At 39.0% G+C, this 72089-nt stretch overlaps 2 protein-coding genes across 4 annotated transcripts; one reads left to right on the top strand and one right to left on the bottom strand.

The window, feature by feature from the left end:
- Positions 1-25117: 25117 nt before the first annotated feature.
- LOC124789615 lies at positions 25118-29711 on the bottom strand. Of its 2 annotated transcripts, XM_047257032.1 has the most exons (5): positions 29380-29711; positions 28860-28980; positions 27445-28264; positions 26671-27357; positions 25118-26556 (listed from the first exon to the last, which is right to left on the bottom strand). In XM_047257032.1, exons 3-5 carry the CDS (start codon positions 27652-27654, stop codon positions 26248-26250), a joined length of 1206 nt encoding a protein of 401 aa, XP_047112988.1. In that variant the 5' UTR covers positions 27655-28264; positions 28860-28980; positions 29380-29711; the 3' UTR covers positions 25118-26247. The 2 variants fall into 2 exon arrangements, with proteins under 2 accessions (XP_047112988.1, XP_047112989.1); XM_047257033.1 differs by having other exon boundaries at positions 28860-29711.
- Positions 29683-67378, top strand: LOC124789616 (vacuolar protein-sorting-associated protein 36). Of its 2 annotated transcripts, none has more exons than XM_047257036.1 (7): positions 29683-29796; positions 30300-30495; positions 30698-30849; positions 39105-39281; positions 39436-39600; positions 60244-60459; positions 67142-67378. In XM_047257036.1, the coding sequence occupies exons 1-7, from the start codon at positions 29770-29772 to the stop codon at positions 67313-67315; spliced, it is 1107 nt and encodes a 368-aa protein (XP_047112992.1). In that variant the 5' UTR covers positions 29683-29769; the 3' UTR covers positions 67316-67378. The 2 variants fall into 2 exon arrangements, with proteins under 2 accessions (XP_047112992.1, XP_047112990.1); XM_047257034.1 differs by lacking the exon at positions 29683-29796 and adding an exon at positions 29812-30182.
- Positions 67379-72089: the final 4711 nt, after the last annotated feature.

The raw sequence follows: 72089 nt of genomic DNA, 5'->3' as shown, positions 1-72089 counted from the left end.
CCAATTCACTCTCTAGTTCACAAGTACATTTCTATAATAAGAAAATGAATCTCTCTTTAACAGCCCAGACAATGAGCTCCAGTGTTGCTGATGCCATTGAATTTCTATAGATTTCCCAGAACCCTGACTTTCAGGACTCCTCTGCTACTGCAGAATTCATCAGAATTATTTATAAATTGTTTGATGTGTGCAACTCTAGGAATGTTCACGATAAAAGCTTTAAACAATCATTGAGAAATGCAAATGTGTTTTATAGGCTGAATTTCTTTGTTGCACAGAAATCGTTCTTCAAACATGAATGGTTGATGGTGTGTGTGCATTAGTATATCCATGAAAAACATTTATGTTGGTGTCTTTTTATGTGCGTAAATGGTGTTAGAAGCCTCTCTGAGGAATTTCTGTTTCGGGATACTGAACCTCTGAAGTATTTTTTAACATACAAACTCTAACAAGATCATCTAGAACTCTTGTTTTTTGTTTTTTTCCTTGCATCAGACCTAGGTTTGGTTGGAGCAATAATCACATCACATACAGTTCCAGCCTGCTCTTGGAACAATATTTCTCAAGAACAATGTTACTGCAAGTGCTGTTAATGTAGATGACATTGAGAAAGTGAGATCCTTCAGTATTCATGAATTCATGTGCCATAAGAAGCAAAGTGATAAGCTCACTGATCATTGTGAAGATACTAGTTACTTTGAGGCTCTTGATTCAACACTACTCAGTGAATACCAGGAGAATATTATTTATTATATATCAGGATATGTTGTGAGTGAGATTATGCAAATGTTAAGATGTGTTCAGTGCAAAGAACTTATGACTGTTCCCTACATGTGCCTGAAAAAATACAATTACCATATATGTACACTATATGACAATCTGGTGTTTAGTTTATAATTCACTGTTAGCTACTGCCTCGTACCATCTAAACTTTCCCTGCAAAATCAATTTCACAATAATTCTGCTGTGTTTACATGTGTAACTTCCGTACTGCTGCTAAGGCTGCTGACAAATTATGCTTCTCAAAATTCTTAACTTGGTTTCACTTTTCGCATTTTCTTTCCTAAATGACTTAACTATATAGCAATATAAAATGACCAAAACATAGACAAAATTCTTTTTATTACTGTTACCTCATCATATGTAGTGCACACACTGCAAGACCCCAGTGGCAAATCCAGCTGTCTTTACTATGAAGGTTGACAGACGTGGTATCCTAAACCCAAATGTAGCAGTGTTTAAAATAGCGCAGTATACAGAAAAATACTTTCGTTCCACTCTAGTGAGATTTACTTTAAACTCAAACCATTTTTATGATATGCTTATTAATTCTGTTCATAGTTTCTTTGGTTAAATTATTTACAGTTAATACGATGTACTACTGCTGTACACCTACAGATTAGATTAAATAAACACACAGAAAAAGTGACAGCTGCTGACAGGGAATCTACTCTGGCATGACACAAAGATTGGCGAGCTACTTACATTTGCCAACGTATGACATGTGAATATATATTGAATGAAGCAAAACAACATATAAAAATTAAAATATTATATTTACATGTTACTAATTTGACCACCTCCTTCCATCCTCAAAATTCTTGCCTGTAACTTGTGAACATAACAACCTGTAAAGTGATCCATACTAACATTAAAGGTTTTTCCGCTGTTGGCAGCTGAAATTACAAACAAAGCAATGGTTTAGCAGTTTTGTTGCCTTAATAATGTGTGCAGAACTTTTCTCATCAGATGTAGAGAGAAATGCACTTTGAATCACATGTGTTATTGAGTGGAAGTTCGCCACACATGGTGAGGCAACAATAATAAAAAAAAATTTCATGTCAATGTTTTGGTCATTTTGTATTGCTATATAGTTTTGTCTTTCAGGAAATAAAATGCGAAAACTTAAACCATGGTAAGACTTTTGAGAAGCATAATTTGTCAGCAGTCTTAGCAGGTTGGGTTGGGTTGTGTTATTTGGGGGAAGAGAGCAAACTGCAGGGTCATCGGTCTCATCGGATTAGGAAAGGTTGGGGAAGAAAGTCTGCTATGCCCTTTCCAGGGAACCATCCCAGCATTTGCTGAGGCAATTTACGGAAATCACAGAAAACCTAAATCAGGATGGCCGGATGCGGAATTGAACTATCGTCCTCCCGTATGCGAGTCCAGTGTGCTAACTACTGCGCCACCTCGCTCGATCAGCCTCAGAAGCATTATGGCAATTAGACATCTAAACACAGCACAATAATTGCGAAATTGATTTTGCAGGGAAGAGTTAGAAGGTACAAGGCAATAGCTAGCAGTGAATTATAAACTAAACATACACAGCAACATATAGCGTACATAAATGGTAATTGTATATTTTCTCTTTAGCAGAACAATCTGACACCTTAGCCTTGTTTAACATGGTGAATGACGCCACACCTAATGGCTTTGCTTTGTGTAGTAGTCTCTTCAGTTTAGTACTGAGTTCACTGGCGTTTCCTACAGCCGCCACCACAACCCGACGGTGTTGCCATGAACAATTACACTACTGTCAATGGGATGCAACCGTCCCCTCTCCAGAGCCCCAGTAATGGGTGTACTTAAGTTCGAACATTCATACACAGAACCAATTCTGTGTGTTTGCAGTTGAATAACATTTACAGACTTTCATAGTGGTCAGTGCCCGACATCTTCTGAATACATGTTTTACAGAAGAGTGACAAATTTATTAGTCTTTCATATCTGTGTATATTTCTACATTCAAATCAACTGTTAGCAACTGATGCTTCAATTTCAACAACAAAGTTAGGTATTATTTTTCCTATTTGATATTAGATGTTGAATAAATTAATATCTGAATTCTTTTTTCATGTGTGGCATCTGTTCCTCGCTCCTGTATTCACTAAGGAACCACACACTGTAAAGAGGAAGTCATAAAACAGGGGATATTGAATGGATACAAAGACAGGCAACGGAATGGTGACAGATTTGTTCCACCCATAGGAGGGTGTTATGCAGATGCTGAAGAAATAGAACTGATAGATCCTTGAAGATAGGTGCAAATGATCTCGTGAAAACATACTCAGAAAGTTTCTAGAACCCACTTTAAGTGATGAATCTAGGAATATATTACAACTCTCATCCAGTGATCTCCGTGCTTAGTATAGGGATCACTGTCCACATGTAGTCTGTTTTCAGTAGCCATTAGGGGCTGGTGCATTCCTATCACAAAGTGGAGTATATTTTTTGGCTGATGGTCTTTGCTACACTTGTACCTTCCACGCTGCTATTACATGTTTTGAACAGTTTTGGTCAACAGCCTACATAAACAATTATATACCTCTATGGTTTTGGTGCAAGAATTAATATGAGTCACCTCTAAGGAAATGAAATGTATTCTTAACAGAAATAGCATGAAGCAAAAACAGCAGCAGTTAAGTAATGTAAATAGTACAAGTGAGATCCAAGTACTGAAGAGAATGTATTTTGATAACTGAAATAGACTAATTGTGTGTTTGCTAACAGCAAGTATTTCATGTGTTATCACGTTGCTTTAGTTGCAGGTTAGGTAATTTGGTTTACTTTGAGAAGTAACTTGAGGGGCAGAAGAAAGTGCCAAAGAATTGCTGTGAAATACAGCACATACATCATAATGAATGTATCTGGTGCCATGTAATCTCCCACATAGGACCCTACAGGAATTCTAGAACGAAAAAAAAAATATGTCAGACTTTAAATGAAAGCACTAGAGCACTAACAGATGAATAACTAATGTGTGGCTACTCTAACAAAATGCTCACTACACAAGTTAAATATATGTGTAACTCATAATTAGAAATGGATGTATCCTCAGTGTAGATGTGGTCACTATTGGACTGGAGTTTGACGAAATTTAATTGTCCAGTATATAATATGGTCCACAAGTACTGCATAATAGATACAACCAAATATGGTGTGCCTTTTATTATCTGTAAATTTTTTACCATGCTTCTATCCACTATTAGAAAACCTGTAATAACTCAAATGCAGAAGATTGCAATAGTAGAAATGGCGAAAGGGGAAATAAGTAAGAGTAATGTCTCAGACCAGGTTCTAAAGGAATGTAAGGTGATGCTGGAATCTTTATAAGTACTAATTAAGTCATTCACAAAATATAAAATCAAATGAGGGTATAATCTAATTACAGTATCAAAAATATTTCAACCTCTCAATAGCAGAAATAATGATAATTTATTAAATTACTAATATGTCAACAGCATAGTGCAATAAGCTCTTAGCAGTAATATGTTTTCCGTTTGTCAAAAAGAAGTTAAATGTAAGCAAACTCCCTTCTTTGGTAGCAGAGTATGATAAAACCACAGCACTGCAAGTATTTTCAGAAAATGTATAGTGAGAAGTGACAAAAGAAACAGAAGATGCAGACTGGGACAGTTATACACATTTTTTAATTCCTCTGTACTACTAAGGTTAAAACCTCTTGAGATATCAAAAAGGCAGAGTGAGCCATGGGAACAAGGAGTATAATACACTTTACTAAGGTATAAAATCATCATGTGTGCACAGATCAATTAAATGTGATACTTTGTTACACCAATGTCTGTATGATTACAAAATATTATGTATGAACAGTTACCTAGGTGGAAAATGGCTTCAAATCAGTGAAAAATATCTGTTAATAATCTGGATTTGTCTAATGCAAAAAATTAGTTCTAAACAGAAAGTGTCATTCAATAGCAGGTTTAAGCAGTTACTTTCTTTTTGGTTCAGCTGTACAGATGATTATGATCAGGAATTTTGGGCATCCAAATTCAAATAGACTGACATGAATAAGCTACAACGAAAAATTTTAGCACGTGGCTGTCGTTGGCGCTATTTTGGATATCGCAACATAGCCATCAATATGCTGTTATTTGTGACAAGGTAGAGTATAAAAAGTCATTGCCGCTCGTTTCAGTTACAGATATTTATTACATTAATATTAACATCCTACGGTCCGCTACAAATGCGAAGATTAAAAAAAGAAGTTGCCCAAGGCAATTTCACCTTATAAATCCATCACTCTAACCATAAGTCAACAGTGAATTGTAGATCAGCACGTTGGTATTGTTCATATTTCTTCTCCTTAAGGAACTTCGCCGTTGCGTCATTTAATGACATTTGATGTACCAAGGTAACTTGTCTGAGATAAGTCTTCAATACACCATTACCCTCAAACAGCACACTAGTTACTAATAGACAGTGGAGCCTTTGAAATGGACGTCAGTATGGCATTTCCAAAGTCGTCGATGATACAGGTACAGATCCTCTGGCACCAGGTCGAAAAGATTTCGTCACTTTGTTTAGCTTTTCGCAGTGGACAGCCAGCAACAATTTTGTTATTATTATGTCACCTCTCCTTGTTTGCTATTGAGTCAACCGTGTGTAATTTCTCAGTTAATGAATTATAAGCAGTACCCTTCCTTACCCATGTATCGCCATATTCCCTGTTTTTAATTTTTCACAAACATCTGTGACTCATGTACATTTCTATAAATTCGGCAATGAACTTTCTAAAATACTAACATGCATCTGCTACTTTAAAATCCACTCTGTGTGCACAGATGAGGAACACCTAAATGAAAGAACAGCTGACTCAAACACGTTTTAGCACCAGATTTGGGAAGATTTCCCGTCCACACGCAGCAACTTGTCTGTACAGATGTGATTTGAACCCATAGTTTTAAGCAATTTCGCTCAAACCTCCGACTTACAGGTTTGTGCACATCTCATATCTGCACGAATCTCCTGTTCAAATGCAACAATATGTCTGCACAAATGTGACGTGTGCAGATAGATCGTTACTTGTGGCTGAGCCTTCTAGTAAAAAGACGGTTTGGGTCGATGAGGAGCATGGAAAGAATGGCATAGCCAAAGCGTCTAGAGAGGTAGTGAGAGGGAGGCCGGGGGGGGGGGGGGGGTGTTTACCTGTTTCTCCGTCACTACTGGCAACCCATGCATGAGCTCGCCTCCTACCAATGAGCAGCTGTGTTACAAATAACAAGAACCAAGAGGGGTTTACACTGGCAAGTTATTGCAGCAATTTACTTGCTTGGAGGAACTTGTAGCGCTAATTGCGAATATAAACATGTCACCAAGTCGGCTTGTGGCCGTCAGAAATTTATTGAGGAAGTGACTTGCTATGTGTCTCCTACTTCCAGTGGAATAGCATGTGAGAGGCTTCTGCAAGCTACTTGCAGCTTTTGGGATTCGGTTCTATGTTCTGCAAGTATGAAGTGCAAGTTCTTGTAAGTATGTAGTTTGTGTCACACACATATTTAACATTTCACTGGGTGTCGCGAGTTAATTTCATGCAGCCACCTCACGTATTTTATGTTAAATTAACAAATTCCAGGAATGGAGGAAAAACGAGAATGGAGCAAGAAAGTCACAGAACATTTCACTAAAGCTTGTCAGCTTCCCTGAAATGTCGGATGCGCACTGCCACGATTTTGGAGACCCAATAAAGAAGACAAGTGCTCTTACAGAAATTGCCTCTATATTCGACATGTTGAAGAAGAAAGTTCAGAGGAAGTTTTCTCAAGAATTAGAAAACTACAGAAAATCAAAAGTGGGTTTTCAGGGACAATGCCCGATTCTCAACGGCTGTACATCTACATCTACATTATTACTCTGCAATTCACATTTAAGTGCTTGGCCAATGAAACGCAACCTTTGGCTCGCCTTCCCCACAATATTATCTATGTGGTCTTTCCAACTGAAGTTGTTCGTAATTTTAACACCCAGGTACTTAGTTGAATTGACAGCTTTGAGAATTGTACTATTTATCGGCTAATCGAATTCCAACGGATTTCTTTTGGAACTCATGTGGATCACCTCACACTTTTCGTTATTTAACGCCAACTGCCACCTGCCACACCATACAGCAATCTTTTCTAAATCTCTTTGCAACTGATACTGGTCTTTGGATGACAATGTATTTTATGGCAATGAAATTTTTAAAAACAAGTGTCGCCACAAACCACTAATAGAGTATGTTCACTATCAGCACAGGCAAGATGATGTTTCTAAATACCTTAAAAGTTGAGCTGTGCTTTCGTCTTTCTTTTACTGTCACTTCTCAATGGAATGTAGAAGTATGGTAATCTTCATTTTCAAATTTAAGTTTTGAAACATTTTAATATCTGTCTATATTATGCAGAAGAATAAACTGCTAGTTAGTGACATCCTTTTAATAATTTATTTAGTATTCACTTATTCAGTTTCTTTATTCCACTTCATATATTTGTGAATTAGTAACACACTGTTGTCTATTGCCTGGTTATTTATATAAATGATGATGAGGGATAGGTTCTTATTTTGTATAGGCCTATTACCACGCTTGATAGAGATTGTTTGAATGAGGTTCATTCGAATGAAACCTGCGTCTACCTTTGGCTTACACGTAAGGTGGCACCACGTAACTGTGGGTATGGTGGCGCCATCTATTGGTACAGAGACTGATGTGTGTGCATCGTTTGATGTTGCATAGCTTCAATGGGGTTTCACGCCAAAGAGATGGTGGTCACATTGGTTATCGTCCACTAAAGAACATGCAGGCGAGTAAGCAGGAACAATGAAGAGTGATTCGATTTCTGCAAGTGGAGTGAGTTGGAGGCCATAAATGTATCAATGAATGAAGGCTGTGTATGGTGAGTACAGGCTGAGTTGTTCAAGTGTTGTGGAATGGTGCAAATGAATCCTTGAGGGTCGTGAGTCACTGGTAGAGGAAGCTTATCCTGGACAGGCTCATCGTGTCATCACACCGGAAATGGTAGCAGAAGTGAATGCTTTAGTCTAGGACAACCACAGAATCGCCGTGGACGAGATCAATTGATTACTGGATATTAGCGTGGGCATCGCCCACACCATACTGCATTAACACTTGAACTTTCAAATAATCTGTGTGCAGTGGCTACCCCACCAACTGACTGCCAAATGGCGCAATACTTGAATGGCGCTGTTTTTGAGTCATCTGTAACGTTATCATGAGGAAGAATATGGGTTTCTGTTGTGTATTGTCACAGGTGACGAAACATGGTTTCACCATTTTTAACTGGAAAGCAAGCGTCAGAGCAAGCAGTGGAAACACGCGATTTCACCACCTCCAAAAAAATTAAAGGGCGTTCACACCAGTTCTGGTAAGGTCGTGATGTCCTTCTTTTTTTTATCACAAAGGCCCAATGCTTGTTGAGTTCCTTGAATGGGAAACCTCCATCAATTCCCAACATTATCAAGCCACTTTACAGAACCTTAGACGAGCCATCAAGTCGAAACGCCGCAGCATGTTGTGCAATGGCGTTATCCTGCTGCATGATAACACCCTCCCACACACGGCCAATGTGGTGAAGACGACATTACAGCAGTTTTGGTGGGCAACGCTGTAACATTCACTGTACAATCCCGACCCTTCACTGTGTGACTTTCATGTGTTTGGACCTCTAAACCAAGCTGTTCGTGGACATCTTTTCGCAACGGACGACGGAGTGTATGACTGGGTCCAGACCTACATCCGACAGCAGCCTACTAGCTCCTTCAAGGATGGAATCGACCAGATAGGGTCGCAATGGTATAAATGTGCCAACAGTTTTGGTGACAATTTTTGAGTATGTGTACTGCGTATAGCTACATTTTTCAGTTAATAAAATCGTTACCATTATATTACACTAGTGACCAAGTTTCATTCGAATGCCCCTTATATTAAGATTTAGTGTTCAGAGCATTATCGCTAGGTGTCTGTGTAGCATTTCTCTACTGACTGTATTACTGTATGATCATTTCATTTCATTTCAGTGCAACACTTAACTTTCAGGACTGCAAATACGACAGCCATGTGTAATTCTACGTTAGCAGTGAGATCATTAATGTAAACTAGATCCAGTTTTAGGAAGTTAAAAAAAATAATTTTACTATACGACATCATTGTTCTCAAATAACATTAATGCAGGTTGTTGTTGTTGTTGTGGTCTTCAGTCCTGAGACTGATTTGATGCAGCTCTCCATGCTACTCTATCCTGTGCAAGCTTCTTCTTCTCCCAGTACCTACTGCAGCCTACATACTTCTGAATCTGCTTAGTGTATTCATCTCTTGGTCTCCCTCTACGATTTTTACCCTCCAAGCTGCCCTCCAGTACTAAATTGGTGATCCCTCGATGTCTCAGAACATGTCCTACCAACCGATCCCTTCTTCTAGTCAAGGTGTGCCACAAGCTCCTCCTCTCCCCAATTCTATTCAATACCTCCTCATTAGTTATGTGATCTACCCATCTAATCTTCAGCATTCATCTGTAGCACCACATTTCGAAAGCTTCTATTCTCTTCTTGTCTAAACTATTTATCATCCATGTTTCACTTCCGTACAAGGCTACACTCCATACAAATACTTTCAGAAACGACTTCCTGACATTTAAATCTATACTCGATGTTAACAAATTTCTCTTCTTCAGAAACGCTTTCCTTGCCATTGCCAGTCTACATTTTATGTCCTCTCTACTTCGACCATCATCAGTTATTTTGCTCCCCAAATAGCAAAACTCCTTTACTACTTCAAGTGTCTCATTTCCTAATCTAATTCCCTCAGCATCACCCGACTTAATTCGACTACATTCCATTATCCTCGTTTTGCTTTTGTTGATGTTCATCTTATACCCTACTTTCAAGACTGTCCATTCTGTTCAACTGCTCTTCCAAGTCCTTTGCTGTCTCTGACAGAATTACAATGTCATCGATGAACCTCAAAGTTGTTATTTCTTCTCCATTTATTTTAATTCCTATGGCGAATTTTTCTTTTGTTTCCTATACTGCTTGCTCAATATACAGATTGAATAACATCGGGGATAGGCTACAACCCCGTCTCAATCCCTTCCCAACCACTGCTTCCCTTTCATGTCCCTCGACTCTTATAACTGCCATCTGGTTTCTGTACAAATTGTAAATAGCCTTTTGCTCTCTGTAGTTTACCCCTGCCACCTTTAGAATTTGAAATAGAGTATTCCAATTGCAGGTAGTACAGAATACTATAATTAACATGAATTAAAACCACAGTTTACATGGTGAACTGTAATTTGCATTCACAAGTACAAACAGTAAAGTTCAGTGACAGCATGAAATTGTAACAATATCCTCTGCCTTTTGGTGACTGCTTGAGCAATGTGGATACCATCAAGTGTCTTAACACTATGTAGAAAATTACAATAATTTTCAATTTAATTGCCTTTGTATTCCTTTGTATACTTTTTTAGGTGTAGAGGAAAGAGTTTTGCGATAGTCTTTTATTTTATATTTACTTATGTTTCTACTCACAGGAAGAAGTAGTAGATGTGGAAGAAATTTTAACTGTAGCTGATCAAGTTAAAGAGAGAAAAAGAAGTGAGGGAACGGGAAAGATGTTGGAATTCTTGAAAGGGCCAACAATATTCTTGGTCAGTCGATTCACTCATTTGACGATTATGTGATTGGAGAGGTACAGTCATTAAAAAATGAAAACAATACAAGGAGACTGAAAATTATGATACAAAAGTGTATAATGAAAATTACTGAAAAAGATGCTGCAGAAATACCACTCCTCCAGTCGCAGCACTAATGGAGATGAGTGTTGCTAAGGAATGTGGACTCCACACTGCAGATATTGTGGAAATCGAATATTGTTAGTAATTATATCATATTGTGCAACTAAATACACGATGCAACATTAAAACTTTAATGTGCTTTCAGAAGTTTATATTTCAGGTAACCCTACCTCCCTTAACAAAACTTGGCTTCATAGACTTGAGGTATGACATGTGAAACAGGTCTCACAGGAATGTGTAGCAAGTACATCGTCCACTTTTATGTATCTTCTACAAATAAAATATTTTGGGAATTTGATTTTTAAATGTTATGCTTATCAGAATCATATCTCTCATAGCTAGAAATTGAAATTCCATAAGTTAGTATACACTGTTTGAAAAAATGTCCTTTTTTATATCTGTAAAGGATTTCAAAGGTACCACGTTCTTGATACTTGTGCCAATATAATTGTAGCCACAAATGTGTGTATGTATGGGCCATTCCATAACAAATAGTCCAGAATAGTGAGGAATCGACACCCACCCCCATACAAATCCTTGAAATCTTGTGTAACTGATGTTCACATAGATATATGAACGTTTCCCAAATGTAAATGTTGCAGGTCAAGTACTTTTCAGTATGACTTAAAGAAGTTATATGAATTCAGGAACTTGGGCAGTCATGGACAATCTCCTGCCCAATTTCAAAATGCAATAGTTTCTACAGCTTTTATAGCAGAACCTTGAATTTTGTTTACATTAAAGAGGAAAGTTTATATTTTTAAATTCATCTCTTTGTTTTGAATATCCACGACCTGTCTTAGAAAGAATTGTAAATAATTTCTTTTAAATGATACTTGGACAATATAATAGTTTTAAGATATTGCCCCTCATACATTCTAAAGTAATGCAAGCCCTAATCTTTCTCATGTTTCTTGGCTGATTCTTACTATAAGGCTAAACAAATCCAATTTGCAGTAACAGCAGAGGAATTTAGTATACATTGTTTGTTCCAATTATACAAAATACAATAACACAATGGAGATGAGTTGTCACTAACATGGAATGCAGTCACACTCTATTAAAAATACATTACAGTGTAAACTTGTATAAACAATCACAAACACCGGTTTATGCAGGACAAAAACTACTTTCATTTCTTATAACAGTTTATACAGCTGAAAGGATTATATTTTCAAGTCCACAGTTTACATTTTAAATGTATTTGTACTGCCAAGGTTCTTCACCATGTGCTGATAGAAAGCAATTCATAGATTCTTCACAAATTGCCCAGGTATTGCTAGAATCTCTGTTACATTGTCCTGTTTGAATTGGGTTTAAATTTTGTGTTTCTTGCTCTTCATTCCTCGATGAACCTCCTAGTACTTCACCATTCTGTACCTACTATGTATCAAAATTGCATCTGTTTGCCAAACTGCTACCTTTCCTATCCATCAAGAAATTGTGTAGGACACCTGTAGCTGAAACTGTTGCTACAGTTTTTTTTCAGGCTCTACTAACAGACACGCCTTAATACTCAGAACCATTGTGGAATGTGGCCAAAAAAGTTTTCAACAACTGTTCTTGTCCTTGACACTCTTTAATTAAATACTTTCTTTGGACCAGGCTGATTATGAAAAGCATATTGGCTTCAATAAGTATGACTTCAATGGGAATAGACCATCAGGTACAAGTACATAGGGGATGTCCTTTTCTCTGCCTGGGAGTACGTAATGCAGAGGAACATCAAGATGTCCTTGCTCCAAGGTTGAAGATAATGAAGGTGCTAAGCCCACCATCATCACAAATTTTTCAGCCACAAACTGCGTCCATATATAATAAAGTGTATTTTGCATCTGCAATAAAACAATACAGTGGCAGTATTTGTAACTATAATAGTAGCTCCCACTGTCTTCTGGAGCTTGCATCACAATTTGCTTTCTATCCAGTGCCCCACTGCAGTTCCAATTTTCTTCAAACTCCTTTGCCACTTGCATCCATTTACTTGTGTTTTAGGGATCTAGAAAAAGAAAATGACATGTAATTATTATAAACCTACTTAATCAGCTTATTACTTTTCATTTTATGGGCATTAGAAAAAAGAAACATTTTATAACCTAATTTTTCCATACAATGCGCTTAGTTTTAATAAAACTTTGCCTTAACCTTGAGTACTGTGTTTTCACATACCTACAAATAATTTTCCCTTTTCATGACATCAAAAATGGATCCACATACATCAGGTATGGTCAAAGACGTCGTGCTCACAGGAATACGAAAAACGGTACATCAGTGGCTTGTATTAGTCACCTACCAAGAAAATTAATGTTTATTTAAACTGAATTTCTCACATAAATAAATTAAAAGTCCTGTTTAATTTGTAGCTCACACACAGTTATAAATCATAGTGTGACTAGTAAACGTTCCTTGGCTGAAATAGCTGTGTGAAATGTTATGCCCCATTTTGATTTGATGTGTCCTTCTTTGTGTCATCAGTTTTCTGATTGGTTTGATGTGATCCGCCATGAATTCCTCTCCTGTGCCAACCTCTTCATCTCAGAGTAGCACTTGCAACCTATGTGCTCAATTATTTGCTGGATGTATTCCAATACAGTTTTTGCCCTGTGCAGGTCCTTCTAATACCATGGGAGTCATTCCCTGATGTCTTAAGAAATGTCCTATCATGCTGTCCCTTCTCCTTGTCAATGTTTTCCACATATTCCTTTCCTCTCTGATTCTGTGCAGAACCTCCTCATTCCTTACCTTATTGGTCCACCTAATTTTCAACAGTCGTCTATAGCTTTACATCTCAAATGCTTCAGTTCTCTTCTGCTCCTGTTTTCCAACAGTCCACATTTAACTTCCAAACAAACTGTTCACCAAACAGATACTAGTAGACTTCTTTTGGCCAGGAATGCCCTTTTTGCCAGAGCTAGTCTGCTTCTGATGTCCTCCTCACTCCATCTGTCATTGGTTATTTTGGTACCTAGGTAGTAGAATTCCTTAACTTCATCTACGTCGTGGCCATCAATCCTGATGTTAAGTTTCTCACTGTTCTCATTTATGCTATTTCTCATTACTTGTGTCTTCCTTCAATTTACTCTCAATCCATATTCTATACACATTACACTGTTCATTCCATTCGACACATCCTGTTATTCTTCTTCACTTTCACTCAGGATAGCAATATCATCAGCGAATCTTATCACTGATATCTTTTCACCTCGTTAATTCAAATCCTGTACCTTTCTTACATTTCCATCATTGCTTCTTCGAGTCAGAGAAACAGCATCAGATTAGAATTGATTAAGTCAAAGTTCATGATTGCAATAGCCGGCCGGAGTGGCCGAGCGGTTAAAGGCGCTACAGTCTGGAACCGCACGACCGCTATGGTCGCAGGTTCGAGTCCTGCCTCGGGCATGGATGTGTGTGACGTCCTTAGGTTAGTTAGGTTTAAGTAGTTCTACGTTCTAGGGGACTTATGACCACAGCAGTTGAGTCCCATAGTGCTCAGAGCCATTTGAACCATTTGATTGCAATAAATTTTCACTGTAACTGCAGAGTTTGTAACTCTCCACAGGAAGATAAAATATTCTTCAGCTCTTATAATTGTGTACTTGTAAAGTGACCGTTATATATATACATACACACACACACACATATATATATATATATATATATATATATATATATATATATATATATGTGTGTGTGTGTGTGTGTGTGTGTGTGTGTGTGTGTGTGTGTATGCAGTTTTGTTAAATTTTATTGCGGTTATATTTGTGCATTATGACAACTGTTAAAAATGTTCCAGAACCAGCCAATGACAATTTACTGTGGCATTCTTGTTGCTACGTTTTCCCTTTCCTTACATTCTACTTTCTTATGTAGCATTTTCTTCTTTTCCTGCTTTCTTTGCGTGTGTGTTTCAGTTTTATTAGGTATGTCCACATTCGCTCCCTTTAATGTGTGTCAGGGCGCTGATGACCTCGACGTTGAGCGCCATAAGTCCCAACATACACACACACACACACACACACACACACACACACACACACACACACACAAACATTCGTAATTTCGCGCCAATGGGAAGTTGGAGCGAAATGCGGTTGGCATCCTTGCACACACCTGTGTTTAGTATGTAACTGCCGGAAGTTTCATTGTTTTATGTCTGTTAGTTATTGTTCACTGCTGCATTGAGTGGAACATTGGGTCACACAGTTTCTGAATTTCGAGATGACAGAGCTAGATGCGTTAAATTTTGCGTTAAACTAAAAAAGACCTTTACAGAGACATACCAAATGAGTAGAAAGCCTACAGTAATGAGTGCTTAAGCCGCACTCACTGCTGCGAATGGTACACACAGTTTAAAAATGTCGAGATGGAAGTTGAAGATGATCCTTGTTTAGGGTGCCCTTCGACATCTACCGCCCACTCTCATGTCAGCAACGTTAACGAAACTGTGTGTACCAATCGAAGATTGACTGTCCGAGAGACTGCAGAAGAATGTAACATTTCGGTTCGATTGTGTCATGAAATCCTGACACAGTATCTTGGAATGCATCGTGTTGCCACCAAGTTAGTTCTGCAGCTCATCAGTCAAGGCCAGAAAGAACTTCGCTTCACAATCTGTAAAAAAGCTTACGGATCGCGCAAATGAGAACGAGCTGTTCTTTAAGACTAACATAACTGATGATGATGTGGGTCTATGGTTATAATATTGAGACCAAGGTTCAATCTTGGGTTGGTAAATCGTCTCCAAGACCAAACAAAGCTCTTGACGTTAAGTCAAATGTCAAAGCCATGCTGATAGTTTTCTTAGACTTTGAAGGATTAGTTAATCATGAATCAGTGCCACATGGACAAACAGTTACTCGATGGTACTATCAGGACACGTTGCGATGCCTGAGAGAAAATGTGAGAAGGAAATGGCATTGAACGTGGCGAGAAAAGAAATAGCTCTTGCATCACGAAATGCATCTGTACATACATCCCTGTCGGTGCGAGACTATTGCTCAAAAAACGAAATCACTGAGCTGCCTCACGATCCGTGCTCTCCAGACCTGGCCCCTGTGGATTTTTTTTTCTTATTTCCAAAGTTGAAAATCCTGTTGAAAGGACGAAGATTTGCAACGATAGACGAGATAAAAGAAAATTCGCAGAAGGGGTTTAGCGCAACCCAGAAAGAGCCGTACCAGGGCTGCTTCCGGAAGTGGAAACCGCTTTGGGAGCGGTGTATAAATTGTGGAGGAGAGTATTTCGAAGGAGACCACACACAATAAGTAAATGGAAAGGGCAGAAAAATGTTGTGATCGAAGTTCCAGAATTTTTTTAACAGATCTCATATATGTGACAAACAAATCAGATGTTTTGTTTTTATCACATTAGATTTATTTTTCATACCATGCACCCAAAAATGAGAGGATTCTCCTATGTGTGGAAAATATCAGAAAATATAATATAACAGGCATATTTAGAACGCTTGAGTGTAATACTAATTTCTGAATTTGTGACACAATGAATCTTGTTACACGCTTTTACACTCTAAAATCTTTCTCTGTTTGTGGAGGTACCCCAGAATATGATACCATACGACCTACTAGAGTAAAAATAAGCAAAATATGCCATCTTTCATATTTACATCTATGGTGTCACCTACTCCAAGAAAATATTACATAGTCGTGCACCTGAAATTTATTGCGACCACATCTCTCCAAAACCTCCCTTAATTTGTGGTCAGATGGTGTTTTTCGCCCTTAAAACCACGATCAAATGTTTGTCACCCTAGCCACAGTACATCTACAATAGAATATTGCATTAACTTATCAACGCTATCGGGCCAGCTTAACGTTGCTTTTCGTAATATACAAGGTGATAAAAGAAAACTGAAACTTTTGAAATGTGTAGTGGCAGCCACATGCAGTTGGCACACTGTGGAACAGGAACCTTGAGTTGTAAACAATCTCATCAGTGAGTTATCATGGATCAGTGGATCGATCAACAGTGTGATTTTGTCTTAAAAATGTTTCACAAAACTATGATAGTTTGTAAAGTATGCAGATGGAGCTCCGACGTTTCTCCAACTTATGACGTCATGGTCGGATTCCTTCGAAACACGCAATAACAAACTTGGATTAAAAGGCTGCATCTGCTCCAAAAAAGTAACCGACAAGATGACAGAGAAGTGGTCGTACTCCACAGTATATCAAAGCCAAGGACGTTTCAGTCTTATCGAGTCTATGGTGGCCAGTTCATAGGCAAGAAGCTCCTGGCAGAGTGTCCTGAAAGAATGTTCGGCGACTTCTACATTATAATTTAAAATTTCATCCATACAAACTGCAGAATGTGCAACACCAGCAAGAGAACTGCTACTAGTTGCGATTAGAGTTCTGTTAGCATATTTTGTTAAACATAAATGACGACAATGGATTTCTGGACAAACTATGAACGTCAGATGAGGCCCATTTACATCTCACAGGTTAAGGGAATAAGCATAAATACCATTACTGGGCACACAGCAACCCAAATTAAGTACTTGAACGCCCTTCACGCGTCAGTAAGGTAACTGTGTGGTATGCAGTTTCGTCACACATGTCATCAGATCTTACTTTGTCAAAAGTAGAGAATGGATCACAGAGTCTTTCACTTTGGATAGATGTTGAGATATTGCAGTCTTTTCTTGCCTCTGCATTGAACAATATTTCACAATTTCACGAAACCTTGTTTCAGCAGAATGGTACGACATTACACATTGCAAGCCAGTCAATGGCAGCTGTTTGAGAAATGTTCAGTAAAAGTGTCATCTCAAGATGGTGCCATTCCCTGGCTCCCAAGATCATTGCCCGTTTACCATTTTTCCTTGTGGGCCTACCTAAAGAGTCGGGCCTATATGACAGGTCCAAGAACACTGGATGAATGGAAACAAAGAATTCAAGAGGAAATTAGTGGTACCAGCTGAGATATTGCATCGTTCAATGAGAAACCTCAAAAGTGGATGGGAAGAATGCATAAGACTAAGATTACGTCATCTACAAGACGTAATTCTCAAATATTGATACTTTAGATTACTGTCCCGTAAAAGGCAAGTTGCAAATGATTCAGTTGTTATCAATACAATTTTTGTTGGATTTTTCTATCTTTTTGGGTGTTTTAGAAGTTCAGATATATGTAAATACCGAGTATGAGGTTCGTAGGCCTATATTCTCACTTTCAAGACAAGGAAAACCAGCAATAACTCCAAAAATTGCATTGAATGTGCCAATAGAGGATCAGCTACTTTAATTCGTTTGTTGGAATGGCTTTTGCAGTTTGAAATCATGATACCACCTTAACAAAAAAGACATCTATCGGCGCTTTGGGTGGTCCAGGTTGCCCATTTGAATGGACTGTACACCTGTGTCTCTCGATCACAGTCTAATATAACAGTCGCGACACTCACTGCTGTAAAAGTTGTTGCCGTTTGACAGATGGAGCGACACTAGCGCTCAGAGCGGCAGGTAAGGTGAACGTCTGACGCGTCGTAAGCATAATGTTTGTTTGCATCCATTTCCTACGTAATTTCCGAAATATTCCAGTTAGTTTCTTGCCTCCAAGAGTATGTGTAGTACCAGAAGGCATATATGTTTCTAAAAATGATTCTAAAATAAGCGCAAGTATGGACAAAAACCATGAATAGAGTGGCAAGTTACAACACATTCGTGAAGAAACACTTGTGACATTGTACAGAATTGCAGCTTACCACGTTGATATCAAAAGAATATAAACACACAGATTCACATGTAAGAAGCACAGACATGTACCTCAACATGCAAAAGCTATGGACAGCTCGTTTATCGTTCTGTAGGTCTACTGTGTTTGTCAGTGTCACTTGTTTCCACGACCTTCATCTTTATATTATTCTAAGTGGGACAAGCAACTGACAAATAGTGGGAGAAATATGCTGAAAACATAATGAGCTGATTGCATTACATTTCACGAAAAACCAAATATTTGAATAATTTTCAAACAATCTGTCTGTAGGCACTTTCCTTGTCCCATAATAGTTTCGCTTGAAGTGTAGCGATCTGCACATTCTGACACTTCACACGCTTTTGTAAGACACGAACAGCTGCACTTAACCTAACCACTTCATCGTCAAAGCAGGTCTTGTGTTGATGATTCTCACGAATCTAGCACTAATAAATAGAGTTGAACTAGCTGCTTCTGTGTCATAGGACTATTTTACAGCTTTAGATTGACTGTCGAATCTTTGTGGCAGTTTCTTCTTCATCGTCAGTTGAGGTGGCTTATTTGGAATGTCAAACAGTGCGGATACTGCATTCCACACGAGTTTGTTATTGTCTGCGTTCATGACCTGGTTTTGTTCGAAATGTAGCGAACAAAACCTAATATTATTATACAGGTAAACCGGGTCTTTCTTCATAAGGTCTTCTCGTCTGCTATTAACTAGCCATTTTTTTCCTCCTAAAACGAAACATTCATGATTTATACACATACATTTGCAAATGAATCGTGACGATACAGTTTAGTAACATGATGGTATATACCTCTCAGGATCCTTAGGAAACCTAAAAAAGACAGCTGTGGTGTCTTCTTCCTATTGCTGCTGCAATTTATTGCGCTACAAACGCTCCCGATGGTAAAAACCATTGTATAAATCAAAATAAACAATCACTATTCGCTTTCACGATCGCGCCGAACTCACAGTTCAACCTACCGGCCGCTTGGAGCACTGCTGGCGCTGAAGGCAACAAAATCGAGGCGTGTGCTGTCGATGTTGTGACGAGGCATTATACGTAGCTATTGCAACTGGCACCGATATCTCATTGGTTGGCGGTAAGGGCCAATGAGACGTACCTGCTTGTAGGTAGATCTTTGAACATCTACTTTATTTATGATTTCTGAGGGGTAGGGGGGAGCCATCTTGAAGTGTGTATTTGTTGTGCCTTTCGTAACTGAGAGCATTAAATGGACGTATATCGAAAATTTACTAAGTGAAGATATTTGATTTGAAATCATGGGTCAGTTAATATCCCTCCCATCTTTAATGTCGAAAAATGTCACATTTTGTGTTTTGCATTTTTTACGATATTAACATGTGGAATGAAATAAAAATGTTGTGTATACTAGTTTTGGATCATCTGATTTCAGCGTCGTGTCATTTCCTAACTGATCTATGTCATGGCCTTTTAAGTTTATAGCAGTTGTTTCCGATGTGCAGTTTTTGTGAATGCTTTACATGGATAATGACCTTAGAATAATTCATTCATTTTGAAATGCTGAAGAATATTTTTTAGCACCTGGGGAAAGATTAGGTAAATTTTGTGGTTTAAATTTACCTGGGGCAACATTCTTGACAAAACGTATTTCAACGTTCAGGGAACTATCAGTTGCTGTTTCGGAAGTCTTAATACGTAGCGTTAAGCATTTTCTTCCCTAAGCAGCTGCCCGTCTCAACCTGTTTTATCGCTTCAAAAGCAGCGTTACATGATCGAATCACAGATAAGCATTGTTTTAAATGATCAGTGATTGGTTTCGTAGAATCATAATAAGACAGAAGTTCCTAGAACAGTAGTTGCTGTAGGTGATACTGCCAGCATTGGTCAATCAAAAGTGGTTGTCTTGTGTTATTGGCCAACTGCAGAGTAGGCTGTTATCCTGAACAGTGAAGTGTGGAAAAGTATATAGGCTAGCATGTATTGCGTGCTTGTCAAGTAGGTGATGCAATTTGGAATTTCTGTTCGTTGAGAGTTAATCAGGGTAGACCTAATGATTAATTTGCAGGCTGTTAATGAGTTTTAGACTGCTTTCTTCAGTGGCAAACAATCATCTGCTATTTGTTTGCGAACACAAATTGTGTGTTGCCATCCAGAAAGCTTTACATTGAAACTGTCAACAGTAATTTAGCACATTTACTTCTCCACAACTTTAAATCCATACAGGAATTTGACATTTTTCTGCATAGGGGTTCCTCATACTCCATAAAATTCAGATCCGTATATGTTTTCTAAATTAGGCCTTCACATAAAACTGGTGACACTCTTCCTCCAGAAGTGCAAAATTGAAAAGCAATATGTGTTTTTTTTACTGAGAGACTGTCATTTGAAAGTTAGAGATATTAATGGTGTGCAGAGGGATACGAAAAAAATGGTAAAACTTTACAAAGGGCTTTTGGGGAAATTTAAGACTGCGGAACAGCTGATTTGTGAATCAACGTTTCATATGATTTTTTTTTTTCCTCAAATTAAAACAGGAGTGGGGGAAGATAAGTGATCAGATTTTGTCAAAAGTAAGAACACATTCGCTCTTCATCATACATGAATGGGTGTTGCCAACATCTGCACATGGGCGGCCCACTGTAAACTTTAGGCAAAAAACTGCAATTTTGAGGTGAATTCCACAAAACACAAAGGTGATATAGGCTACTCCGCCATAATAGTGTCTCAGGATACCATGTTATCTCACCTGCTTGCCAGTGTTACATATTAGAGGTCTCGAACTTGCCAAGCAGTGAGTCAACAAACTGAAATTTGTTGAAAATTTTGTATTGAGAGTACTCACCTTTCCAGGACTGTGTATTCCCAATATCTAAAGGCTCTAAAAATTAGTGATATGATAACTTTGTCATCAGTGACAGAGCCACAGCTGGTGTCTACAGTTTTCAAATTAACTGAAAAGGGTTGCTTTCTGCTAAGATGATGATTGTGGATGTTTAGAAAATAATATTTACACGTTACTCACTTCACGTATTTCATCTGCAAACATGTATTTTCTCTCACTATGACTGCTAATGGGTTTTGCCACTTTGTAACAAAACTGTACATTTAGAGTGATAGACCATTTGCTCAGTCTCTGTTCTGAAACAAGAGCTCTGTTTCATGATGAGCACATTAGCCTATAGCGGTATGAAAATTTGTGCAGGAGGTGGACACTTTCTATTCCCTTCCAACTGATAGTGAAAAAAGTGTTAACAGCAATGTCCTCAAATACACTTTGCCACGTGGAAAAAAGATAAAAGCTGATTTCAATGAAAATTTTTAAGAATGCTGCATACATAACAAACTAGTTTGGATACATTACATCTGCCAACCTGATCCCTGGAAGTAATTGGAAAGAGCGGTGCAGTAAGTGATAGGACATTTCTTGACAGTATTAAAATTTTCCACTGCTTGCTTAAGTCGTATCAATACATACTAGAGATGTGATATTAATTTTCAATCTAATCAACATGTCAGCATCTGAGAACAAAGTAACCCATTGTGGAAGCAGGATGATCTGATATTCATTATGTGCACAGTGCGAAAGTATGTACTCGTGCTCGTCATACCAAGTAAGTTAGGATGTGACAGCAGAAATATTTTGAAAGGCTCTCCTCCTTGAATTAATCACTGTATCACTTTTCTCTTGTCGCAAAAACAATTTTTGAGTCTGAACAAGGAAGGCGAATGTTACATTGTTTTCAGTCCACACAAGTAAGACCTTTATACAGTGCATCCACCTGCATTTCTTACTGCACAAAGTAAGCTGTTAAAAGCAAAGTTGGATGCCCTATATAGTAACAGTGAGATCAGTATTGCAGCATACTTGTACAATTTTTGGAAACAGCTAACACCAAAGAATTTCCTGCTGCTCACTATGATCTTACAATTAGTACAGTCTGGAAATTCATAGTTAATACAGTTTTATAGGCATCACTCATACTACAAAATGAAAGGAAGGCTGCAGGTCAAGTGTTTGTTATAACCTTATGATATATACAGTTACCAGTTTGTTGAAACTGAACAGCTTCGATATTCATGGAGTGAACATTAGAGTTTCTAAAAAAAAAAAAAAAAAAAAAAAAATTCCATTTTCTCCGTAACCATTGTAACTTTGAGTGAAGATGAATTGGTAGTGACAGGCGGAGTTACATACAACCTTGAAGTTCACAAAATGCTTTTACCTGTAATGAAACAGGTGCAGGAATATTTTTAAGTAACGCTCATGTCACATTTTGGTACTTTTCAAAGCAATTAGCTTCTTTGGATAATCACTTGTTGAAATGAATTGTGCATGCTGTAGCTGCAAGAGGGCACATATTCAGAGAACTAGGTCGTAGATTCTTTCAAAGAGTACGTAATGATCAAGACATTTTTCGAGCTAACGTATTCTTTACTTTGGTGAACTACTCTTACAATATGATCTTTCAACCTACGTTGTTACCATTCATTGTCCTTTATGCCTCAAACATTGCAGACCTTTATAATTGTAGTTATTTTCAAGATACAATAAATTTTGCTTTCAATAAGAAGGAGATAACAAGAACTTAAGACAAGATTTGTCAAATGCTCTGCGGGGAAAAATTATCTTTCCAACATTGTTCTGAACATTCTGTAGTAGAATTGCAGTGTCAGCAAATTACTACGGACCACCACCCCAAGAATTCAACCATATAACTAATTCAAATTTTAATTACTACATGCATTTGAGATTTACAATTGCAGTAGCATTAGCCTGGGTTTGTGACAGACATTAACTGTTACATTACATTGAAACAACATTTCTTGCCCACAGCTATATCAATTTATTCATTACAACCAATTCTGCTTGCTACAGATGATTGTTAAGGTTATAACACATTAGATGTACACCATGTTATTCAGAATGTATTCAAAAGCAACTGTAATGTCCAATTAATCTCCATGTATAACTAATTACAACTGATTCCATTTCCTGTCAGTGAATGTTACAGATGCATCTGAATACATTCTGAATAACATGATCAGATGTACATAATCTTGAAGGTGGTCTGAAGTGACCAAAATCGATACAGCTGTGTGCAAGAAATGTTGTTCAGAAAGTTCTGAATAGCTGTAAATCACCACTTAACAAAACTCCGTTACATTTCAGTTGCTCAGTTCTTAACAGTTTATCTTCCATTTTGTGTTCATGTGCAGGTGAATGAAATAAACATTGACACAGTTAGTTAAGGTTTGAAACACAGGAGTAGAAGTTGAACACTTAGCACCTGTATTAAACTAAGTTCTGAAAGAATTTACTTACTGGCACCAAAGATAGTCCATACCAACATTGAGATTATAGTCTACTTGGTTCACATCACCGATCTGCAACTATGCTGCTATCACTAAGGTAACAATCTTATCATCCAAGGATCAATAAAACACATTAAATGATATAAAAAATATTTTATTTGATTATTAAGTCTCTTCAGGACACATTTCCATTACATACAGAAGTAACAAAAATGCTTGAAATCTTTCATAAACATAAGAAAACATATCTTAAGAAACAGAGGGAAACATTACACCAGTCATTACCAAAAATCAAAAAGAGTATAAATATATGACAACCATCATGTTGTACATGAACCCACATTATTATAGACAGACACCAGCTAAAGGAAAAACCTTGAACAGACATATACAACAAGACAAGGACATATGTACAATTCAACAAAAAGATGTGTAACATTTGGAAATAGTGGGTAATTTATCTTTGTACTCAACTGGAAATAAAGGATATGACAATGCTTCTAGGTGACTTTTACATTCCTTAAGTTAAACACTATTCTACTTATGTGACAGGATTACTTAGTGATTTATCTTATGAGATGCTATACATCATTCTTTCTCTGTAACTCATTATGAAAAACAAAAGCTTTACTGTCAGCCAATCCCAATACAACAAGAATAATCAGTTAAGAAACTGTTTTTTTTATATTTCATAATAAAATTACATAGTTAACAGAAATCCTTACAATTAAATCTGGACAGAGGAGATATCAACACTTTCACCAGGAAACCAACTGTTTCAAAAATAAATAAATAAAAATAGTAGAACATAGGAGGAAAGTCCTGCTAACTAGCAGCTATGGGAGAGGCATGGGCCAGACCTTGTGGAAAAATTAGATGACAGGTACCAATACCATCTGCAATGAATGATACTAATGTTGACTTGGTTCCTGCTTATATGCAGTATGATGGCCCAACTGAACAGCTCCGTCAGGAGGGTCAATACACAGCTAGATCATCTGCTTCAGGCAACTACTTAGTCAGGCATAGGTTTGGTTCCTGTTGATGCATTGGTAGGTGGGACTTTACAAGGCATGGCCAGCATCTGAATAGCAAAGGGGTGAAAAGCAAAATCTTGAGGAGGGGGGGGGGGGGGGGGGGGGGGGGGGGGAGCAGGCACAAACTTGCGGGGGTAACTCGTTTTTAGGCTACGAACTTATGCTATTAGGGTTATTGCAAATTTTGGTGGTAAGCATACCAGTAAATTAGCTTACTATGCCTATTTTCATTCACTGCTTTCATATGCTGTCACATTTTGCGGTAATTCATCATTAAGAGAGAAAGTATTCATCGCACATAAGTGCAAATCAGAATAATGCCTGCAATCCATCTACGATCAGCTTGCAGACCTTTATTTAAGGAACTCAGGATATTCACAGAACCTTCACTAAACAAATATTCACTTATGAACTTTTTTGTTGTTAATAATTCATCCCGATTCAAAAATAACAGCAAAGTGCATAGCTATAACAGTAAAATAAAGTATGATCTTCACTATTGTGGGTTATATCTGACTTTGGGATGAAAAGGGATGAATTACACTGCCACAAAAATCTTTGTTCATTTACCTAATAGCATTAAAAGTCTGATAGCCAAACAACATTTGAATTTTTAGATATGATTTTTGCATATGAAGTAGTAATTGTAAAAAAACTGTAACAATAACATTCCACTATTAAATGTAGTATTCATGAACTATGGAATAAGTATTAATTTAATGTAATGTAATGAGCAGCTCAGTCAAAAGGTAAAGGGCAATCCCATTCAGAATATGGTCACAGCTGTGGTGCCTCTTTCATAGTTTTACAGGATGTAATATGGCATGGTTAGTGTAAAGTTCTATATAGCATGCACAAAGCACAATCTCTCTGTTGGTAGCCTACAGCTGAAAGAGCAAATGTTCCCGAGTTAATTGCATATGGTGTTCTAATGCTACAATCTTGAGAAGAAATTATACCTATTAGTGCAAATGTGCTGTGTAACACCACTGTTGACTGTGGATGAATCTGGTGCAAGATCCCGTTATTTACTGCCTCACTACACACACACTAAGCGTCGTCTATGCAGGTTTTTCTTAGATCAGATACAAAAGTTTACTAGAAACACCAAACACAAGACGACAGTCTCATCATCAAAGCTTTTATCAATACAGTTTGGTGATTGTGACAGCTACTACAATTCCAGGAGAGTGTAGTTGTGGTTTATACTGACCACAGGTTGTGTGCCTTGCATGCTGGCCAGAAGTGGAGTCAGAGGACATGCGCAAAACATAAATGGCAATTCAATGTTGAAGAGTACTGTGTACACTGTGCTGAAAAACCTGCACATCCAAGCGCACAAAAAAAAAAATCTCAGAGCTACTGGATGGTTTCCTTACTTGTCTTTTGCATATACATGGTCTCAGCTACTGTTTCCACTTCCCAAGAGGTCTTGTATAATCGTCTCAATTTCTGCACAGGATGGTGTTGCAAATGAATGTTCCTTCTTTTCACATGTCTTCCTTACTGATTGGAACTGTCTCTGAATCCTGCATGTCTCATTTGGTGGAGCTGAAGTTACTGGAAAATGTGGACCAACGAGTTCTTTTTGCGATGCAATGCCTGCCCTCATTTCTTTAATTTATCAAATGACACAAGGAGAGAGCCAGCAGTTTCACTGTTAGCACTTCTTGCTAATTGTTGCACAATAGTCAGCCTGTCTTCCAAAGCAGCTCGGTAGTCAACAGTGCTGCCAGCACCTGAAGTCTGCTGAGCAACTATTTGTGTTAACTCCTGCACAGATGACTCTCTGCAGAACCTGTCTTGCATAGGGAGCTTTACAGTTCCTTTGCTGATTTCCACTGCATGAATGTGTTCACAGAGGTTACCCTTGATCAAATTGTCTGTGCAAGAACACACACAACTGTGCACACAGATCTGAAAAGAAATACAAAATAATACATAATACACACATGTGGATTAACATCTCTTAAATTGGCACAAATGGTTGTTACACCTAGGAATTTAACTGTTGAAAATAAGTGTACATACCTTGCACTCAGTACAGGACAATGGGCATGCAGTGCAAGAGTTCTCTGTATAGGTGACAGTATATGGGGGCTGATCAGAAACGGTGTATACATGCCATGTGCCATCTTCAACACAGTGTATCAGTTCCTTATTGATACCACAACCTCTTCTGTGACTCTTACTTATTTCAGCACTGCGTGTAGTTCTCTCTGTCCCCTTACAAAGCCTTATTAATCTTTGAAAAAGTGAGTCCCTCATTCTGTGCAACAGGGCCTGGATACATTTATCTACTCTGTTATTTATTTTCTTCAGTAAGTATGAGTATTTAAGAGTTTTATGGTTTGCTTCTAAGAACATATTTGTATTAAGGCCAAGTCCAATTCTGTAGCTGTATGCCCACATATGTGCCCTCCATGAATATCTATCTTTAAAGTACTTGCCAAACTCCTCAGTTCCTTCCTCCTCTGCACACCAAGTAAGAAAGCCATCCAGCAGCTCTGAGAATTTCTCTCTATCTGTCTGTAAGTGCAAAGTTTTCAGAGCTTTGTATACAGTACTCTTCAGCATTGCATTCCCATTTACTTTTGAACATATATTCCGTCTCCATGCCCGATCAACGTGCCAGGTACATAACAACCTATGTTCGCTATGGCCCATAACTACACTCCAGGCACTGTAGTAGCAGTCACAGTCATCAGACATGAATACCTATAAAAATCAAACACACATGTTAATGCTATAGTTATTTTCAGCAAGCAGTGGATCAAACATTCTCTAACGAAACTGTCTTCTTACCTTTGTTTTGATGTTTCCAATACATTTTTTAATCTGCTCAAAGAAAACTTGCATGGACCTTGTGTCAGTATGTGTACTGAGGCAATAAGAAACTGGACATCCAGCACCAAATTCATCCACGGTCAACAGTGTGGTCAGATAAAATTTATACTTATTAGTGCCATGTGTGCTGTCTATCAAAACTTTTTCCGCACAGAATTTTTTTGCCATTTTCTGCTGATAGTCATAAGGACTATCATAAAGTCACTTTCTGATAATCTGTTTCCATTATCCTCAGTGCCTTGGGCTTTGTAATAAATCACCGGGGAATCTTTCCCTAGGCGCTCTTGTTGTCTCACCCACAGATCAACACTGGTTGCATCATCTTGGTGTGCACTACTATCGTCCAGCTTGTATTCTTTCCTAATATTTCTAATATCTTGTTTGCTTAAAAGATGAACTCTTCTGAAGAGTCCAACTTGAATGCTCTCTCTCACTTTCTTCAAAATTGTAGTATCAGGAACACCTTGTGCAATTAATTCAGCAACCATTGCCCTGTCAGCTGTGGTCAGATGTAGGCTACCCACAGAGAGACTGTGTCCTGTGTGTGTCCTGTAGAACTTGACATTAACCATGTTAGATGACACATTTTTTACTACCAAACAGGCAGGGCACGTGCCGCCAATTTTGATTGAAGATTCCCTTAACCTTTTGCCTGAAGCTGTTTTGTCAACATATCCAGAACGGTGGCAAACAAAATAATCACATTTCTGTTTTCCCCTTGGTCTTATGAAGGAAACCTTCTCTTCAGCTTCCATCTGTTCCTTCCACAGAAAGAACTCTGAAAATAAAATTACAATGCATAAGTAATACAAACTTAAGTACAGCATTTGTGTGTTATTCTGAGGAAATAATTTAGTTGAAATACACAAGATAACACTGAGTAAGATCAAAACATATTAGCAGCTCTCTAATAATTATTATAAGCAAAGTGCCTGTGAAATAATGGTAATGGAGACAGTCTCTCCTACTCATGTGTCATAAGAATCTAAAAATGGTTGTGGTATGTACATACAATCAATGTCAGACTGCTTTATGCCAACATTCCAAACTAAGCCTAGGGCTACACTACAGATCAGCCTGTCACCACCACCAAGATTTAGAAACATGTAGCATGCTGGGGCAAATCCCGATTAACAACTTAACAAGTCCAACAGTTTAGAGTAGTTTTAAGTTATACACTGAAGATATATTGCCAATCATTGATTACCCTATGATACTTTCTTACCTATATTTACATAAATGACACCCAACATGAACACTAATAAATACTAAATCATATCATAAACTCACTGGAAAGTCCTACATATACAAACAATGTACAACATCAGTTATCTGGCAAATACAAATAATAAACTATACTTTTGTTTCCTCACCTTCCACAGAATTAAATGTCATTTCCTTGCACTCCATTTTCTGTTGGTGAACACACTCCAAATGGTGTATCAGTTCTTGCCTCCGAGAGCATCTAAATGTATTGCACTCTGTACATGTCATCTAAATAACAAAAAAAACAGGTTTTTGCTTAATATCTTAATAGCGTACTGCAACGGAAAAAGAACGTGTAAGCACAATTAATGCACTTATTCGTCCATCATGTTTCATACTGCCAATTATGAAGGAGAATCTTCAGGGATGTGGAACAACACAGTGAAGCCGCGGTGAGAAACTAGGCCCTGCATTACTTAAATATCTAAAATAAGTTATTTGTGCTTCATGAAACTACTTTAAAAATTTAGAGGAAAGGCCGCATCCCCGATATCACACTGGTGATATCTCCATAACGTTTTCGCCAATATAGCACGCTTCACTATGAACCAGCCATCTGCTTGCAGTTACATTAAGATTCACGCAGTACTCATATGGTGACAGAGAGGTAACCAACTTGCCTCCTACCTTTCCAGACGCGAAATTGTGTCTCTTCATGTGTTTGTTTACGTCTGTTACCAACTTGTCGCAGATATTACATATTTCTTTCCTAGGCTGTACATAAATATTCTTGCGATGCTTCATCCTCATATGTCGGTACAAGCTTTTTCTTGTATTAAAATTTGTTCCACACACTTCACTTCACACAAGCCTGCCACACCACGAGTCCGTTCAACATTATCCATAGTGTACCTTGCGACGATGAATTCATAAAAGCACCACACACCAAGATGGGTCCCGCGAAAATCATACGAAGCGTTCAAAGATCTACCTACAAGCAGGTACGTCTCATTGGCTCTTACCGCCAACCAATGAGATATCGGTGCCAGTTGAAATAGCTACGTATAATGCCTCGTGATGTTGTGTGCCATCGATAATCATAAGGTATGCAGGAGATCGCTGATGTTGTCGCAAATAGTATACATCTCTGACCACGCAGTGCATTTGGTGGGAGTGGTGTTGTGAATGTGTTGACAGAAAGTGAAATTTGGTATCTTGGAGACAGTAAATGAAGTTTGACATGTTTGGGGTTTGATAAATAAATAACATAGTCTCGCGAGACATCACGAACAAATGTCAACAATAAGCCAAAATCAGCTTACTTCACGATATGAATTCCAAATAAAATAAGTTACTTTTCAGTATTTATAGCGTTGGCTCAGGGTATTAAAATAATGGATAGATTTGAGTACGCTGAGCCGCTGCTCTCGACCGGTGAGTCGTACGTAACACGGGAAAAAGCTGTCAAGCTGTATGACGGTGATACAAAGGTATATAAACACCACAAGCTAGCTGTCAAAGCTTCCCCCACAAATTAAAAGTAACGTAATATTCTGTGACTGTGAAAGTAGCTACCACCATTTATGTAATTACGTCATTCTTTCTAGACATCATTCGAAGGAGGTGAACTTGTTCTCACTACTCATCGCTTGTTGTGGGGAAGACCAGGAGATATTCCTCGTGGCAGAACATGCCTATCCTTGCCGCTTCGTTATGTTGTATTTTCAGAAGAGGAGTCACCAAGTTCATTTGCATTCACGAGGAGCAAAAAAATAGTCCTTCACCTTACGGAACCAATTCCAGGTTTAGAACTTGTCATATTATTACTATAGGTTGTTAAGTTTCAGTTTACCCATTGTTTCATATTGCCAATGGCTGAATGCTATTTACATATACGTCATAATAACTGGAATCTTTGCATACTTTCCTTATGTTAAATCATAGCTCTTTATGTGATCATCAGGCCTATATATTTCATTTTTACATTGCAATTGTGTTCTTTAAGGGAAGATCCCCGGTCCCGTCGGTAAAAGCAGCTACAATTATGTGAAGCTGTCATTTAAAGAAGGACTGGAACATGATTTCTTTCGTTTACTCAGTGATACAGTTCAGAAGAAAGCTTGGGAAACTCTTTTGCCTATTCCACCAGCTTCACAGGTAATAGAACAATGTTCTGGTTTAAAACTGTATGTCATGAATAATTAAGCTAAGCTTGCCCTTAGAGGCAGTGTGAAACGACAAATTAGTACCACACAAGACCCTCTAAAAATTTGAGATATCTAACAAGCAGCAAAGATTAACAAGTAGCATAGATTAAATCGTAACTGTACATTGCTCTGTATTATAATGTGCCTTTTAGGCATTCAAGCCTGAATTCTTTTAGTTTTATGTTAAAGCTTAATATAACTTTACACGTTTGTTATTGATCCATTATTTTGATGCTCTGCAGTGTGTTTGCCTGTATATTGACTTAGATGAAAATTGAGTCATAAGACTTTACATGCAGAAAATAATCTGTTCAAGGGCCAAATTCCATTGCACCTTTGGGATACAGTCTTTAAAAGTTTTGCACATTTGGCAAAAAATACGTGTCAGTCTTAAAAGTTGTGCTAGTCCCCAATTCTGACATATCTAAAAGAATATAAATTTATTTAAATATTAATCTACTTTCTAACACAGTTACCTACCTTTATTCATCCAAAGGTAATCTCCCAATGGTACAGGATGTGACAAGATAACACAGTGCAGATGAATAGGGCAAAATATGCAATCGCAGCATACGTAATTGCTTTATGCATATGGGACAGGTGGTATAAGGGAATAGCTAAACAAATACTTTTTTGTCATTATTATTAATGTTACTGTACAATCTAGGTTTCGGGTTACAACCACATTTTCAAGTTCATTACTGATTCCCAAAGTTGATAATGCACAGATAAATGTAATCACAAGGCAAAGATAATCATCTTAACTCCTAAGTTATCAATCCATAGCTTAATGTAAAATTACATCAGTGACCATTTTTTAACCAATTACATATGTAATTACACATTTCAACAATCGCATTAGCATGACAGGACTAATGTTATGCATCAGCCAAGAACTTTTTATCTACTGATGGACAAGGGCCCAAAGTTCTGCTTCTATTCTGGGATTGTGATCTCATCTAAAAGGGGTGAATAATTGAATTGAGATTACTCATTTAATAATAAGTGTGGGGATATACACATCGTTCGCTTAATTTCTAAAATTTCTAAGTAGTTGAGTCTAGCCCCCTTTTCCTCTGTGTATAAGACTTGTACATCTATTATGTATTTGTAGTCATTGTTCAGTCAGTGTCCCACAAAGGTTAAATCAGGCTTCTTCAATCTGCAGCTTCTGTGATGTTCTTTAAACCTGGTGCAGATTGACCTCCCCATCTGTTCAATGTAGCAAGACTAACACTCATGGTATGTGATTTTATAAACCCCATTTTTTGTGACAGCTGGTTTTTTTGCATTGAACAAGCAACTACCTATTGTCTGACAGAGAGAAATTATGAACCAGTGGCACACTAACATAGAGGTCAGCATGCAGTTGGGGGGAGGGGGGGGGCAGCATAAATTTCCTGGACATTAACTAAAAATAGAAGACGGTTACCATAAATTTAAAATTTGTTGAAGAGATTCCTTCGCTGACTCATTCATCCCAGCTTCCTCACAGCATCCTGGAACCTATAACTATGCAGCATTCCACCACATGATAGGCCGTCCCTTTCTATCCCTATTCCCAAGAAGACTTTGACCAGGAACTTAATACAATAAAAACAATAGCCACAAATAATGAATTTAACCCCAACATAAAATTTTAGGTAAAAAGATGAAGAAGCAAGCCAGGTTCCTACTGTTCTCAATCAAAAGGCAGACAAACTGGAAAAGAAATGGTGCAGATTACCTTTTGTAGGGAAAACATCAAAAGGAAGGTAACATTTTTAAGACAAAGGGTTTCTGGGTGTTTTTCTATGCCCCTCAGCCAATAGGTAGTTTTTCATTCAGTGCAAAGGAGATACAACCAGCCATCACAAAAAGTGGGATTTATAAAACCATATGCCATGAGTGTCAGTCTTGCTACATTGGACAGATGGGGAGGTCAATCTGCACCAGGTTTAAAGAACATCACAGAAGCTGCAGATTGAAGAAGCCTGATTTAACCTTTGCAGGACACAGCCTCAACAATAACCACAAATACATAATAGATGTACAAGTCTTACTCATAGAGGAAATGGGTCCAAACTCAACCAATTAGGAATTTTAGAAATTAAAACTCATGTGTGCATCACCACACCTATTATTAAATGAGCAAACCCAGTTCAGTTATTCACCTCTTTTAGATGATATCACAACCCCAGGATAGAATCAAAACTTTGGGCCCCAGTCCACCAGTAGATAAAATGTTCTTGGCTAATGCATAACTTTAGCCCTATCATGTTAGCTGCTGAATTGTGCAATCACTTATGTAATTGGTTAAAAAATGGTTATTGACTTAATTTTACATTACGATATGGATTGGTAACTCAAGAAGTTGGGATGATTATCTTTGCCTTGTCGTCATGTTTATCTGTGTATTATCATCTTTGGGAACCAGGAATGTACGTGATAATGTGCTTATAACGCGAAACCTAGGTTGTGCAGTAACACCAATAATAAAATTTGTGAAACAAGGCAAAAAACAGTGTTTGTTTAGTTAATTTACAATGTTTCAGCAAGAACCCACAGTTGATAACTGATAGACTGTGGCCTCGATTAAGGAACCATCCTGTCATTTGTCTTAGCAATGTAGGAAAACCATGGGGAAGGCAAAACAGGATGCCTGGACAGAGCAATGCTGTCCTCCTGAATATGAGGTCAATGTCTCAACAGCTACACTGCGTCTTTTGGTAATTCCCTGTTGGATAATGTTCCTTGATTTGCACACCATTTGTTACAGATGAGTTGGTGTAAAACATAGTTTTGTTCTCAACTGCCATACACACTAAGGCACCTGCTGATACCCCAGAACTGCAAAGGTCCTACTGTTCCCCTTTCCTCAATTCCAGACTCGATATTCAACTATATGCCAGTGTTCACCTGAAAAATTAAGTGAATGGACGTTTTACATCACGTTTTACACGTGATGTATGACACGTTTTACATCATGACATGATTTTTGTGAAAGCAGTAAACCATAATCATGTATTGAAATGTGACAAGGTGCCATAGTAACCCTCTTTCATTACCATCCACTACTATGAATCCTCTGAGTAATCTTAAATTTTGTGATATGCATTACTTTGGAGAAATTACACTGCTGTTTTAAACAAATGTATTTTAGTAATCTCTTTCACTTCATTTGTGAATTTATTATACAATTTGTATGTTTTTCATGGGTAAATGTAACTCCAAACTGGCTCTTGTTCCATGATTAGTAATTATTTAGTAATATTTCCCTCAATATGCCCCAAAGGTTGGTAGATATAATTACTTGATGCAATAAGGAAGCCCAATTTTGTAAATAGCTCTGAACTATGAACACAACTACTACTTCCAGGTATTATTCTTATGATCCTCCTCTGCAGTTTAAAAACAATGCCCATGTTTTGTGTCTTCAAGCCCCAGAAAAGAATCCCATACTTAAGACTTGAATGTATGTAGGCATAATATGCCAGCGTAAGCCATTTGCTGTTGCAGACTGGTGCTAACATCCAAAGAACATAGCATGCTGATGACATTCTTTTTGCCAGTATGTTTGTATGCTTTGCTTTGTATACTTTGACTCATGACTTTAGTGTTATTCCATGTATCCCACTGCCTCGTGATGATTGGGTGTTGTGTGATGTCCTTAGGTTACTTAGGTTTAAGTAGTTCTAAGTTCTAGGGGACTGATGACCATAGATGTTAAGTCCCATAGTGCTCAGAGCCATTTGAACCATATATCCCACAGGGAGTGGTTTGTGGGACATGGATGGAAGCAAAATATGTACCTCTAAGTGCAATACAATGAAATGAGCTTACATTACTGTGTTACATTGCTAATTTCAATTGTAAAATAACCTAAAGCATTAAATTCCTGTGAAGATACTGTTCAGTAGAGTAGTTGCCCTAGCCATTTTTTAAACTGGAATTTTCCCAGAAAATTTTGCAGAATACACTAGTTTTTTGTTTCTTTCTTTCTTTTTCTTCTTTTAAATCACCTATTTCAGTAATCATATATACTGCAAACATAGCTGAACCAAGATGCTTCGTAACTCTAGGCAGTGCATTTTCCAGCTGTCTCTAGTTAAGGCAACTGGCTATGCTAAATAGACTGATACTGGCTGTCAGCATTGACCTGTGATGCCTTCAATGTGGCAGACATGGTCATTTCACTCTTATGCAATGTGGAGACCATGATGTCACACATTCAAGATGCGAACAGATGAAAACAATCCAATTATACAAAATATAATCAAAATAATTCAAAGAATAATGTGAAATTAATGGGACAACTGAAGGAATTAGAAGGATTTGGTAGGACATAACAAAATAGATGACATCCGTGATACGAAATACATACCCAAAAATCTATGCAAAAATCCGTAAGTCAACATTGCATGAAATTCACAAAAATTCACAAAATTGGTATTACTAACTCAGTTAACCCTGATCAATAAACTGTACTCTGTGATAGCAACACACAAATAAATCTGCAAAATAACTGGTATTGGAAATTTTACTTAACCTGTATAGGTCAAATCAAGTCCACAAAACCATAACTCGCCCCAAAATCTGGTATAAAAACATCACTTTTATCACTTTTATCTCCCAACAAAGTCTCCGATAACACAAGAACATGGTTTGCTCAGAAAACTGGTATAGCTAACTTCAGTTGAACTATATAGTTACACAGTACCAAGAAACCACAATTTGAACGAAAAACTAGTATTGAAAACTTCACCTATGTAGCAAGAGCAAACTCCACAACAACAAAAAACTAAACGTCACAGCACTATTATTGAAGAAGTCAGTTAGCCAAAACAGTTACAACAAACTTCATGATACAGACCAATCTTAATTAACCATTATTAATTTCAACTAATTACACAACCCACATATTCATTAAAAAAATTCCATTAACAGCCATTTCCTGTACAATCAAAATGCAATCATGCACATAAATTAAACAAGCATATCGTATTTCTTATATGACAGTACCAAGAGAAACAAAGAACATAAACTCTGTACTTAATGAACATTATCAGCCAACACAAAAATTTATACAGCCACAAGGAACAAACATGTAGCTATCAAAAAAGAAAACACACACAAACAAACATATATTTCTCATACCAGGACTTATTTCTGAATGACTACTGCAGCCTACATCCCTTTGGACCTGCGTACTTCACACTTCCTTCTAATACTAAACTGGTGATCCCTTGGTTCCTCAGAATGTGTCCTATGAACCAATCTCTTTTAGTCAACTTGTGCCACAGACTTCTTTTCTTCCCAGTTTTGTACAGTACCACCTCATTAGTCACACAATCTACCCATCTAATCTTCAGCTTTCTTCTGTAGCACCACATTTCATAAGCTTCTATTTTTTTCTTGTCTAAAGTGTTTAGCATCAATGTTTGATTGTCATACAAGGCTGCACTCCAGACAAATTCCTTCAGAAAAGATTTCCTAACACTTAAATCTATATTTGATGCTTATAGGTTTCTGTTGTTCAGAATCATTTTTCGTGCCATTTCACATCAAATGAGTTTGCAATTGCGAATAATGGCAACTGTCAGTTATAGAATGGAATGAAGACAATGAAAATTTGTGCCGGACCAGGACGCAATCCCGGATTTCCCACTTATCGCGAGCAGTCACCTTACCATTTTACTATCTGTGCACGACTCATGAGCAGACCAAAACCTCCGTAAGTCATCAACCATGCGTCTAGGAGCTGTACTCGTACATCCATTATGTATATTCCTATATTTCCATACAGGCCAGATGTTGTACTTGAATGCATGTCCAAAGGAACTGTGCATTGTAATCAGAATAACACAGGCACTGAAATATCATATTTATCTGCCGATACCGGGCAAGCAACTTTCAAGTACAACATCTGACCTGTAGAGGAATATCCATAATGGATGTACGAGTACAGGTAGTAGACGCGTGGTTGACAACACGTGGAGGTTTGGGTCTAGCTGTGAGTCATGCACGAATAGCCAAATGGTAAGGCGACTGCATGCATATCCAAAGGAACTTTGCATCATAATCAGAGTAACACAGGCACTGCAATGTTTTATTTCTTGCTATTGCCAGTCTACATTTTTTATTGTCTCTACTTCTGCCATCATCCGTTATTTTACTCCCCAAATAGCAAATAGGTACGCTTCAAAAATTTAAAGCTCCAGTCAGTGGCAGCTCGTGAGTATACATTCTGGGTGTCACAAATTTTTAGATTCAGATAAATTTGAGAGTGTGTAATTAATAGCCACTGCTGTATAACAGTTATGCTTATCAACAAGTTTATGCAACTACAGCCACTGCCGATAATAATAACAGCAGTAATAATAGTAATAATCCATTTTTAACCAGACTTAACGTCTGAGAAAGTAAAGAAATAATAATATGCATAACTTATCTGACAAAAGAAAGAATTGAAACTTCCTGGCAGATTAAAACTGTGTGCCGGACCGAGACTCGAACTCGGGACCTTTGCCTTCCACGGGCAAGTGCTTTACCAACTGGGCTACCCAAGCACGACTCACACCCCGTCCTCACAGCTTTACTTCTGACAGTACCTCATCTCCTACCTTCCAAACTTTACAGAAGCTCTCCTGCGAACCTTGCAGAACTAGCACTCCTGAAAGAAAGGATATTGCGGAGACATGGCTTAGTCACAGCCTGGGAGATGTTTCTAGAATTCTAAAAGAAAGAATTGTTTTTGTGCAATTTTGTTGTTTTGCACATAATTAAATACAGTTTAGGGCAATAATGAAATAATGTGTAAGCATTTGCACCTCTCCGTTTCGCATTTTTGTGGGGAGATTTCGTGCTTCTCCATTTTTTTCAGACTAATGTATAAGATTCCTGACAGATCTATTAGTTCATGAATTTACTTCCAAGCTAATATTCTGATGCAGTAAGTTTACTTTAACCTCTTTTTTATCTTCATATTTTATGCTCAAAATATTCATTTACATTTATGCTTAGTGTCTCTCCTTAAAGATACTGAAATCAACCCATCCATTTTCCAAAATTTTTGAAGTGGTGATGTCTTGCAGAATAATATTCCACCTGAGTAACAATAATGTCCTCAGTAATATGCAATTTGGATTTCACAAGAATTGCTCAACAGAATGCCATTTACACCATTCCTCACCAAATTTTACAAGCATGAAATGACAAAATAGCAACAGTTGGTATTTTCTGTGACCTGTCTAAGGCATTTGACTGTATGAATCACAATATTCTCCTATCTCAGGACAGGCCGAACAGCATTCCACGAGTACTCCTGCCTAGTGCTCTGAACACAAGGGCGAGTGGGGCTGAGAGGTGAGGAGGAACAGGATAAGATTGCAGAGCCCAGGTTGTGAAGCAGTGACTGAAGTTGAACATTTTGAGAGTTCTGCCACATTGCAGTCAACTCTTCTCTTGGCTTCAGTTTGACAGTGGCCATTTGGTCAGGTGAACAGCTGAGTGGTGGTCACGTCTGCTTTAAAAACTGTGTAAAAGATAAAGTACAACCCTGCCTAGCTCCCTTCTTTATTCCTGTGTATTTCACATCTTTCAGCCATTTGAACTGCCATGCAATTTCCATAGAAGTTGTAGATGACCTCTTGCTCCCTGTTTGTTATTTCTGATAACTTCAGGTTTTTAAAAAGTGTATTCCTGTCACTGTTGTTGAAAGCTTTTTGCAAATCAACATGTGTTATAAACAGATGTTTGTCTTTCATTAAACACTCTATCTTCTAAGATGAGTTGTGGTTTGTGATTTGTGTGGTGCAGCCAATGAATCATGACATTGGCGATAGTTCACAATATCCTAATATCCTGTGTATTATCATTCTCTCCATGCGTTACTTGTAAGAAGTAGTAATACAGTAGAAGAAGATTACTGTAATGAAGTAAGTACAAATCTTATGCAGAATGAACTATTGTTAAAAATTTCAGAGATTGGAAATTGTTAAGTATTTATTGCTTTTCATGCACTTTTCCTCTGTTTAAAACCGTTATTGGTGTGTACTTCTTTGTATCACTTGTCCTTTTTGTCTTTTAATTTTTGTAATTGACTTTTTTGCAATCAAAGGAATTTCCAGTTCTGAATATTTGAGGTTTTACTTTGTATTTCTGTAATCTTTTCTCAAGTTTTTTGTATGAACGATCAGTAAGAAATATATTTGATTAAATTTCCAGGCACACCAATCAAATATTAAACTACGAACTGGTATTGTTGGAATTGAGAGAAGTATAAGTGAAAAGCAGAAAGCTACTGATGAAAGTATCAGTGTTGCCTTCCAAGATTTGAACAAGTTAATGGTTATGGCAAAGGACATGGTGAATTTATCGAAGAATATTTCTCAAAAAATTAGAGTAAGTTTTCCATCCTTGACTCACAGAAATGGGACTCGTAAAAATTTTGACAGTATAATGAAAAATGAATATACGTTTATTAATGTATCTCAGTTCTTACTAGTATTTCCTGTAAAGCATCAGCTATATTCATACTGTTAACATTGTACTTTAGGAAAAACAAGGCGATATCACTGAAGATGAAACTGTCAGGTTCAAGTCTTATTTACTTAGCCTGGGCATAGATGATCCTGTTACAAGAAATGATTTCCGCAGTGAAAGCCAGTACTTTCAGCAACTTGCTAAACAGTTATCTGAAATTTTGGTGGAGCCAATTACGGTATGTAAGAATTATTATTGTCTGAAGTTCAGTTTGAGCTATTTCACGAGTATTAGTGTGAAAACAGTAGAACAAAGTATACATAATATTAATATAATAGAGGGAAACATTCCACGTGGGAAAAATTTATCAAAAAACAAAGATGATGTGACTTACCAAACGAAAGCGCTGGCAGGTCGAAAGACACACAAACAAACACAAACATACACACAAAATTCAAGCTTTCACAACAAACTGTTGCCTCATCAGGAAAGAGGGAAGGCGAGGGAAAGACGAAAGGATCTGAGTTTTAAGGGAGAGGGTAAGGAGTCATTCCAATCCCGGGAGCGGAAAGACTTAGGCCGGTATTACACTGAGTGTAATACCGGCCTAAGTCTTTCCGCTCCCGGGATTGGAATGACTCCTTACCCTCTCCCTTAAAACCCACATCCTTTCGTCTTTCCCTCTCCTTCCCTCTTTCCTGATGAGGCAACAGTTTGTTGCGAAAGCTTGAAGTGTGTGTGTATGTTTGTGTTTGTTTGTGTGTCTTTCGACCTGCCAGCGCTTTCGTTTGGTAAGTCACATCATCTTTGTTTTTTGATAAAAATATACATAATATGTTATATATAAAGTGAAGTATATTGCCAAAATATAATTTTCAACCTGCTACAAAGTAATTTATTAAAATCAGTACATTATCAAAATTATGCACATACATATGTGATCAAAACTATCCGGACACCCCCAAAAACATAAGTTTTTCATATTAGGTGTATTGTGCTGCCAGGTATTCCATATCAGTGACCTCAGTAGTCATAGGACACCATGAGAGAGCAGAATGGGGTGCTCTGCGCAACTTATGGATTTCGAACGTGGTCAGGTGATTGGGTGTCACTTGTGTCATATGTCTGTACACGAGATTTCCACACTCCTAAATATCCCTAGGTCCACTGTTTCTGGTGTGATAGTGAATTGGAAATGTGAAGTGACATGTACAGCACAAAAGCATACAGGCCAACCTTGTCTGTTGACTGACAGAGACCGCTGATAGTTGAAGGTGATTGTAATGTGTAATAGCCAGATGTCTATCCACCCCATCACACAGGAATTCCAAATTGCATCAGGATCCACTGCAAGTATTATGACACTTAGGCGGGAGGTGAGAAAACTTGGATTTCATGGTCTAGTGGCTGCTTATAAGCCACACATATTGCTGGTAAATGCCAAACACCACCTCGCTTGGTGAAAAGAGTGTAAACATTGAACGACTGAACAGTGGAGAAAAATTGTGTGGAGTGGCGAATCATGGTACACAATCTGGCAATCCTATGGCAGGGTATGGGTATGATGAATGCCCAGTGAACATTATCTGCCAGCTTGTGTAGGGCCAACAGTAAAATTCGGAAGCAGTGGTGTTATGGTCTGGTCATGTTTTTCCTGGAGGGGGCTTGCACCCCTTGTTGTTTTTCATGGCACTATCACAGCACAGGCCTGTATTGATGTTTTAAATGCCTTTCTACGTCCCACTGCTGAAGAGCAACTCAGTGATGGCAGTTACATCTAGCAACATGATTGAACACCTATTCATAATGCATGACCTGTGGCAGAATGGTTACATGACAATAACATCCCTGTAATGGACTGGCCTGCGCAGAGTCCTGACCTTACTCCTTTAGAATGCCTTTGGGATGTTTTGGAGTGCTGACTTCATGCCTCACCGACCAACATCAATACCTCTCCTCAGTGCAGCACTCCATGAAAAATGGGGTGCCATTCCCCAAGAAACCTTCCGGCATGTGACTGAACGTATGCCTGTGAGAGTGGAAGCTGTCATCAAGGCTAAGGGTGGACCAACACCATATTGAATTCCAGCATTACCGATGGAGGGAGCCATGATATTCAAAGTCATTTTCAACCAGGTGTCTGGATACCTTTGATCACATAGTGTATATACAGCGCAAATCACCTAAAACTTGCACTGCAAATGTAGTGAAAATCAAAAGTACTATTGATGTGCAGTTTTTACAGAATGGATTGGCAGTCACTGGCTCATACTGTTAGTCAGCAAAGTACAATATTATGTGGTAGCACACACTAAAAAACAAGACAGGTGGATACACCAATTATGTGGATTCTGACCAGTAATGAGAAAGCTGACCACCATGGATTGTGTTCAAAATGGCTACCAGAAGTGGCTATATGCGCTTCCAGTCTGGTATGGAACAACTGCTGTACACATACCAGCATTTCAGTGGAGATATCTGAGCAGGCTGCGTTGCATGTCATTGGGTGTGGTTGGTATGTCCTTGTAGACAGTGTCTTTCAGCTTTTCCCACAGAAAAAAGTCTGCAGGTGTCAAATCTGGAAAATGAGTGGCCATGGTACGAGTCCTCAGTGTCCAATCCAACGATTTGGAAATAATTCGTTATGACATGCTGTAGTACTTTGTGCACTATGGGCTGGACAACATCATGCTGATACCACAGGTTCCTCCTAGTCTGCAGGTTTAGCATCAGTGGGAGAAAGTCTGTTGGGAGGCTATGATATTTGTGCATGTTCAACAATCCTTTTATGAAAAACAGACCTATGAGCTGATATTTCTCTATCCCACACCACTCGTTTACACACAGTGGATGCTGACGTTCCACTTGATGAAGCCAGTGTGGATTGTCAGCAGACCAATAGTGTATATGTCAGTGGTTTACCTGGCAATAATTGGAAAATGTAGCTCCATCAGTATACAAGATACTTGATATGTCTGGAGTATTCCATCTGAATGCCCATATACAGAAGTTAACATCATTCTCATAATCATTTCTGTGCAGCCTTTGGTGGAGAGAGATGTGATAGGGGTAGAACCTACGTCGATGGCGAATGCGTAGGACACTTGCTTGACTCGTGCCGCTTCCTCGTTTGATTGCTTGGGAGCTAACATGAGAATTACCTGCAACAGTAGAAAGAACATTTATTTCCCCCTCTTCTGTCATCACTTGTTTCCTTCTGTCACATTGCCTAGGCATTACACTATAACTTTCATGTAATTGGTTGAAGAGGTTGGTAAATAATTGCGGAGATGGTTCATGTTTAAAGGGATATGTTGCTGCATACAACTTACAAGAACAAACTGCATTCTTCCTATATTCTCCATACACCATGAGCATGTTCGCTTTTTCTGTGTTGGTGAATCCCATCGTCCTCTAATGACCTGCTGCTTGGGCTGTCACACACTGACTGACTAGCAAGTCGCAGTGCACTCAAGGAAAACACACACACACACACACACACACACACACACACACACTCTCTCTCTCTCTCTCTCTCTCTCTCTCTCTCTCTCTCTCTCTCTCTCTCTCTAAGCAAACATAACAACATTGAACATCATACCTACCAACTACGCAGGTTGAATGTAGCCCAAACAAATATCAGTGAGGAAGCTTTTCAAAATACAATATCTCGTTAAACACTTACACTGGAATTTAGAACAAACACTACTGACATTCTAATTTACCCTACTTTTAGTTTGTTAATGTCAGTAGGCATTGTTCATTTAAAATAAGTCTATGTTTGTACAAAAACTGCGCTTTCCAAATATTATTGTAATTTGTTGATTGGATAACAGTATGAGCCTCTGAGTACCAATCCATTCTGTGAAAGCTGCACATCAGTGACACTTTCCATTTCCACAATGTTTGTGGTTCAAGTTTTTGATTCACCCTGTATAGTAAAGAGGCCCTTAACAATAGGTAATCATCTGAAATGTAAAATTTTGCTGCTCCCACCCCATACTGTTGTTCCAGTCAAAAGAAAAGGGAAAAGAAAATACTTTGCAAAACTGCTGCTCAGTTGCAAAATTACTAGGCAATCTACAAATGCTTTTATTTTGGAACGTAATACTGTACATACAATTCTGTAGCAACATAGTATTCTCTTCCCGAAATCCTCTGTTTTCTTTTTTATTCCAAAAGATGTTTATGAGGACATACCTGACCCACCCCACACTCACCTAAAAACAATCTGAACCAGTGAATATCTAGTAGAAATTGAAAATAGGTGCCAGTTTAGGACTCGGCCCTGGATTTCCCGCCAATCACGAGAGGTTGTCCTAACCATAAGACTAGCTGAGCAAGCCTCCAGGTGCGACCTGTTCATTCACAGTCTCCCAGTGGTGCTATTCCTACAGACTGAGGACCAGATTAAGGGTGTGGTGGGGGTCCTTATGGGAGTCGTAGACCTGGGGCCTCATGTGGATGAAGGTCTTTCACTCTGATCATCATCATCATAAGATAAAATAGGACCAAAAATATGAAACAAATTTCTTATATATAAATACAAAGATGAGGTGACTTACCGAACAAAAACGCTGGCAGGTCGATAGACACACAAACAAACACAAACATACACACAAAATTCAAGCTTTCGCAACAAATTGTTGCCTCATCAGGAAAGAGGGAAGGAGAGTGGAAGACGAAAGGAAGTGGGTTTTAAAGGAGAGGGTAAGGAGTCATTCCAATCCCGGGAGCGGAAAGACTTACCTTAGGGGGAAAAAAGGACAGGTATACACTCGCACACACGCACATATCCATCCACACATACAGACACAAGCAGACATATTTAAAGACAAAGAGTTTGGGCAGAGATGTCAGTCAAGGCAGAAGTGTAGAGGCAAAGAAGTTGTTGAAAGACAGGTGAGGTATGAGTGGCGGCAACTTGAAATTAGCGGAGATTGAGGCCTGGCGGATGACGAGAAGAGAGGATATACTGAAGGGCAAGTTCCCATCTCCGGAGTTCGGATAGGTTGGTGTTGGTGGGAAGTATCCAGATAACCCGGACGGTGTAACACTGTGCCAAGATGTGCTGGCCGTGCACCAAGGCATGTTTAGCCACAGGGTGATCCTCATTACCAACAAACACTGTCTGCCTGTGTCCATTCATGCGAATGGACAGTTTGTTGCTGGTCATTCCCACATAGAATGCGTCACAGTGTAGACAGGTCAGTTGGTAAATCACGTGGGTGCTTTCACACGTGGCTCTGCCTTTGATCGTGTACACCTTCCGGGTTACAGGACTGGAGTAGGTAGTGGTGGGAGGGTGCATGGGACAGGTTTTGCATCGGGGGCGGTTACAAGGATAGGAGCCAGAGGGTAGGGAAGGTGGTTTGGGGATTTCATAGGGATGAACTAACAGGTTACGAAGGTTAGGTGGACGGCGGAAAGACACTCTTGGCGGAGTGGGGAGGATTTCATGAAGGATGGATCTCATTTCAGGGCAGGATTTGAGGAAGTCGTATCCCACCACTGCTGAAGCCCAGGCTATCCGTGATCTGAAGGCTGACCGATCCATCATCATTCTTCCGGCAGACAAGGGTTCCACGACCGTGGTACTTGATCGTCGGGAGTATGTGGCTGAGGGACTGCGTCAGCTTTCAGACAACACCACATACAAAGTTTGCCAAGGTAACCCCATTCCCGATGTCCAGGCGGAGCTTCAAGGAATCCTCAGAACCTTAGGCCCCCTGCAAAACCTTTCACCTGACTCCATCAACCTCCTGACCCCACCGACACCCCGCACCCCTACCTTCTACCTTCTTCCTAAAATCCACAAACCCAATCATCCCGGCCGCCCCATTGTAGCTGGTTACCACAGAACGTATCTCTGCCTACGTAGATCAACACCTTCAACCCATTACATGCAGTCTCCCATCCTTCATCAAGGACACCAACCACTTCCTTGAACGCCTGGAATCCTTACCCAATCTGTTACCCCCGGAAACCATCCTTGTAACCATTGATGCCACGTCCTTATACACAAATATTCCGCACGTCCAGGGCCTCGCTGCGATGGAGCATTTCCTTTCACGCCGATCACCTGCCACCCTACCTAAAACCTCTTTCCTCATCACCTTAGCCAGCTTCATCCTGACCCACAACTTCTTCACTTTTGAAGGCCAGACATACCAACAATTAAAGGGAACAGCCATGGGTACCAGGATGGCCCCCTCGTACGCCAACCTATTCATGGGTCGCTTAGAGGAAGCCTTCTTGGTTACCCAAGTCTGCCAACCCAAAGTTTGGTACAGATTTATTGATGACATCTTCATGATCTGGACTCACAGTGAAGAAGAACTCCAGAATTTCCTCTCCAACCTCAACTCCTTTGGTTCCATCAGTTTCACCTGGTCCTACTCCAAATCCCATGCCACTTTCCTTGACGTTGACCTCCACCTGTCCAATGGCCAACTTCACACGTCTGTCCACATCAAACCCACCAACAAGCAACAGTACCTCCATTATGACAGCTGCCACCCATTCCACATCAAACGGTCCCTTCCCTACAGCCTAGGTCTTCGTGGCAAACGAATCTGCTCCAGTCCGGAATCCCTGAATCATTACACCAACAACCTGAAAACAGCTTTCGCATCCCGCAACTACCCTCCCGACCTGGTACAGAAGCAAATAACCAGAGCCACTTCCTCGTCCCCTCAAACCCAGAATCCCCCACAGAAGAACCACAAAAGTGCCCCACTTGTGACAGGATACTTTCCGGGACTGGACCAGACTCTGAATGTGGCTCTCCAGCAGGGATACGACTTCCTCAAATCCTGCCCTGAAATGAGATCCATCCTTCATGAAATCCTCCCCACTCCGCCAAGAGTGTCTTTCCGCCGTCCACCTAACCTTCGTAACCTGTTAGTTCATCCCTATGAAATCCCCAAACCACCTTCCCTACCCTCTGGCTCCTATCCTTGTAACCGCCCCCGATGCAAAACCTGTCCCATGCACCCTCCCACCACTACCTACTCCAGTCCTGTAACCCGGAAGGTGTACACGATCAAAGGCAGAGCCACGTGTGAAAGCACCCACGTGATTTACCAACTGACCTGTCTACACTGTGACGCATTCTATGTGGGAATGACCAGCAACAAACTGTCCATTCGCATGAATGGACACAGGCAGACAGTGTTTGTTGGTAATGAGGATCACCCTGTGGCTAAACATGCCTTGGTGCACGGCCAGCACATCTTGGCACAGTGTTACACCGTCCGGGTTATCTGGATACTTCCCACCAACACCAACCTATCCGAACTCCGGAGATGGGAACTTGCCCTTCAGTATATCCTCTCTTCTCGCCATCCGCCAGGCCTCAATCTCCGCTAATTTCAAGTTGCCGCCACTCATACCTCACCTGTCTTTCAACAACTTCTTTGCCTCTACACTTCTGCCTTGACTGACATCTCTGCCCAAACTCTTTGTCTTTAAATATGTCTGCTTGTGTCTGTATGTGTGGATGGATATGTGCGTGTGTGCGAGTGTATACCTGTCCTTTTTTCCCCCTAAGGTAAGTCTTTCCGCTCCCGGGATTGGAATGACTCCTTACCCTCTCCTTTAAAACCCACTTCCTTTCGTCTTCCCCTCTCCTTCCCTCTTTCCTGATGAGGCAACAATTTGTTGCGAAAGCTTGAATTTTGTGTGTATGTTTGTGTTTGTTTGTGTGTCTATCGACCTGCCAGCGTTTTTGTTCGGTAAGTCACCTCATCTTTGTATTTATATATAATTTTTCCCACGTGGAATGTTTCCTTCCATTATATTGAAAACAAATTTCTTAGTTTGTTACAGCCACCATCTTAATAAACTGGCATAAATCAGTGTTAAAAAAGAAGATTGAGTATAGTACATAAAAATAGTTATTCATATTTTCCCATTGAGTAGAAGTGTTCTCCAGTCTCATGTGACTATAGAATACCCGGTTCTAGTCCAATAGATGTACAATAGGCTATGTTCCTTTAAGATCACAAGTTCCTTCTGTTTATGTGTCCTGTATGCGTTGAGTTGGGTAAAAGTTTTTGACCACAATAATAGGTACATGAAATGTACTTGCAGTTGTGAGTGTGTGCCAGACCAGGATTGGCTATCTGTGGCCAGGTCCAAATTTCCATGTGTTGTCATTCCTACATCACGACCTGCACTCGCACACATACTATGTAATTTCCATACAGAGGAGGACATTTTAATTGTAAATTGGTGCCTGCTGTCAGCAAATAAATACAATTTTGCAGTGTCCGTGTTGTTAAGAACAAAAGTGCAGTGTTCCTTGGGACTTGCATGCATGTCTGAAGGAACGCTGCATCATTCTTTGTAACTTCACATGCATTGTAATATTGTGCAATAATAGATCGTTTACTTCAAACACATTTGTGCACTGTGAAATACACTCACTCCTCACCCCATCCTTCTTTTGTTTGCTGCTTTAATAGCTAATCTATTGTCATAGAATGGAACTGTTAATTCATGCACATTGGCTGTGGTTAGTAAATGGGGTGAAACTGCGTATCATAATCTAATAAATTAGTACGTAACTCATATTTGAGTTTCATTTCTCGTATAGTGACTTAAAATGGAATCCCATCAAGTGAGTAAATTTGCCATTGTGTGAGCGAAAGAAGAGCACTGAGAGAAGCAGCTGAATTTGTGAAGAAACTACCGAAAGTGACTTTGTATTTTACAAAGAAAGAGTAGTCCATTGATAACATCGGTGAAACTATGATTCTCATATAAGACATCGGATGTTGTCGTAAAAATTCCACAGTATTTCATCCACAAAACTGACCGATATCTCCAGATGCAGTGAACACACTGCTCAGGCTGCGACCGAAACCTTCTATTTATGACAGTCATAGAAGAAACTGCACATGCATGAACTAGCCAAATTTCAGTGACCATTAGTGCAGATGTGCAGATCAGTTGCAAGAGAGGACATCTATGCAAACTGTCAGACAATGAATGCATTCACAGAGGCTGTGAATACGCTGCAGTGCCGTCGGCCACCCCAGCAGCCTCTGTTGGGAGCCGCCTGCCGAAATAGGTACGCATGCTGGCTTGTGCCCATCCTCGCCATTGTCAGCCAGATACCTGTTGCCACTACAGCGTCGTCCCTTGTGCGATCAACAGTTCTTCTTTGTTTTCACTGTGATTTTAACATGGCCAGTGCTGGATCCCATGCCGTGCTGAGGTGGTATCCTGTGTCCCTGTCAAGCAAATTAGAGAAGCTGCGAATTTCCACTGCTTCTTAAATAACACTGTCCCGATATGATGATGTCATTGACAGAACTTCAGTGGTTTTTGTTTTCTATACAATTTCCTGTACTGAGGCAGTGCTCCACCATTGCAGATTTGTCTGGTTGTTCCATACGTGTGTGTGTATATTAGACACGTCTGTCCTTCACAGTGCGACAGGTTTGTCCAGTGTATTACATCCAACAGCTACAGGGAAATGTTTAGGCATCTGGCCTTCTTAAACCAAGGTCATTTTTCATTGAGCCTAAAAGGGCTCTGAGTTTTGTTGGTGGATGAACTTCCTATTTTCTAGGAAACACTGTTGACGTATGGCAAAGTGATCATTCTTCATTGTTCTTTATTTTCTCCCAGCTCCTCACTTTGTCTAGTACATGCCCGGCATAAGGCACAGGGAATCTCCCATTCAGAATATCCGTTCTCTAAAAGTTCAGTATGGAGGCGGCAGAGATCATCAGATAAGCTGTCAGAATCCGATTTGGCTTGTGCTCTGTGGACCAATGTCCTAAGCATGCCACTTTGTTGTGAAGGATGGGGGGCAGGTGGCCTGTAAGTGTAAGTCCATGAGTGTACGTTTATGGTTCATAGCATGAGTCATGATACCATTGTCCTTTCTCTGTACCAACACATCCAGGAACGATACTGCACTGTTTTTCTCCATCTCCATGTAAACTTGAAGTTTGTAAACTTATGTGGCAGTTTTACTGCATGAACAACAAAAATGTGATAAGTGATAAACTTTTTTCCTTTCATCATTTTGTGGGGTGTGTCAGTGGTGAGAAAAAGTTTCATAAAGGTTTGAAATTATGTGTGAAGTTCGTTGCAAGTAAGTAAGTGCTCTCACTCTCAAATACTGTGTGAATAATGTGTGGATGTTTGCACAGCATGGGCTACCCTTTCTTTTTAATCCTCACCCCTTTGACAGCTAGGTGGTTCTTTACCTACAGTGCTTCTTTCCAGACAGTAAATTATATGTGTACCAAGTTTGGTTCAAATTGGTCCAGTATTTTAGGAGAAGAATGTGGTACATACATAAGAAGTCACGTGAGAAAAGTAATAAGAGTGACAACACTGCAAGTGATCTGGCAATGCTGTGTTGTTCTACCTCATAGGTTGTCAGTCTGTTTCAGCTCCGTACAGCCATTGTGTGATTTTTGAGAGTGCCAACAGTGAAGCTGTGTTTTTGTTCTGCATTACAAAAATAGAACACCAGAATTTAGAGCAATGTTATGTCATCAAATTTTGTGTTATTGGCAAATCTGCATGTGTGACAATTGAAAAGTTGAAACAGTCCTTTCAGGAAAAGTCCTTATCAAGAGCAAAAGCTTTTCACTGGCACAAATCATTTTTGGAAGTCTGAGAATATGTTGAAGGTAAACCTCACCAAGGGGGACTTTCAATGTCAGAAACCAATGATAATATCAAATATGTGTGTGCTCTTGTGGGATCAGACAGACATTTAACAATAGGGATGATGTTTGACCTGTTAAATGCTTTCACTGTACAGCAAATTTTGACTGAAGTTTTGCACTTTCGTAGGATTTGTGCCAAAATAGTGCCCAAAAAACCCACATCTGAGCAGGAGGACTATTGAAGAAACATGTATTGATATTCTTGGGAGGACTGCCAATGACCATGAATGGTTCAGTCGTGCAATCGCAGGCGATGAATCCTAGGGTTTTGAGTATGATCCCGAGGCAAAGCAGCAAAGTGAGTAGTGGCAGCTGACACATCTCCTCGGCCAAAAAAAGCTTGAATGAGTAAATCAAAGAGCAAAACAATGCCTATGTCACACAGCCACTTCCATCACAGAATTTTTGCCTCAAAAGCCATTCCTGTTGTTCCACAGCCCCCATGTTCACATGATTTGAGTCCTTGTGACTTTTTTCTTTTCTCAAAATTGAAAAATGTTTTAAAACAATCCCATTTTGGGGAGAACATTCAAAAGAACATGCTTGATATGTTAAAGGCCCTACTAGTTGCAATCTTTTAGCGCTGCTACCAAGACTGGGAAGAATGACTCTGCTGGTGTATAGCTGCCAGAGGAAATTACTTTAAAGGGGTTAGTACTGTTGTCTCAACAAAATAAAAACTGGTGAATAAAAAAAATCAGTCTCATTTCTTTTCTCACGTTCCTCATACATACATTTTTATAATGTGTATGCATATAAGACATCATCTAGTCTTTTAAGCCATCATCTAGTCTTTCCTTTGTGTGAGATGACGTGTGTCAGATTCACTTCAAAATTCTTGATTCTAAAATTTTACATACAAACTAATTGCATTTTCGTGTCATTTCTTCTTCATATTTCAGTGATCATGTCAAGGCTTGTGTGTATTGTGATATGTTGTGCATTTTAGAATGTTTGTAAGTGCCACACAAAGTTGCTGCTGTTTCATCAGTTGTAAACTACTTTACTTTTTACAAATTTTGGCCATAGTATCCTTATTTGGTGGACGGTCATGCCCCCAATTTCAATATATGTATATCTACATGACTGAATGTATATTTCTGAGATTCTTCAGAATTTTGGAAACATGCATGACATATTTCATAGGACATCAACAGTTGCAAGCTTCAATTATACATTCTGCAGATTTTGGCATGAATATGGCATTTGTTCCAAAAAGTGTTTCCCCTCAGTTGTAGTGTAGGAACTTCTTGTGCAGACCCTCTGTACACTCCATGTGCTTTTCAGCTTTCTGTTCGTTGTTTAGGACTGGTTTTCCATCTGAGCTCTTGATATTTGTACAGCTTCTCTTTTCTCCTAAGCCCTCTTTCATTTTCCCATAGGTGGTATCTGTCGTTTTCTTAGTGAAACATGCTTATGTGATGACACTATTTCCATCTTTTCCTGCTCATTGTCTTGGCAGTGTTTGCCAGTTTCCAATCAGGACATAAATGTTTAGTACTAGCAGGCTTCTTTTGGCCAGGCATACTCATTTTGCCTGTGATAGTATGCTTTTCATGTGTTCCTTGCATAATCAATTATTTGTTGTTTTGCTTCCAAGACAGCTGAATTCCTTCACTTCATTACTTCATGGTTCCCAATTTTGATGTTAACATTTATCACTAATCTCATTTCTGCTGCTCCTCATTACTGTCTTTCAAACAAAGTTATGCCAACACCCTAACTTTTTACTGTAAGAAATGTACAGTAGTTGTTATTTACATGGTGTCCATCAAAGGAGTTCCTGATTTCAAAATTAAATATCTCAAAAACTAAGATCGACAAATGAGTGCAACAAGCGGTATGTTTATTGTGAAAGCTGTAAGAATTTTATACAGAAGGTTTGAAATAGTTCAAAATTCTGCTAACAGGTGCACTTTCATTGCAATACATAGTGCCCATAAATAGTGTGCTGCAGCTCAGAGTGATCAGTTCCATCATTGCAATGTGAAAGGAACTTAGTTTACCAAAGGAAGAGGTTGAAATCATGTATTTTGTTGAACAACAGGTCATAGCGCAGTCCTGTGGCAACAAAGCATAGTTCTCAAATACAATTTAATGTTCCAAAAGGACCAGATGTGATTTGCAAGCTTTTTGCCAAATTCCAAAGGACAGGCGGTGTGGCTGAAGATCTAATGGGGAGTGTTGTCTCAGACAAACTGTAGTTATTCCTGAAAATGTCAGCACAGTTTTTGGAATTATTCAGCAAAATCCAAGGAGATTCATCTGCAGTATTGCAGCAGAGACTGGCCTGAGACATTCCAGCATGCATAAAATGCTGGAACAGAGCTTAGACATTTCCATTCAAAATCCAAAGCCACCAGGCCGTACCTGTATAACCTGTCTGACAGGCCTGACTTTGCGAACCAGATTCAAACAATTTGGTAATCAAGGATTTGATATTGGCTACATCTGGTTCACAGATGTGGCGTACTTACACCTGCAATGAGTCGTGAATAAACAAAACTGGCAATTTTTGGGTTCTGAAAAACCCTATGTGTGTGAAGCAAAACCACTATATTCACCCAAAGTTACTACTTGGGCTGCAGTACGCAGCAGAGGCATTTTTGGCCCTTTTTTCATGCATGAAATGATTGCTAGTGAACATTGCATTGCAATTTTGGAACAATTTGTCATCACCCAGCTAACATAGATGGTTCATGCAAAGTGGGGCCAGACAACATCGTGCCAAACAGATGTTTGTTTCTTGATGAATATCTTGGCAATGGAGTCATTGCATTGGATCTGGTGTGGGGATGGACTGACCTTCGTATTTGCCCGATATGACTCCCTATGACTACTTTTTGTGGGGCACATTGAAAGACACTGTCTACCAGAATCATCCCACCATCCTGAGCGAATGTGAATCAGCAATCTGTGTGGCATCAGAATCCATTTCCATTGAGATGCTACAGGATGTGATCACAAATTTCTTTGTTCGTTTGCACCACCTCCATACCATGAGTGATAGACATTTCAAAAAGACTGTGATGTGATTCAGAAACTGCTTGCAGAGTACGATTTTCATTATGCACGCTGATACTTGAATAGTTCCACAGTGTACATATGTTAGCAGCTTTTTGAACAATTTTGAAACTTTTGTATAAAATTCTTACACCTTTTACAATAAACGTACCTTTTATTGTACTCTTCTTCACTGGATGCTATGTACGAGCTAACACATTGTCATAACATAGCTAGATAGTATCTCCCTCTTTGTTTTTTGTAGCAAGTTATATGTGCAATCAGTTAAAAATAAGTAATAATAGATGTACAGTGTCCTGCTATAGTGCTCAGACAGCTGATCAAAATTCAATTCCAGAAATTATATGTAATAACTTGTCATTACTTTAGAATTTATTTGATTTACTCTCAATTCATTAGAAAGTTTATTCAGTTCAACAGATCCTATAATTATTCATCACTTTCATCTGGGCATTTTATCAGTGATATCATTTCACTGTATTGAACTGTAATGCCACTCATGAACCTTTCTTTAATTTATTATGCAGTTGGTTGAACATGGTGATTCAAGGTCCTCAACTGTAGCAATTATTTGTGAAACAAATACTACTTTTAAACACCACTTGAAAACATACAGTAATTGCAATTGGTGATGTGATGTCAGTTGTTTCGAAACTTTATTTTAATCGTGGCTTTGCTTCGTTAATGTAACGATTGAACAGTACCAGATAAAAGCTGCATCCATGTTGTACACCCTGTTTAATCCAAGCACTTTGTTCTTCGTGTTCTATTCATGTTGTTCCATCCTAGGTCTTTACATGTTGTTTCTTAAGTCTTGCTCCCATTATTAAGTGCAACATTAGAATTACATCTCAGGTGTCTTCCCAAAGTCAGTCTGATTGTCATCATAACACATACTAAGCTTGCTTTTCCATTATTCTGTGTTTTATTCTTGTCAGTAACTAGTATGCATGAGCTGTTTAAGCTGATTTTGTTATAAATCTAGCATTGATTTGCACTTTCCATCCTAGGGTTTGTGTGGATTATATTTTTCTGGAAGTGTAATGGTATGTCGCCAGTCTCACATATCCTACAACCCAACTTAAATGGTTATTTGACTGCCACTTCCCCCAATAAGTGTAGAAATTCCAAAGGAATGTTATCTATACTTTCTGCCTTATTTGACTGCAAGTCTTCCAAAGCTCTGTTAAACTGCTTTTAATGCTGGGTCCCCTACATCTTCTAAATTGACTCCCATTTCTTTGTCTGTTATGTCATTAGACACTTCCTTTTTTTTTTTGTAGAGGCCTTCAGAGTACTCTTTCCACCTATCTGCCTCTTTTCTGTTTTCGACAATGGAATACCTTTTGCATTCTTAATGTTAATGTTTTTGCTTTTTGTTTCACCAAAGGTTGCTTTGTCTTTTCTACATCTTGAATCTGTATGTCAAATGACCATTACTTTTTAATTTCTTCACATTTTCATGCAGCCGTTTTGTTTTAGCTTCTCCAGGAAATCAAAGAGCTGTAGCTACTCTTTGAGTTGACTGTGAATAGTGGGTTTAGTGGCTCTGTGCAGGGGAGGTAGCCATCAGGAAGAACTCAGGATGCCTCACCCATCCACCTTACCAAGAGGTTTGTCAGATGCTAGCAGTGTGAAACTGAAACTGACTAAGTGTAACATGCTTCACCTTTTGTGGGAGGGAGGGAGGAGCTGTGTCTTGTTAGGGGAAAGATGAGCAAAAGAGTAACTATCTGTGAATCACAGATATTGTGAACATAGGCAAATAATGGGACTCATTACAGAAATGGCAGCAAGGGCTGAGAAGGGTCACCTTGTGCTCTCAATATGTATCAAGAACAGACTGTTCTAGCACCCATTTAGGGAACAGGTGACAACCAGATACTGATTGCGGCGCATCATAGTACAGATAATAGCTGTTTTTTGGGTGACTAGTAGGCAGTTAAAAAGGCAAACCTTGCTCGCTGCATATAATGAAGCTCACAGTCAGTAGCCCTGTGCTCAGAACTGATCATGATACCCTGGTTCTGAGTTGAATGGAAGGTTTGAACCAGAGACTTCAAATTTAGTGTCACAAACAGGGCTGTGATGTTCTAGACGTAGACTTACATCCTAGGGTTGATAACTGTAGAGAAAATCCAACGGAGAGCAGCACGTTTCATTACAAGATCATTTAGCAATCGCGAAAGCGTTACGGAGATGATAGATAAACTCCAGTGGAAGCCTCTGCAAGAGAGAGACTCAGTAGCGCAGTACGGGCTTTTGTTGAAGTTTCGAGAACATACCTTCACCAAGGAGCCAAGCAGTATATTGCTCTCTCCTACGTATATCTCGCGAAGAGACCATGAGGATAAAATCGGAGAGATTAGAGCCAACACAGAGGCATACCGACAATCTTTATTTCCATGAACAGTACGAGACTGGAATAGAAGGGAGAACCGATAGAGGTACTCAAAGTACCCTCCGCCACACACCATCAGGTGGCTTGCAGAGTATGAATTTAGATATAGATGTAGGGTCCCTCTAAATGACCCGAGGGTGCTCTACAGAGAGACTGGTAGTGTGTGTGGGATGCACACAAGGTTTTCTTTTTAACTGAAGCATGTGCTACAAAGTCTCAGAGTTTTAAGCACTCATAAAAAGCAGTGGACCTCACATAATGCTAGTTACAGAAAGCTGTCTAAAATCCAAAATTGACATCAGTGGAATTTTTGGGGTAAATCTAAGTGTATATTGAAAGGATAGGTTAATGGAAAATGGAGATGGCATTTTCGTCACAGCAGACAGGAAATTCATCTCCATGTGAGCTGGTGGGAAAGACTCAGCATGAATTCCTAATTGGGTCCTTTTATCAACTGCCAAACTCACTCCTTGATGAAGAAAATCATCCAGCAGTCAATTGGGATAATTACAGCTTCAACACCATAGGGCAGTTTTCTGGCAGAGTAGCTATTTTGAAAAAGAAATTTGTCATGCATTCCAGCAGAATGGGTCAAACTGGGGGTTGGCACACTGGACGATGGTTCAAACCTGTGTCTGGTCGTACTGATTTAGATTTTCTGTGATGTTCCTAAAACACTTCAGGCAAATCTCAGAATGGTTCATTTGAAAGGGCACAGAAAACTTCCTTTCCCATCCTTCCCTAACCTGAGTTTGTGCTCCAAATTTAATTATCTCATTTTAGATGGTATGCTACACATTAATCTCCTCCTCGTCGTCCAACTAAGGGAACAAAATGAAGAAGTAGAGCCCCCACTCTCACAGCTTCCTTGCTGTACTTTGGTAGTATTTCCTCAAGTAATGTAAGATTCCTCAACAGACACAACATTAGATGCCTTTTTTCCCCCCAATGAAACTGAGGCATTTGTTAAGCCTTTTTAAAGTGTGTTTTGGCCTCAGGAAACAAGGTGTATAAGAAACTCCTTGTGAGTGTGGAATGACCCATAGTGACCAGACATCTTGTGCAGTGATGTGATGTGATGAATGCCAGTCATACACATCTGAGCCAGCTGGATACATCTGCAATAGCAGAACATGTCCATAGTACAGAACACCACATTGTCTACGAGAAGACAGTTTTTTTCTCCTCTTTCATTTTTCTAGGCCGGTGTGACAGAGGAGGACTCTAAATTCCAATTAAGTACAGCCTGCACTTGCTGCCATTAGCTAACAGAGGGAGAGCGAAAAAAAAAAAAAAAAAAAAAGTTTCCAATGTCAATTTCACCTCACCACAGTGGAAGATCCACCTAGCTACCAATTTTGGTTTGGCTCCTGCCCTCACCAACACTTCACAGCCCCAGGAACGTGGCACAGTGACGACCACTTGTGCTCGGCTTCTGATAGAGAGCTCTGATGGCATTGCCATCCTTGTGCAAAATACTCAGTCGCATGTGTGCAACTGTCAAACACCACCTCCATAACAGACAACTATCAAAGTGAGGACCCCAGCAGCTGTCAGTGGTAGACAGCCCTCGCTGCTTGGTGATTTGAACAGTTACGTTGAGGAAATAATGTGGGATTTAAAAAACATGTTCTGGCAGCATACCTGGGTGTCACATATTGTACGTATCCTCCAGGAAAGCCTGAAGACTCACAAATTTTTCATCTTCAGAATTGCTTTTCTTATAGATTACCAGTCTGTATTTTACACCATCTGTACTTCAGCTACTGTTCGTTATTTTGCTGCCAAAATAGCAAAACTCATGTGATACTTTTAATGCTGCATTTCCTAATTTAATTCTCTCGGCATCACTTAATTTAATTCATCATGCATTCCAGCAAAAATGAGTTCAAATGAGGGAACAACATTATGACACAGACACACCATTTTCACAGTATTTTTGCTACACTTTGCATGTCCTCAGGTTTTACTTTACTTTTTTTTTTGCCCTGTCTCCCTACTTTCTGAACTACAGCTTCCTTTTTATATCTTTGACTTGTGTAATTGCAGTCTAGTTTCTCTACAAGTTATAAATAACCTTTCACTCCCTGTATTTTATCCCTACTACATTTCCCACTTCTTGTATTTTATCCCTCTTACTGTCGGAATTTCAAAGAGTGTATTCCAGTCAATGTTGTCAAAAGCTTTCTCTAAATCTACAAATGCTACAAACAAATGTGTTCCTTTTTTTATTCTGTCTTCTGAGATGCATCACAGGGTCAGTATTGCTTTGCATGCTCCTATATTTCTCAGAAACCCAAACTGATTTCTCCCCAGTTCAGCTTCTACCATTCTTTTCATTCTTCTGCAAGTAAGTCATGTCAGTATTTTGCAGCACTGAATTGTTAAACTTGTGTTTTGATAATATTCACTGGCCTTCTTAAGAATAGGAACTGTGACATTCTTCTTGAAGTTAGAGCCTTTCTCTCCTACAGACCAGGTGAAATAGTTCTGTCATACATAGTACGTTCAGCCAAGGATCTCAGTAATTGTGAGGGCACATTACATCCTCAAATTTCCTTATTTCCACTTAGATATTTCACTGCTGTCAATTTCTTCATGCAGTACCATATCTCCCATTTCATGTTCATTTATTTGCTCTTCTCTTTCCTCTGTACAGCCCTTATTTACTCCTTCCACCTTTGGTTAGTACTGCTACCTTAGCTCATAATATTCGTACTGGTGATTTTCTCTTCTCTAAAAGTTTCCCTACTATTCATGTGGGTGACATCTACCTTCCTCATAGTTTTGAGTATGCGCACTCGCACTTGTTTACAAGCAAATGGTAGGGAATGAAGTAAGTAAATGCTAGTCATGTGGTCACAACAGCATGGGAGTAGCACCAACTGTAAAATAGTGTAGGGTCAGTTTTGACAGTGATGCCATCTAATAAATCATGTAAGTGGGTCACGTAACAAACCATTCAAAGTAATTTTAGCTAAATAATTTAGCATGGCATCTCAAAATTTTGTCGGTACTTCTTGTTTTAAATGGGAGTATGCTTCAGCAGCTTCGTATTTCTCCTTTGAAATTTTGCAATGTGTGCAGGAAGCCAATTAATTTAACAGGCCAAATATAGAGTGTGATCATCTCAAAATGTTAGTTGTTAACTGTCGAAGTATTCAAAATAAAGTCCCAGAGCTCACATCTCTCACAGGAAGTTGTCACCCCACACCATACTACTAACTGTGAGTTGGTTGAAACCTAAAATAGAATACTGGTAATTTTTTGTCATCATGTGGAGTGTGTATCGGAAAGATAGATTGTAGGAGTAGTAGTATTAATATCGACAAGCATAAACTTTGGGTCTAATGAGTCCCAAAATGTATCATTTTGCGAACTAATATGGACAAAAATAACTTCCTTCGATGGACTTAGATTAAACAGTGGAGCATTCTGAGATAGCCTAAACCAGGTTTAATGACTCACTAGTTTTGAGTATGAGCACTCGCGCTTGCTTGCAAGCAAATGGTAGGGAGTGAAGTTAGTAAATGCTAGTCATGTGGTCGCAACAGCATGGGAGTAGCACCAACTATGAAATAGAGTAGGGTCAGTTTTGACAATAATGCCATATAATAAATCATGTAAGTGTGTTGTGTAACAAACTATTCAGCGTAATTTTAGCTAAATAATTTAGCATGGCATCTCAAAATTTTGTCTGTACTTCTTGTTTTAAATGGGAGTATCTCAGTTCACAGTTTTCAAATCAAAATCTCACTTTATCTTTATGGCACAATAGGGGAATTTATGTGCAGTATTTTCCAAGCTTTCACTGAAGCTCTGATCGTTATGTTGCAATCTTAGGTCTCTCTCTTTCTGTTTTCTTGATATATTTTCAGCAGTTGAAAACAAACTAGAGTTAACTTCATTACGGGACATATTTATGGCAGTTCAACTATCTGGAATTTATTGAGCTACAAAAGCTCAGTTTCAGGTTTACACTCTTACATGTACAGTGATTGAGTGAGAAGTTAACATCACCACTTAATCTGTAGGTTATTTACAGTCTTAATTTTTAAGTTGTGTACAGTTTATCTTAGATTTAAAACCCTCATTTCTTTTATTCTGCTGCTGTTCAAACTTGGAGATGCTGTTACATTTTCTTCAATACAATATTAACAAACCACATGACACTTGAAAATTCAAAACCATTTCATTTAAAGAAAACCAGAAAATGGTGTCAAAATCACCATACATGGCTTTCCTTGGAGCACAAGATGAATTTCTCTCTGTGGAACTATTTAATTACTAATAAAGTTTTGTATAATTTTTCTTGAGTGTAAGGTAGATCAGTTGACGGGTTTGCTATTAACTGCTGAATTTCTTTCCAAGAAATAGAGAGATAAAGAGGAAGTGAAGATGCAACACTCAGCATATGGGCAGCTAGGGAAAAAGTGAAGATCATAGATCCAAGAATCATTTTTACATTTTGTGCACTAGTATGAAAACGGTGAAGCAAAGTGTTATCAAGAATAGATACAGCAACTTGTTTTAATTGCTAAATCACTTTGACTATTGAAGAGGTCGAAAAGAAATTTGTGCAGTGCCCTACTCGCTGTGATTAGTTTGCATTCACATGAAAATGAATTAGATGTAGTACTGCTTTAATGTTTGTTGCCCTAGTTTAATCTGGTTCTTCAGTATGATTTAGGGTATCAAATTATTTGTAACCACAATGTACTATTGTGTCTTCATTACTGTGTTAATTATTTTGTTGTAGGAAGTTGGAGGGATGATGTCACTAGCAGATGTATACTGCCGAGTAAATCGTGCTAGAGGCCTAGAGCTTTTGTCTCCTGAAGATCTCATGCATGCTTGCAATATGTTGGAAAAATTAAATCTACCGATCAGACTGCGCACATTTGACAGTGGTGTGAAAGTGTTGCAGCTTCAGTCACATAATGATGAAAGTGTTGTTGAGAGGACTCTCAGTGAGGTTTGTGTCACATTTCAACTATGTTTCTATTGAAATTATCAGTACAGATGTACATATTGCACTGTTAAGTACTGCATGTGATTTATCCACTTGCAAAGGCTGTTGTGTCACCTTTATTCTTAAAAACAATGAAAGAAAGGAACGACTGTCATGTTAAGCTCATAATGATGTACATACTGAAAGTGTAGGAAGTGTCCAGATTCCATTTCCTTCGCACGAATACACTGGAGCTGCTGCAGAACATATCGTGGTCCTTGCTAGAAATGAGGTACACAACTTGCTATGTCATGCAGTAATAAAACAGTTTAAAGGAGTGATTTTTATAAAATTTGTTTTGCTCAAGATTTATGAACATTTTGTTTAAACTCTATATTTTCATTGCATATCCAGAAATTCAGTGGCAGTTGGTAGAATTCATGTCTTGAACTTGGCAGTCTAGTTCCATGTTGTTGCATCAGTGATGGGAAGAACTGAGAACTCCAGTGAATCAAGAATTCTTTTGTTGAGAAGCAAACTGATGCAATTAAACATCTGAGAGTTGAGGTATTTTAGAAGTACAGCCTGGCTGCCAGATACACTGTATGACTCAGCCACACTGCTGGGTATTCTTGTAAGGTTCTCAGTTCTTGGGCTTACTTTTTAGCATGCATGTGTCATCAGAAGTTGTTTTAAAAATAATTTAATCCTCTATATTTCTGTAATAGTTTCTGGAATTGATAGAACGAAATGTAGCAAAATTATCTGGATTGTATTAATGCAAATAAAGATATGTATGACACACTATTGCCAGCCAGGGTGGCCGAGCGATTCTAGGCGCTACAGTCTGGACCCGCGCGACCGCTGTGGTCGCAGGTTCGAATCCTGCCTCAGGCATGGGTGTGTGTGTGATGTCAGGTTAGTTAGGTTTAAGTAGTTCTACATTCTAGGGGACTGATGACTCAGAAGTTAAGTCCTATAGTGCTCAGAGCCATTTGAACCATTTGACACAATATTGTTGATTTAAATTCATCTTTCAATGCAGTACAACAAGTGAAAGTAATTGCCTGAATTCAAGCAGTAAGAGGTAGCTGGAAACAAGTATACATCAAAGAATGTTTACAAGAATGAACAACTACTTTTTTTTCATTCTGGTCACAAGTGCTGCAGTGTGAAGTGGAAACTTGTTATCAGAAGCGGTGTTCCATATACTCAGCATCAATTCTTGAGATCACATTGGAATTGAGAACTTAAGTTTTCTGATTTTCTAGTGTTATACTGCATTTATATGCAAATTATCCCTTAACAATGTTGATTTGTAGGAAAGTTCTGGTAGAATATAAATAGTTTGTGAGTAAGGGAGGCCACTCACTGAAAAGAAGCAGTGAGCTGTTGACAAGCACACACAAAAAGAAAGAAAAAAACCCTTGATAACTTTTGAAGTAATACCATTTTTTGGTGCACCTACACACACACACACACACACACACACACACACACACACACACACACGGCCCTACATAGCACCAGCTGGACACGCAGTGCCAGTGCTGCATTTCATCGGGTGGTGATTGTGTTGGGTTAGGTAGGTAGAGAGGCAGAGGCAGGGAGAGGGATTGGGGTGGGTGACTAGCAACTTAGATGGAAGCGTGATAGGACCGGGAGGGGGAAACTGTTGGATGGCAAGTATGGGGGAAGTGAATGACTAGAGGTTGAGGCCAGATCATGCTGGTAATGGGAGTGGAGGATGTGTTGTAAGGATAACTCCCACCTGCATGGTGCAACTGATGATAAAGGGAACAATCCAAATGGCCTGGAGTTGTGAAGCAGTAATTGAAATTGAGTATGTTATGCTCAGCTTCCTGTTGTACCACCGGGTGACCAACTGTGTTCTTGGCAACAGTTTGTGACCAACTGTGTTCTTGGCAACAGTTTTGCAGTGGCCATTCATCCTGATGGAATGCTGGTTGGTAGTCACACTGGGTGGGTGGGTGGATTTAGTAGGTCTTGCAACTGGGTCTTCAACAGGGATATGACCCCTGGAGTGTGGGTGGTACCAGGATGGACTGGGATGTTGTGGAGGTTGCGTGGGTGACAGAACATACTTTAGGAGGGGTGGGAAGGATCCTTGGTAGGATGTCCCTCATTTGTGGGCCTGATGATAGATAATTGAAATCCTGACAAAGGATGTGGTTCAGTTCCAGTTCAGTGTGATATTGGGCAAAAGGCGGTGGGGGGGGGGGGGGGGGGGCGGGAGTGCTCCTTTGCAGCTGATTCTTTTCTTGAGGGTGGTGGAAGGATTGGGGGTATGTGAGGATGTGGCATGGGAAATCTGTGTGTTGGACTAGATTTAGGATGTAGTGCCTTTCTATCAAGGCCATTGTAGGACTCGGCATACTGAGCAAGAGTTCTCAAGTCACTGCAGATACATTGTCTACACATGGCCCAGCTGTAGGGGAGGGATTTTTTGATGTGGAAGGGGATAGCACCTATTGAAATGCGGGTGCTGGTGGCTAGTGAATTTAATGTAGACAGAGATGTGGATGGAGCCATCAGAGAGGTGGAAGTCGATGTCCAGGAAGGTGACCTCCTATGAAAGCAGGCCTGACACATACCAAATCTGCTGCAAACACTGCAAAGCATTTTATGTCAGTATGACAACCAACCAGATGTCCGCCAGGGTGAATGGCCACCGCCAAACTGTTGCCAAAAACAAAGTTGATCAACCATTGGCCCAACGTACACCTAAGCATAATGTGCTAAATTTCAGTGACTGCTTCACAACCTGTGCCATCTGGAACTTTGTCTGACCACCACATTCTCTGAACTATGCAGATGCGATCTCGTGCCATCTTGATGTGTGCAAGTAGAGTAAGTAACAAAAAGTTAAGTAATTACAATGTTTTTACTTTTTGGAAGAACATTTAAAGATTCCAGGTGAAAAGACAAAATGTGTGGTTAACTATAGTTTGAGAGTTTGTCAAAGAAAGGTCCATAATACATTGTTTCGATGCTGTACCACAGGCTGACAAACACAGACATGGTATACTTTTATTCTGTCAAGTCCATTTCCGATGACTAAAACAAAAATAAAGTGGATAATGGAATGTGTTGCTTGTTTTGCCAAAAAATGCATTGCCTCAGTCCACAAAATAAGATTTTTATTAAAGATACATACAGCTGCAAAATTAGCTATGCACCTTAATCTATTGTAAATTTGGTGTGTCCAGTAGGTCTTTATTCTATAACTTGACAGTGAAAATTTATATTATTTTGAAATTTTCTGGTAAGATGAAAGCTACATTTTATGCTCTTCTGAAAAAGCAACACCTTATCATTTCATCTTAAAAAACTGACAGCTTTAAGGTTCCTGAATCTTTCACTTATTTGGACATGAGTTCTGCCAGTGGACCGTTCATTGTAACAGTATGTCTTGCAGTCACTGAATTTTTGTAAATACACATTACAATATGTACAGTACATGATGATATAATCCTTTTATTTTTAACAAAGGAAAATTCTTTTGGAAAAACTAATAATAATTCTGAAAGCTAGGATAGTGTATTTATGAGGACATGCTGAAAAGTAATGCCTCTAAATATTTTACATGAAAACTCTGAAAGCTTTTTAAATAAAACAAATGCTGTTAACATTCTGCATCTTTATTTTTCATGTCTAAATATTTGCAGCCCTAGAGAGCTCCAAGTTGTAACATGTAACTTGGTCGTCTATAATGTAACCAAGTTGCTGCATGAGACAGCATGCTGTAATTGAGTTTCACATTCAAGAAGTTCGTTCACACATGGAGCACCCTGGCCTTCAGCATGACAATGCCAGACCATACATGAGCACTGTGACATCTGCAACAATTCAGTACCTTACATTCACCGTCAGCCATTATCCTCCATATAGTCCTGACTTGGTACTACCTGATTTTATCTGTTTTCAAAGCTTAAATAACACTTTTGAAGACTTAACTTTCGTAGTGATGAAGCGGTGCAAGCTGAGATGAGGTTGTGACTCTGTCAACAAAGTCAGACATTCTACAGTGACGGTATCAACAAATAGGTCTCTCATTGGGAGAAATTTGTTTGTCACTGGGTGACCATGTTGAGGAATAAGTATGTAGAAATGATGAATAAAGATGTAGACAAATAAAATTCTCTTGAGTTTCCAGCTACAACAAATGGTTTAAAATCCATGAGCTTTTGGCTGAGTACTCCTCAGCCATTATCAAGTGGTCTTTTTGGTGGCTGCGACCGTCCTTATATAGTCACATTGCCTTCTGTGACATCACTACTGCTCACTCCAGTGTTTTTATTGCACACTCACTGCGCCTGCTTCAATCTTCCAATGGCCGGGTCCCACACCGTGCTTAGCTGCATGCCCCCATCTTTACTGAACATGTTGTCACAAATCTTTATTCAGTTGCTTCTTTTGTTATACAATCCCAGAAACTATTAGTCCTTGTAATAACAGATTCCTTATTGAATGCAAATACTTTGTCTGTTTTCTAGAGCATGCTCTGCTACCACTGATTCCTTGGATTATCGAACATGAAAGCATCTCTTGTGTTCTACAGGGCACTGTTCAATAGTATACATAGCTTCTCCTACATAATGGTATTTTATATTTTCCTAGTGTTCTGAGGCCTACATCATCTTTCACAGGCCTCATGAGTTGCTAAATTTCTGATAGAGCCCTGAAGAACAAATCAGTTTTATGCCTCTTTAGGAGTAGCTAATTTTTCCTGTTAGTGAGCCACAGATTGCCAGAAACCCAAGCTTCTTCAAGTCCTCCGTGGGGTCCTTCCGTTTGCCTGTTTCCAGAAAGATGGCTTTTTGAAATCTGGCAGTTGTTGTAACCATTTTCCTTTAATACTTTACATAAGTGGCCTAGTTCCTTATACAGGAATTCTGCATCTGAGACAGCTTCTGCTTGACGCACCAAAGTGCATGTTTTTACCATGGATAATGATAACTTTTTGCGTGCGTGTGTCAGTCTGTGTGGGTGGGGTTCTGGTAAACACCCATTTTCCTTACGGCAGATGAGGATGTCTAGGAATGGCAAGGCACCATCTGTCTTTACCTCGAAAGTGAACTTGATGTAGTCATGGATACTGTTGATGTGATGCAATAATCATCCCGCTTTTCATGATCCTGAGACCAGACAATGAACATGTCATCAAACTAATGATAAAAACAACTAGGCTTTGCAAGAGCCGTGTCCAGGGCAATGTCCTCAAAGTATTTCATAAGCAGGTTGGCTATAACTGGAGCTCATTGGTTCCCCATTGAGATGCCATCTGTCTGGTTAACATATTCTCCATCATAAAAAAAAAAAAAAAAAAAAAAAAAAAAAAAAAAAAAAAAAATACAGCGACGTCAGAGTGTGCTTAAATAATCCTCAACAGTGTAGTCAAACTTCATGAAGCTCATGATGGAGGTAGAGACAGATGGTGCCTTGCCGTTCCTTGATGTCCTTATCTGCCATAAGGAAAATTGTGCCTCAGCAACAGTGTTTACCGGGCCCCCATCCACACGGACCGATATCTGCACACTAAAAGCTATCACCATCTGTTGCAAAAATGTTCGGTTCTGAGGGCTTTGGTGCATCAAGCAGAAGCCATCTCAGATGCTGAAAACCTTCTGAAAGAAGTGAGCCACTTACAGAAAATATGAAAGGAAAACTGCTAAAACACCCTCCAGATTTCACAAGCCAGCTTTCCGGAAACATGTAAGGAAGAGGACACCGAGGAGGAGGAGGAGGAGGAGGAGGAGTTGGCATTTTGTGGCTTGGAAACAGGGAAGGTTGGCCAGCTCCTAAAGAGGCATAAAATCAATTTGGTCCTCAGAGATACATAAAAAATTCAGCAACTCATGAGGCCTATGAAAGATGATGTAAGCCTCACATCATCAGGAGTGTATAAAATGCTGTGCGAGTGTGGACAGCTTTATATCAGGCAGGCTATGCGAACTATTGAACTGCACTATGTAGAACATGATAGATGCTTTCACCTTTCACAGCCTGAGAAATCTCTGGTAGCAAAAAACAGACACAGTATCACATTCAAAGAGAGATCTGTTATTATGTGGACTAATAGTTTCTGGGATAGCATAGTAAAAGAAGCAACTGAGATACAGATTTTATACAACACCCCCAATAAAGGCAGTGGCCTGCAGTTAAGCACAGTTTGGGATGCGGCTATCAGAAGGTTGAAGCAGGCATGGGGGGGCATGCAAAGAAAACATTACATTATATGGCACTGGAGCAAGCACTAGTGATCTCACAGAAGGCAGAGCAATTATATAAGTATGGTAGCTGCAACTAAAGGACAGTCACCACTTGACAATGGCCAAGGTGTACTCAGCTGAAAGCTCAGGGATTTTAAACTATTTGATGCAGCTGTTAGCTACAGAATTTTATCAGTACACACTGCTGCAAAATCGAGCAAAGACATAGAACATTCATAACGCTTGTTTTATTTAACAAGCTTTAAAGATTTTCACATAATAAATTGGTGGCATTACTTTTCAGCATACCCTCATACTTTAATATTTGTCTCTTGGCAGTACTGATACTTCTCCTGAAAATACATGATGGCCATTGACTGTGTCATAACGTTATAATTTTATGCTATTTTTTTATTTGTGTGTATTGCTGTTGCAATATGGAAATAATGTACTGTTGTTATTTTTCATTACAGTTGGAAGCTCAAGGTTCTCTTACATCAGAAGAATTAGCTCAGACATTGGGAATATCTGTCTTGTTAGCTAGGGAGCGACTGCTCACCACTGAGAAATATGGGAAAGCATGTAGAGATGAGAGCATAGAAGGCCTGCGGTTTTACCCAAACCTTTTCCTTCAGCGTGATACATAATCCAATTATGTAATTTTGGAACTGGAAGTTGCTGTTCAATAAAGTTTTTGTTTATTATTGTTATTTCTTGAAATCTCAGAAATTGTGCTGTGTATTCCTCTCATAGTTGTTCTCATCTACCAGCAATAACATAATAAGGCAAGAATTATATTGTGGACTTTTCCACGATTTTGAAAATGTTGCAATTTCAAACATATTGTATATTATGACTTGATGTGGATAAGAAATATACATAATAGGAATTTTATACAGGTAAAGTAATTCAGGCTGTGCTATTTATACTTTAAAGAAAGAAAAATTACAACTCTCAAGTGAGAAACTTTTATGTAAATCACATTGATGATTCAGAATTTTGAAAATTAAACAGTAGGACATACTTTACTTTCAATTTATGAAATATTGAAACAGTATTTGTTATTAGACAAACTGTGTGACCAAAACTCAAAAATCTATCTTGTTACTAATGTCAATATCTTTTGCTTCTATTACATTAAGTGATCTCTTCAGAGGCGAGTTGTCACTCATTTCTACTAGACTTAAGAGAGAATTAATTTCTATTCTTTTTGGTGCACTGTAAATAGTATTTTAAGACATTTATTATGCTCCAGGTCAGGGCTTTGAGCAAATAAATCTTCCAAATCCACCTAATTTTTTTCAGCCCATGACTCAATGGTCTCTGCTTTGTGGAGAGAAGCATTATATTGGTAACATAAAATGTCTTATTCTGAAGTTAAAGTGTGGGAATCATGTTATCAAAAATACTTGTCAGTACATTACAAAAAAGTAATGTTCTGAACTTGGACCAGGAGAAACAGCTACAGCCACACTGGCACAATGTGTCTACTAAATACCTCTGTTGTTGCAGTATACTCAGTTAAATAGTATTCACTAGACATCAGCCAGGTCCACAAATTTGTCTCTTAAGTGGCACCTCCTGTACTCACAGTTTCATAATACCTTCTTCCATTGCTCCATTAACTGAAGATGGCACAGTATGTATTGCTTTAACAAAATCATGTGCTTGTAGTGACCAGTGACTTCTGGGAAACAACTCAGCCACAAAAACCAAATACCATGCCATAGGCTGTTCTGTAATTGACCAGTGTACCTGAAGTGCCATGCAAGTCAACTGCATTAGTTAAAAATGTTGGAGAAATTGTTTGTGTAATGAAGCAAACAATGGAAAGTCCAAGTTGGATTATCAACCATATTATGAAAGGACAGGTTGCTACTCACCATAAAGATGAAACATTGAGTTGCAGACAGGAGTAGTGAAAGTATGTTACACACTTAGCTTTCAGCCGGCTTCAGAAAAGACAAAAAAGTAAATTAAGAAAAAGAACACACACAAAAGCACACGTACAGGACCGCTCCCTCTGGCCACTGTGGCCAGAGAGAGCAGCAATCTAGAGTGGGCAGGGAAGGGGCAGTGTATGTGTGGGTAGAGAGGAGGGAGGGAGTAGGGGTGGGGCAGTGAGTGGAAAAGGAGAGCAGTAGAGAAGGAAAAAGACCAGTGATGTTGTTAGAGAGCGGAGCACAATGAGGATGGTGGACATGAATTGGGAGAAAGTGATAGAACAGAGGGGGCAGAAACTGTTGGCTGGAGTGATGTGGAACCAGTAGGTTACCTTAAGTTGAGGTCAGAATGATTTCGGGAATGGAGAATGTGTTCTAAGGATAACCTCCACCTGCATAGTTCAGAGAAGCCGATGGTTGAGGGGAGGTTCCAGATAGCCTGGGTTGTTAAGCAGCCATTGAAATCAAGTGTGTTGTTTACAGCTGCATATTGTGTAACAGGATGGCCCACACTGCTCCTGGCCATAGGTTGTCAGTGGTCATTCATCCTGGTTGACAGATGGTTGGCAGACATATCAATATAAAAAGCTGTGTAATGATTGCAGCAGAGCTGGTATATGACATGACTGCTTTCACAGCTAGCCTGACATTTGGTGGGGGGCGGATTGGGAATATTTTGGACATGGGTCTTTCACAGGAATATGGTCCTCCCTGTGGCAAGGGGAAGGGGCTGGTAGTGTCATAGGGATGGACTATGATGTTGACGAGATTGGTTGGGCGACAGAACACCACTCTTGCAGAGATGGTAAATATCTAACCTCATCATAATTCAGTGGCTTGTGGGGTAAACTTGTGTATTTGTAAATGGTGGAACTGCATGTTCCTCTTATGAAATAGGTTTGCATAAGTCTTGGAAGTCAGGTAAAATGCAAAAATACCAGCAGAGGGAGGAGTGCGTCAGATGTAATACGATTACAGGCACTGAAAAGTCTGTTCCTCTAAGTGTTACTATCGGCTAAAACCATTCGGTAATTCTAAAAAGCATGTTCACCCTCCTCTTTCTATGGTCATACTACCTGTCAAAGAATATAGTGTTGAAAGTCTTCAAGACCAGTTGTTGCAGTGTGTTAATATCTGAAAAGAACCTGTCTTAGTTATTTTAAGCAATCTAGGCCCCATAAATAATATTCAGGCAGTTAAGTAATTACTGTCTAATCCTGGTTATATGTGTTACCTACCTCAAGTTTCGTCTTTAAAAGTGTTACTGTTTTTGTGAAGGTTTTCATCTTCAATTTAATTGTGTAATTTTTATTAATATTACACAGATCTGGACAGCCTTTCTCAAGAACATGTTAGTCATGTTATTTGCATCGACAGCACGTAGTTTATGCTAATTATATTTACTGTGATCCAAAAGAAACCAAAGTTGTTATAAATGATCTAGTATTTTTAGATATAATTTATAAAGGATCTTTATGATCTACTCTGTGGGGGCGTGTAATCTATTAAGATGTGTATGGTCTGGTGTGATGTGTGCATCCACAGCTTCTCTTTCGTACAAGAAGATCAACTACACATTGAACGAAAATATGTGCGATTCTGAAAATTCGTGAAGAAAGAATATAAAATAAATTTCTTCGTTATACTATATGACAATATGCAACTTATTTATTCTCAACTATGATACAACTTGGAATTTTCATCTAAAGTTTTCACATATTTATTGGGGATAAAAGTTCATCCTACTATTTGAAATTTAGTTTGTGACAGTGATGAGCGAGATACACGAGGTGCAACAATAAAGTAATGAGACTGATGTGGAAAAAAAGAATGTTGCTTACTGTTTTAGTCAAGGTTAGTGTTCTCTCCTTCAAAGTAGTTCGCTTCTGATTGCACACACTATTTCCCGTGCTTCTGCCATTGATGGTAACATTTCAGCAACTCATCTTCTGTAATACCCTCTAAGACCTCATCACAGCTTTTTGGACATCTTGTGTTGTTTGAAAATTGTGTTCCTTGATCGCCGTTTTGACTCTTGGAAATACAAAAAAGTCACACGGAGCGATATCTGGTGAATAAGTTGGCTGTGGTAGTACTGAAATTTGTTTTGAGGTTAAAAATTGCTGTACTGGCAGAGCAGTATGGGATAGCACATTATTGTGATGCAGAATCCAATCATCAGCAATTTTGGCACGGACACAAACCATTTCTCGATTGATGTTCAGTACTTATGCAATCATTTTCATGGATAATCTTTGATCAGATCGTACGAGTTCACGCACCCTGGCCAAGTTGACCGTTCATGGTCGTCCACTGCGGTCTCCATCTTCAACATTTGTTCTGCCTTCACTAAACATTTTATGCCAATGAAAAATTTAAGCTCTTGACATAACCTCCACTCCAAAAGCCTTCTGAAGCTTACCGGAAGTTGTCGCGTTTTCACCCAATTTAACGCAAAAAGAAATGGCATACCACTGTGCAATATTATGTGGTTCCATTCTGTGATGAGAGTTAGAAGCATGTGTTAAACTTATTACAGCATTACTGAGCAGTTGCATCGATGTGCTGCTTGGACTAGAAGCAGCTTATAGACCAAAGTCAAAGATACTGTGCCTACACAAGCCTGCAGGGTTACCACATCTTGCAAAGAAGATCAGTCTCATTACTTTATTGTCGCACATTGTATGTAGCTTTTTGTGACAGCAGACATGAACCCTTGTGTAAGAACTGTAGGGATTCAGGTAATAGTGGTTGGGAAAATTAACATCACTGAGGAAGAGGGAATTATAATGTTTGCTGGGAATGGAGAGATCTGGTTGGTAGATAATAACAGAGCAAGAAGGTGGCTAAAAATGAAGGCTAGCAGAGATAAAAGCCAGAAGGCTTGCAAAAAGAATGTGACCTGTGTACTCCAAAAGAGCCAAGGGTGGAGAGACTGGACATGGTAGGCATCTGATTGGTTAACATAACTACATAGAAGATTTCACAATACTTGCAGTGAACTGGTACATACTGTGGCTACTTCCACCATGTATCTACTGACCAACAAGACAATTCTCTTGAAAAGGACAGACTGATTTTGTTCCTCATTTGAGCCTGTACTATGTGTCTAATGACTCTTTTGTAAATGGAGTGTTAAACCCTAACCTTCCTTCCATCCAACCAGATATGAACTGCCTGTGAGAGGACTGTAATATATGGCTGTGAGTGATGGCATGGAATAGGTCTTAAATTGGGGCTCGGGGCTATACATGTAGAAGTAATCCAAGAGCTACAGTAATGGAAGCAAGAGTAGCATGGGTATCAACTAATATACTGTGTTGGGTGGGTGGGCACCATAATACCACTTTACAGGCAAATGTAGCACATTGAATATTGCTTCCTTCATCTCAGGTGCTGAATAAAATGTGTTCTGAGCTACACATTGGCAAATGGCGTGGTTCACTCTCCTAATACCTGGATGCTATTGGGTCATCAG

The sequence above is a fragment of the Schistocerca piceifrons genome, chromosome 3 (genome assembly GCF_021461385.2).
Source record: "Schistocerca piceifrons isolate TAMUIC-IGC-003096 chromosome 3, iqSchPice1.1, whole genome shotgun sequence".
Taxonomy (NCBI): Eukaryota; Metazoa; Arthropoda; class Insecta; order Orthoptera; family Acrididae; genus Schistocerca; species Schistocerca piceifrons.
The sequence above is the reverse complement of the archived record's forward strand: the minus strand, read 5'-3'. Positions and strand labels throughout refer to the sequence as shown.

Bases quoted from the DNA above. Each gene is read 5' to 3' on its own strand.
- LOC124789615 (XM_047257033.1), bottom strand. From the start codon at position 27,654: ATGGCAAAAAAATTCTGTGCGGAAAAAGTTTTGATAGACAGCACACAT. The intron at 27,358-27,444 runs GTAAGAAGACAG...TGATTTTTATAG, and splicing joins TTGGAAACATCAAAACAAAG to GTATTCATGTCTGATGACTG. The intron at 26,557-26,670 runs GTATGTACACTT...ATTTCTTTTCAG, and splicing joins TGTCCTGTACTGAGTGCAAG to ATCTGTGTGCACAGTTGTGT.
- LOC124789616 (XM_047257034.1), top strand. From the start codon at position 30,087: ATGGATAGATTTGAGTACGCTGAGCCGCTGCTCTCGACCGGTGAGTCG. The intron at 30,496-30,697 runs GTTTAGAACTTG...GTGTTCTTTAAG, and splicing joins CCTTACGGAACCAATTCCAG to GGAAGATCCCCGGTCCCGTC. The intron at 39,282-39,435 runs GTAAGTTTTCCA...ATTGTACTTTAG, and splicing joins ATATTTCTCAAAAAATTAGA to GAAAAACAAGGCGATATCAC.